Below are 72,089 nucleotides of genomic sequence, written 5' to 3'. Positions count from 1 at the left end.
CGCCGAGTTCACAGCGTCAAACGACTCTCTCCTTACACTTTGGGCGCATGAAAAGACACCCACAACACCTCACACCCACATCTGTCTATGTCAGTATGGGAGCACAACACCTTATACCCACACTTGTCTATGTCAGTCCAGGAACACAACGCCTCAAATCCACACCTGTGTATGTTAGTCCGTCAACACATTACCTCACATCCCCACCTGTCTATGTCAGTCCGTCAACACAACAGCCCACATCCACATCTGTCTATGTCAGTCTGGGAACACAACGCCTCAAATCCACACCTGGGTATGTTAGTCCGTCAACACAACAGCCCACATCCACATCTGTCTATGCCAGTCCAGGAACACAACGCCTCAAATCCACACCTGTGTATGTTAGTCCGTCAACACATTACCTGACATCCACACCTGTCTATGTCAGTCCGTCAACACAACAGCCCACATCCACATCTGTCTATGTCAGTCTGGGAACACAACACCTCACATCTAAACCTGTCTATATCAGTCCAGGAACACAACACCTTACATCCACACCTCCTTGTGCTAATCCGTCAGCTCCACACCTCACATCCACAACTGTCTCTGTCAGTCTCTGTCGCATGCATGTCTGTCGTGCCATGCATCACATTGAGGATATACTGAAATGTGTTCTTTGTTCAAACAGGAAAAGTAACTGTATTAAGAGTTAAAGAGTTAAGTACGATGTAGAGGTCGGCTTCGAATATTGGATAATAACTTGACAAAAGCGGCACAGTATTTACTGAGTCATCCGACAACGTAAGTATAGTTCTTGTATCAGTACATAAGGAATAATCCATTCAGGAACGATGTTCTGAACTCAGTGTACAATGTATTACTCTTTTCACGTGGTAGACATTAGTCAGTAGGATATATTCATTGTTGAGTTTAGGATGTGTCTACATTCCTCTCTATACAGTTTGTATATGTCGCTGCCTGTTTTTGTGTGCATGTACATGAATACCATGTGCATAGTCGTGAGCGGGTGTATGTGAGACTTTCTGGCTATGTCGGGGAAGTTGTGCCTGATTGTGATGCCATCTGGCGCGGTCCGCTAAATCTATTTATTGAGAAGAGGCCTCTATATTTAGCTCCGGTGTTGACTTTGTGCAATGGCAAATCTGAAGAAGCCACGGAAGTACGCGTGTGTTCAGATACGCGTAGCTGGAGCTTCCTTGTAATTGTCGTGTTCTGCGAATGTGGATAAACGGTTTGTTAATGGTGAAGTCGGACCGGCGTTCGTTTCTACGTTCATATCTTGTTTCTGTCAGTCTGTACGCAGTGTTTCTCGCCACGATATGGCTGCAATATTGCCGATGTGACGGGAAATATTAACTCACTCACTATACTCATTGTCAGTTTTGGAAAGTTTGCTGGTACGTAAGATGTCAAAAGTGGTACGAGATCGGAAACCGTGTAATGGTATCTGTTAACATACGGCGATGTATCATTAATAAGGTGTGCACTTCAGTAATGGTGACCTCTTCCTCCTGTTTAGTTTGATCATGTTAAAATTATTTTGCATACAAGTATGTTCGGAATCTGACACTGAACCACGAAAGAGATGTCGTACTGATAGCGGTTTCCTGAAGCATACACTTTAATTCACTCTCAGTAACAATCAAAACGGAGGATTGAGTTCAAATTTGACAGTTACGGTTAATAAATTTTCGGGAATCACATTTAGTGTTCAAACAAGCAAAATCACCAAATATGGTATCACTAAGATTCCCTGAAGTCAGCATTGTGTATGGTCTGAATGGGCATCGATGAAATTCATCGTCTGTATATGGAATGATTGGGGTGGTCTCTGAAGGCCATTGGGTCTTTGGTCCATACTCCGCGGAGTGTCTGATCGAGTACAGCCGCAGTTGTCGGCCTTGGTTGGAGGTTATTCAGTCTTATTTTTTCCATATTTTTGATGTTTATAAGTTTATGGTTCGTTTGATCATTTACATCAGTATATTCACACACACACACGCAATTTAACATATTTGAGGTACAGAAAATCCAGTGATCTTTGCCGTAAATAAGGTAAAGTTACATGAATCAGCTTTCCAGTATAGTATGTAATGATGACCAGAAATTAACAAATTCAGAATTTTCACCAGAAACTAAACACATATATTTTCTAATGTCGTAGTACTGCTTCATGTGACTTACTATATACCCGAAATTCGGAATGTTCATTGTTTTACTGTTTTTGAATGTCTTTAACAAGTAGGACAACAGCGTTGGTAGCGTTGTTATTGTTTACTTTGATTCCGAGCATTATATTGAAGTTGTAAAATTAATGTGAATTTGAGCTGTTTCTAACCGTTTTTCTAAGCGTTTACAAATTTTGAATACCGGGTCACATTGCTAAAACCAAATCAAGCGTTTCTATTTCTTTATTACAAAAACGGCAAAGGGGTCTTTCCGATACCTTTATCCTGAAGAAGTAGCAATTCGTAGGAAGAATATTACGAATAATCCTGTACTGTACATTTTAAGTCAGTACGACGAGTGCTTTTATGAGCTATTGTATTAAATACTCTCCCATCCTTTTCTGATTCTTGCCCATTTATTGTAACATGGTAATTGTACGTGTTTAAAATCCAGCAATGTCGTGTATACATATATTTACTCCTTAATAGTGTAGTAGCGTGAAACAAGTTAAAAGGATAGATTGCATTTGGACCAGCAGTTTGTATTCTTTAGATTTCCAACTTAGAAATATGCAACAAAACAGCCCGTTTCATACCTTCATAAGTGAAAAAACTTCGTTTGGATATTATATTTTCCTTTGAATTCATCAAGAGTTATCAGTCTGCCTTCGTGGTGTACTAAATCATTGATTAAAATAACACCTTTATTGTACCATGATCGGTACATGATAGTTTTTATCTGTTCTTATTTCATCATTGTGTCACAGACTTTGACTTTCTGAAATCTTTAGCGTTTTGCACTTATTTAGAAAAAGTGAGTGCGACAGACGCATATCCTTCCAAAAGGCGTTGGTGATATCTGGAAATACTAGATTTCTAATATAGTTACTATCTGAAAGCCAAAGTACGTTTATGTCATTCAGTCTCTTTGTTAAAATAGTACTCCATTGCCTTTCTCCATTTTGTAGTCTAGCTATCCGCCGTAGTTTTGGAGAGGCTATAATATCTTTTATAGCCCCTAAGAACTAAAACTAAAACTAAAAGTCTATCGGGCTTACCCCTCCAAATGAAGTTTAAACACTTCTTCTGGAAATTTTCAATTATGTGTTTTGGTTGATCTGATTTTGAGGAAAATATATGATTTAGTTTAGGGAGTAAAAGAGATTTTAAGATAGTGTTTCTGCCTAAAGGGACAATGCTTCTGGCTGACCACTTGGTTTTCAGTAAAGGAGAGGGTGTCACCGTAGTTTTTTCCAACCATACTGTCAAGATCAATGTCAAAGTTAATTCCCAAGAGAGAGAAAGTCGTCTGAGTCCAATCAACTCTTTGCAAAGTTTGTATCTATTGCCTAAATGTATTCCTTTAACGTCATTATTGCTTTTCCTCATACAAAGACAGTCGGAATGCCGGTCTCCACACTCACATCTCACGTACAGTATAGATTTGAGCATACATGTATATAGTTTTTAACAACAGTAGACAGGCAAAGATTCAACAGTGGACAGATAGAGAAACAATAGCACTTCTTTCTACAGCTGATGTGATGACAGGCACAGCCAAGGGGGGTGACCAATAAAGGCCATAAATGTCATACACAGTAATTAATGGAAGTGACAAAGAGGAACAACGTAGCTGACAAAACAATGTACTCTGCGGTAGTGATAAAGATCAAGATTGCAGACTGAATAATAATAACTAAATATCAAATAGCCTGGTTACATAGTTTTTGGTCTGTAGAAACATTTGGACATGGCTGTCCTGAAGTAGACACTATAACATAACCAAAGTTTAGAGATTTTAGCAAAAAATCACCCAAGTCTTCCCAGAAGAATTTGTAAATTTCCGTTGGCCCTGAACTTCTATCATTTTTCAGATTTTAAGTGCTAATGAGATTTCAGTTTTGGTTAACTCGCCTTCTAGTGTGGAATATTCATTATAAGATAATTTAGATATTTTCACATCCTTAAAGTATTCATCAAGATTGATGGATGTAAGCTCTGGTTGTGTGTGAAGCTTTTCGTAAAATGCTTTTGTCTCACTTAGGACATTCAGTCCAACCCCAATCACCAAATCAACTGGACAGAATACCGACTACTGTCCACTAAGCAACCCGACTTCAGCAAACGGAAATTAACAGAGGCCATCCACATCAAACGACACCAACCCCGGATTGACAGAGATCAAGGTTACTTCATCCAGTCAGCATATGACGAACTCATCAAGCAACGCTAAGTGCCTGCAACATGTCCCTCTCTCCAGCTCCGTACCACCCACTGGCCTATGTATGCCACCTATTGTCACTGGCCTCTACATGTTATCCTTTGTCAACACATTGCTCAACAACTTGTATACACATGTCCATACTCTCCTGGCTTGTACATCCCTACTGGCGTTCGTATGCAGTCTATTGTTATGGCTTATGGCTTCTACATGTAAACACTGTGCTGCCCAGTTAGTTCCTGTTGTTTTTGTTCATTATTTACTACACACGCACGCACGCACGCACGCACGCACGCACGCACGCACGCACACACGCACGCACGCACGCACGCACACGCCGTTTCCATTTCTTTGTTTATTTCTTTTTAGTAGATGAGTACTAATTAGTTTTGCCTCTTATCATTAGCGATAATGTTTCCCACAGTATTTGATCATCAATCGAATGTATACTGATGCCTTAATGGTGATCTGTTCTCTACTGACCAAGAGTGGATTTGATGGTGTCTTTTATACGTTATGTGTATTTACTATTAGTCAGGAGTGAGTTATTAAATTTCCAGAAACCTTTCCCATGTGCGATGGTCGACAGCTTGAGCGTTAATTCAATAAGCGAGTAGTCAGAGTTGGATGAATTTCACAAGCATCAACTGAGGGCATCAGATTATGGGAAATAAGAAGAAAATCTAGCCGTGCTTGTTTTGGGGAGTAGGCTAGCGTCATGTATATCTTTTTTTTTCACAATTCATCTCCCGCTATAGGTCTTTGAGATCAAACATCTCAATAATTTCAATAGTTTTCCTTGGATTAAGGAGGGTTTATGTTTTTGCAGTTATATGTGTCTAGTCTTTAAAGGTCACATGCAACCAAAAAATCATAAAAACATAATTAAAACACAATTATCACTTATTCATGACATATAATATACACTGCTGCTTGTACAAAAACCCAACAAATAAACAAAATTATAAGCGTACAATCGCGATTCAAAATATTTTGTACTTGGGCTAACTTCCTTCGAAACGAACCCAGTCATAGCGGGTGGGAGTGCACTCAAGTGTACCGACGGCTTCTGATTGGCTGGTTCATTTGCTGATACGCTGAGGGCTCATTGTGTGCACAGAAAGATGATCTGTTTGATGGGCGTTTTAAAATTATGGCGAGTCACAAGAAAGTAAGATTCTTTATGGATAACAACTTCTTTTATTGTACATGATGCGTCGTTTCAGTATGGATCCATATACTGTTATCAAACAAAATCATATACACTAGAGAAAGTTGTTATCCATGAAAAATGTATATAAAGATGTTGGGTTTTGTAAATACATGTTCTCTGAATTTGCGTTCGATCCAATAAAAACCATCTCAGTAGAGATGGTGAACTACCGCGTGGATGGAAACTGTCATCCGTCCAAGTACAAAGCAGAACTTGAAACTGACAAGAGTTTGCAACAGTTTCCCTCAGATCCAGTCATCAGAGGAACCTGGATGTACTTTGTTTGCAACCCATAAGCATAAAAAACATGTCATGTGTACAAGTATCACACCTGCCTAATTACATAATGTGACAGAGACAGGACTCGGGTGCACGAGTCATAAATAAATTTATTTTATTTATGGCGTATAGCCTGATAGGTACAGTTCAAATTGCATGTGGTCAATGATTGAAGCTGTGTATTGCATATTGTCTTTAGCAGACAAGCAGGCAGACATAAGGGTGTCAATAAACCAGGCATTGAGTTTTCTCTGTGACAGAGGCTGCTTATCAGAAGCAACAAGTTTTTTATGTAATGAGTAGATTGTTTACTCGTTTGTGTACACAACCAAGATTAGAATACTGCTCATGACCTCATACTCCGGGCATGTGTACTGTTTCAAGCTCAGCGGACCTATTCGTTATGCGCGCAGCGCAGCGCAGCACAGCACAGCTGTTGAAAGCACTTTTTCCACAGCGCTGGGGGAAATTTAGTGAACAGTTTGAACTCCGTTTTCGCGGGCTTTTTTTCATTGCGTTTTTTTTCAATTGTATAGGTTGAGTTGGCAGTTTTGATGATTTGTTTCGGTAAGTGCATGCCGAAAGGTATCAGAATCTGCAAAGTTGTGGTTTACGTTGCATGTGACCTTTAATTGAGAATCGCCACATAAACAAATCTCATCACTATCGATTTGTTTCATAATATCTATGCTATGTTCAAATATACCTGGCTCATCCTTATTCGGACCATAAATACCGATAGTTGTGTAGGATGTTTCATTTCAGATTATTGTTAAAGCAACTAAGTTTCCCTCTGTATCAACTGTTGTATCTAGAAGTTTGAACTCAGAATTATTATTATTAAACAAAATCGCTGTCCCTCGGGCGTTACTTCTTAGGCAACTAAAATAGTATTGCTTTGATTGAGATATTGAAATACATTTTTTTCTTTTAGCAATGTTGGTTAGCCCCCGGCGGTTTTGAGATATAACTATTTCAAGTGTAGCCTGAATTTGTGTACATAACTGGAAATACAAGCTGGTACAATTTATCTAGGTGCGTCGAGCTGGTGCAGTCGTATGAAATATGCAAACATTTGTTTGGAAATACATGTTAGGTGTTACTGAGAATACAATAAATACAAACAAGGAAAACCACGAATTATCTGTGATTCAGTCTTCTTTGAATCTCGTCCCAAGGGTGTTCTTTTGGACTTAAAACCCAAGTGAGTGCAGGGTTACTGTAGGGTTTGGATGCCATGTTGTCTTAGGAAGTCCAATGTTGCTCTGGCAGTGTGGGTCTGAGCGTTGTCTTGCTGGAAGATGTGATATCTGTAACGTCTAACATGTGGTACAACCTGGGGTCTTATGACTTGGCCAATATAGCTGTCACGTCATTTCCCCGTCCTGGACCAAGATTCTGGAACACCACGGTGAGAACTATAATGCTTGGGCCACTCAGTGAGTCTCTTTCAACAATACATCCATTCAAAACAGATCCCATGCCTTCACTATACTATCACTCTTCCATCCACATGTCGATGTTGAATTGCCCGCTGAAGTCGGTCATGGCGGTGATGACCGGCGAGGACAAGACTACGATATGGTCTGTGACAGTAGAGGATTCTTGGGCGGAAAGGTCGACTCGGTACTGATGGGTCTCGAGTGCTGTTTCCGTGGTTCTGGGGAAGTGGTCTTGCAGATGGTTGCACTCAATCTGTCGGTCGTGACGTTGTGATGTTGTTGAAGGTCGCCCACTGCGTGGACGGTCATGGATGCTGTTAGTGACCACTCTTGCGGTCGATAGATTGTCCTAACATGAACATTGAAATGAATGGCAAATGCTTGCTTCCTCTCATCTCTCGTAGTTCGTGCCATGGATACTGACTTAAAAAAACATAATTTCGGGCGAGTTTGGGGCTCGCTCTACTGAAATGGATGTCACGATATGCTAGTTCATTTTCATTTTCACGAATGTCATACGCAACCTTTTAGGACGTCTGCCTTTTAGGCGTGTTTGGTCGATATGCTTTTTCATCAGAAAACATACTGCTGTTGGTAATAACTGTCAGTTTGGATCGAAAACCATGTTTTCAAAACGATACAATCATAATAAAACACCATTTTGCATTTGGTTTATGGTTCATATATTACAGAAGAACATTTGGCTCTGCAGAATGTGTGTTTACACAGAAGCGTGTGAAGTGACAAGCTTCTCCACGTTCTACATCAACAACCAAGTATTCACACGTGACGAGTGCTGTATGTAAAATGGCGTTGTCATTCTGGAACCACTCAATGCTGTGAAGTGCATTGATGTCTTTGATGTACCGATTTGCTGTCAGATTCGTCAGAACCACCACCAAATCATATCTATGTGTGCTGGATATCGCCCCCAACACCATGACACTTATTCCAGAGAATCTGTTGACCTGTCGAATGGAATTAGGGGCAAAACGATAATTTCTTGGACGGTAAACTCGCCGTTGAAGATGAAATCGCGATTCACCACTGAACCAGACTTGCCTCCACGTTCTAAGCTTCCAGTACGGACATCACAACAAGCGATTGCACCGATGGAAAGCTCTCAAAACATGGGCGGTGACTGGCCTTCTTGATCGAATCCCCACTTCAAGCAATCGATTCCTGGCTGTTTGGTCGGAAATTCCTCTCAAAACACGGATGCGTTGTGCAGTCTGTGGCACGACGATGACTCAAGTGAGAAACCCGGATGTAGCGGACCTGGGCCTGGATGGTAACTCTTGGACGGTCGCTTCTCGGGCGGTATTAGTCTGTAGGAGACGATCCCAAAGGATACTCTGATGAACGTTGAAATGTCGGGAAATGCAGACTGCCATTTCCCAGCTTTAAGGAAGCCTAAAGCCTATGGCGATGTTTCTGTCGTTGGCACGTAGTATCATATAGTATCGTTGGCATCATGATTTCTTCTTGTCCAGACAAAAAACAACAACAACAAAAACAAAACAAAACAAAAACGAATAACAAAATTAAACACTGATCAAAGCTTGCCTTTTTGTAGTGATCGATACCACATGCTTTCACGCTTGCTTGCATGTGCGTTTTCTTTTTATATGCGTTTCTATTTTTAACTCACACCTCGGAGAAACTCAACTAAATAGGAGCTGAGCTGAGTTCTACGTCAGCCATTAGTTCAGCCATATAGCGACCACACCAAATCCGCATGTATGGACATTTTTAGTACAAAAGCTTCAGTGATTTGAGTGTTTCTAAAAAGTCATATTTGCTCATTATGTTATTATTGACAAACAGAAAGCTTCATAGCACCAAAGTCGTTTGCTTTATAGAGATGTCCGCTCACGCGGGAAAATAGATCTTTCATATTTCTCGCTTCATAGTCTTGTAGTGGAAAAGTCCACACAGTGCAACTAAATAGGAAATACAGGTATTGTTATATGCAGACTTAATAAACGAATGGATATTTTAAACGTAAACAGTATAGGAAAAGAACATTTACAGTTTAAATAATTCTGACCTATGAATTGTAACATTTGCTCAAAATATAATTTATATTGTCGACTGTAGTATAGAGGCTCAAATAGCCCAAAATGACGTCATCGAACATTTGTGTGACCTCATTTCACAGAAGGCAATGACCTTGAGCTTACCTCACGGTCATGTGTGTATTCTTAGATCAGGTGCATCGCAACCGGAAGACATCATGGAACACCGACAGATCAACTGATTTCATCCCGTTTCCATTTCAACTATATACCTCTTCATTTCAGATTATGCATCACTTTCATCCCTCATCAGTTGATTTGTGAGTGGACAAAGTAGGAAACATTAGCAGCACCATGAATACACGACAACTGCAATGCCTCTTGAATAAGGCCAGTGTTACTGACGGGATGAAAATCAAAGTGCTTGCTGCCGATCAGTTACCACGAACCATATCCATATCTCCCAAAGGATACATTTTGAATAACCACGCCTCTAATCAACCTGGACAACACTGGATAGCTATTTGGATGTAATATTTGAAACACGCAGAATTTTTTGAGTCTGGGAGGAAAGCCTGAGTATTATCAGAGAACTTTCCACACATTTCTACAAAAGAATGACACGTCTTGCCAAAAGAATACACGGATCCTTCATAGTAAAAGCAGTGCACTGTATGCTTTGTTTCATGTGATGATGAAAGCCAGAGGACATTCTCTGAATGATATTCTTAATTGTTTTACTTTCAACCCAAGGTTAAACGATATGCTAGTGTACCGATATGTGTTTTCATTATGTGTCAGTTAAAGTGGTCTTTCTCCTTAAGGCATAAAAGATCAAACTGAAATAAGTACACAGAACGCAGACATTTGTAGATGTAAACGCTGATTTAGCTTCGTTTAGCCGTGGACCTGTGACAGTGCTAATAATTGCAATATTAACAAGAATTTGGGACATTTATTGCATTATTTGTCTAATTTGAAGAAACTAAGTGTGTGCACAGGTGAAAATTATAGAAATTATTTAGTACTTGCATATGTAATATGTAATGTTGAACCGTGTAACTACACGGTGATATTTGTAATGTTCGTATGTAACTCTGGCTACGTCAAGGATGTATATTGAGTTTGTTTCCATTTTTCTTTTTCATAATCGAATTTCCAGAAGATATGCGTACTAGACAAACAGCATTATGGTACATTCAGATGTACTCTAACCATTTCCTTGATTATTTTCAAAAAGTATTTTCTTGTTCTAAAACATATTTGGCGTGTGGCAAGGCAAATTATTGTTTGGAATGTTGCTTTGGTCGAAACATGTTTTATTCACAAAAGGGGAATGGAATTGGGTAGAGGTTCCCACAGATATTTACACTATTCATTGATTTGTTCGATGGACAAATCAATCTGTAAAACAAAATAGGAAAGGTACACACAACTCTTTGTACTTCGAATATGTATGTATATCTATCAAGGAACTGTCTGAATTGTGGCGCTGCCACTTACCAAAAAGGGTTATTAATGTCATGATCACAGGAAAGAACGTACCAGATGATCTTCGTTAGACACCATTTTTATTCAACCTTTCCAAAAGCTCCCCTTCACACAAGGGAGGTAATAAGAATATAGTGACGTTAACTAGTGTTGTCTCCCCTTGACTACTAAACTCTCTGACTTGTTTGAAGTATGATAAATATCTTTACGCCAAAGAATCTATGATTAAAGTGTGTGAGCATGGAATATTTACATCGGAGGACATGGGTAATATTTTATCTTTACTCTTTGCAGATGATCCCGCACAAGTGGCTGATACACATCTAGAGTTGTTTTCATAGTTATTGTCGTAAATGGGACATGGAGATATATACTGCCAATCCTGAAGTGGTTGTTTTTTTCGAAACGGGATTGGCTGTCTAGATTTGATAAAAAGATAATGTTACAGAAGTAGTTAATGACTAAAAGTCTCTGGGTATTATGATGACACTTAAACTTTTTTGGACAACAGCTTGTACTATTTTAGTACAAGTGAACAAAACATTTCCTATGAAATGTCTTATTTGAAAATATGATATAAATATTTCTAATTCACTAAAAATATTCCATATGAAGATTGTACCAATTTTGATGTATGGTAGCGAAATGTGGAAATACAGGGAAATGAACCAGCTAGAAATCATTCATCGTTCATCATCATTGTAAAATTGAATGTCAGTAAATTAAATCCTTCCTGAATGTTGCTATGTACGGAGAATGTGGGAGATATCCCTTGTATGTCAACATATGTCAGATACTGGTTACTACTGACTGCCATGACAACACATAGATACCTGCAATCTTATCTAATGTTGAAACAAACGTGTCGTTGAACGTATACAAAGATTTTATCAAATGTTATGCGATTATTATTCACTTATGGCTTGGATCATGTTTGGATACAGCAGGGATCAAAGTAATATTGATTTATTTTTGAAGCTTTGTAATTAAAGATTTATTGATTGTGCCAAGCAAGAGTGGCATGTATAACTTACAAACAAATCCTCGTTACTGTTTTATTCTATCATTAAGTCATCACTTACTACAGAATTGTATGGCTTTAATCTTAGTGATACTGAATATTGTATAGCACTGCGATTCTTCAGAAGCAGCAACAAGAGGCTAGGGATACAACGTAATAGAACAGATTTTTGTCATTAAGAAAGCTCTGATTCTAAATGTGCATTACGTAATGTAATGGAAAATGAAATACATATTTCATGTAAATGTCCAATGTATGAAACCCTTTGTGATGATGTACCTCATATTTTCAAGCACAGCAGATATATCAATGAGTTAATATCTTTAATGAATTCCAAAGAGCAGCTGGCCTTGAAACAATAAAGAAGCAAATTGGTATTAAATTGAAATCTGTACATAAATGATTTTTACAATAGTCTTTTTATAGAATCGGTTACAGGTTCTCCCAGATATTTACACAATTTACCGACTTGTTCCACTTACCGATTTGTTCCACAGACAAATAGGAAAGGTATGCAAATCTCTTTGTATTACATATATTGAAATCTGTACACAAATGATTTTTATGATATAGACTTTTTCGTGTAAAATACATTGTACTTGCAATATTACGTCGCGGTTACCCACAAGGTGAATCGAATCCGGGTTGAGAGAACGCTTTGACCTCAAGGCTACCTCGCCACTCCTTTATATGGTGCCGATGCAAAACATAAGATGTCGAAAATAACCAACTGCACTTGTGTAAAATTCCAAATGTTTTCTCAAAGTTTCAAATCAAATTATGTTTTAAAAAAATAAATCTGCGTAGAAGAGTTATGTGAATGCTAAGTGCAATCAGAGTACATATATTGGATATATTGCCTACTGGAAGAAATGTTCGATTGAAAACAGAACGTATATTACCTCTAAACTAGCGTCCAAAAGAAATGCCACAAAAATAGAAATGATTATAAATTTTCAAAATAACTATAAAAAATTCACATCTCTCGAACACAACATATTAATTACCTGGGGACACTTGCACATGTATTTCTTATTAAGAGGGGAAAATTAATTAAAAAATTCGATTCCCTACATGGTACAATGTGTGAAGCCCATTTCTGGGCAACCTGGTCTGGTTGCTAAAAGCAGCGTAAAAGCATACTTGCTCATTCAATTATTCTCTTTCATAATGTTAAATGGCAACCAGGAACACGCCTCGTTTAAACGCAGCGGAGCAATCGGTATGTTTCGGATGGGAGCAACATAAGAACATGTGGCAATGACCATGGGATGCTGCAAATCCACCATCGCCAGACTTGTCACACGTCAACGACAGATTGTGAGTACTGCAGACAGACCACGGAGTGGTAGACCGAACGTCATGACCCAACCTATTGTCTACGGGTGCTTATGGGGAACAGACTTGCCCTTATTAAACAAACAGATCTTGTACATTGTCTGTGTGGCATGGCTTGCTCATCTGCTTACATTGCATATCTGCTTTTTGTCTTTTCAAACTTGTACAGACATAGAACCAAGTCCGTTCCGCTAGTTCCTGACTCTAGAGCCAGCGTCCGGCTGGAAGATCCAAGGACTAAGACAGAGGGTGGGAGAGACTTCCTGTGCGTGTATGTACTGGTATTTGGCAGCCACCGAGGTGTAGGAAATATGGAGTGAAACTGACATCATGTTCATGGATGGTACGTCCCTTGTTTGTCCTAGCATGCGGTTGCGGGTGTACATTGTTCACTGTCTGGTGGATGGCAGGAAGAATCCTGTGGCATTTTCTCTGCTCCCAATATCTTGAGGTTGTTCACGCTGGACTGAAGAACAGAATGCCTTGATGACATCTCAACATTTACATTCTCGAGAGGTATGACGAATTGAGAGACTAAAGCTACACCTTGCAACTGTGATGCAGTTTCTGGTTGCAGTTGGACATTTACTGAAATTACAGTTATTGTTCTGATGATGGCGGTGTTTGTGATTGACTTATGTGACTGATCATTATGATAATACTGGTATTTTAACTTGTTAAATATTATTATATAATTAAAGTATAAATCATTATTGCAAGAGTTTATTTTCATTAATGGAAGAACACCTCTACTTTTCTAAAGGTGTAACGGCATTTATGCGATATGCAGTGAACCCAAAATTTGGTTTGATAAGGGTGTAGGAAAAATGAGGTGTAGGCGATATGAGGTCAGGAAGGGGAACTCTTGGACATCCAGTCATGTTAACGTCCCGACACCGACGTGTCAGGCTGAGATGGACCAGTCTGACGCACGACAACGTTCCGCAAATCGTTGCGGTCTAAGTCTTGCCTTGGAGGTGGGAGCGTTGCGGTTTAGGTGACAAACATGGGAACCAGAAGATGGATACGCCATCATCGACGGTAATCTGACTGCACGTCAGTACATCAACGAAAATTTTGCGGTCTGTGGTGCCGCCTTTCCTTCAACGAAACCCACAATTCCGTTTTAAAAGGACATTGAAACACCGCGCACGGCTCGCGTCACCAGAGACTTTCTCAACAAGGTAGCCAGCGAGGACGCCCGATCTGTTCCCAGATGAGCACCTTTGGGACAAACTGGGACGTCGTATTTGGAAATTGAAGAATGCGACGAGGAACTCTTTAGCAATTGCCCTGCAAGAAAGGATGGTGTCGGATCACTAGTCAAGACGTCAGAAGACTCACCTAAGTGACGCCGGGTTCAGGCCTGTGTCACTGCTAGGGGTAGCCATGCCCAGTATTTAAAAATATGTGCTGCCCAGAAGGTTGTAATAGTTCTAAGTTGATCTTGCGTTGGTGGTCGAATACTAGTCAATGCGTCAAAATGTCCTTCACGAGCTGCATGTTCTTCTTTTCGTTATCCATTGAACGATTGCTTTTTCACAGTAAAAAAAATTATAATGTTACCATAATTTGCATTTGTTTTGTTTTAGATCGGAAAAATATTTGGTGATGCTTCTTTTCGACGTTAGTATATTTTTATAGGGGCACTGTGTAACAACTCAGTCAGCAATGTCACTGCCGGGGGTAACAACAGGCGAGTCAGGCACTGGAGGCTCCAGATGATCTTGGGAATGTTGTTGGGATGATGTTTAAGGTAAACTGGCATTACCGTTTGGTTCGGATCCTTCGTATCATCTAATCCAAGACACCTTTCAGTGGAGACAGCCTTCCATGGTAGGGCAGCAATGTTATGGGTCTCAAAAAGGTTAAAGAGTAACAACAAGTGCAGCGCGTGGGGTAAGAATTCCTCCCGTTCCCCCATCCCAAATATTTCTAATTTGGTATATACTAGAATTATTAACAAAACCGAACACAACAATTACTAGAAGACACACAAACATAAGTAAAAGCCCAAATTAAGTACAATATATATACAGTTGAACCACTTAGTGTTACCTCTGTTAATCTGCTGAAGACAGAGCATAGGGGAAGGGAAGGAACTCTTTCCGCACCTGGACAGACGTCCCGTTTCATTGTGACGTAATGTATTTGCCGAGTTGTTTTTTTCCGCAGACACTGGGCTCTTGTTAAAATGAATTCTCCAATGGAACTAATGTTTGTATCATCATCTCATTGGAAATATAACGCATGGTGTTCTATGATGCCCCAATCGCTCGTGACGCCGAATACCTGGGTTCGATTCCCTACATGGGTACAATGCGTGATGCCCAATTCCAGCGTAGCCCTTCGGGATATCGCTGCACTATTGCTATAAGCGGCGTAAAACTAAACTCACTCACCTAGGCCTACAAGTTTCATATCGCTTTGTGTGCAGGTTTAGTTAGACTCTGTGTATGGGGTGGGGCTTACCTACACCTACAGTTTTAGTTAGACTGCACGTGTCACGTCAAAACATTAATTACACAAGTGTCGTTTGCAGTTGACTGGGTTCCTTCCTACTGCGCAACTTAGTGAAATAACCAGTCTATAATTTAATTCACTAACCTGGATACATGAATATTTGATTTGACACATCTGAGCACATGTATATTGCAACACTATGCTCCTTGAAATCCTTGCAAACACGTCGAAACCTGTAAATCGTGCAAATCTCAAAACGAGGCCCTGCCGCTACAAAACTTCTGGCGGTCTGGTACGGAACTGATACAGTAGCAATCTAATTGTGCGTTACAGAACTACACTGCATAAGCGTAAAATCTCGTCACAGGTGTAACCAGAGAGCCAGCTGTACTGTGAACCATTTTACGACCTCATCAAAAGGGGACAGTATGACGTCATAGTTAAGGTAATGATGCCCACAGCTCGCCATAAAATAAAGAAATGTGGTGTTAAAGTTTAAAATTAAAATTCATTTAGAAATACCATTTTGTCATGATACAAGAAATTGGAATTCAGTGTAATCAGAGTTCTTTATTATGCCTATTTTCACACGAGAAAATTCGTATCTGCTGAAAAGGTCATAATCTGAATTGGTTAATGAGCCTCGTGTTTCGGTACGATGGGTGGGGCGTACCTAGGCCTACAGGTTTAGTTGGACTGTATGTGTGTAAGGGATGGGATGTACCTAGGCCTACAGGTTTAGTTGGACTGTATGTGTGTAAGGGATGGGATGTACCTAGGCCTACAGGTTTAGTTGGACTGTATGTGTGTAAGGGATGGGATGTACCTAGGCCTACAGGTTTAATTGGACTGTATGTGTGTAAGGGATGGGATGTACCTAGGCCTTCAAGTTGAACGTTACTTTGCCATGTGTGTACCTCGGCCTGTAGGTTGAGTTTGGACTATGTGGAAGTGAGAGGTTGGGATCGGAATGGGATGTCCATTAGCCTTGAGATAATGGTATGGGGAGACAGACACAGTATGCGTCTTAGTTTGTGGCGTTGTCCTGTCGTCGTGGTGCTATATTTCAATACCAACCTATTACATTGTACAATGGAAACTTTCCATTGTTATTTTCAATTTTAGACAGAATTTCATCAATGCAGACTGTGTATATTTATCCTCCCAGGACTGGTGGGAGCCCATTACCCGCATGGAATGGACAGGCCTTTCACCGTCAGCCTCAAAACACAAGAATCATAAACATGCTACTGAGAGATGGTATTTGGTATAATAAAATTTCTGATTTGTAGGATTACCCTCCGTGCTCGTCCGTACGAAAATGGGAATGCATTCATCCACTTCTCCACAAAAGCGCTCAGCGGAATTCAATGAACTTATACATGGACTTTCTTGGGACTCTAATGATGTGCATCTCATATTTTTTAAAATATATTTTATTGGGTTTGTTTTGTAAGTTTAGAGACATTTGAACTTAAAGAAATTTAGCAAAATGTACATATGATGATACTGTAACAGGGGATGAAGTCTATCCACTGCTCCACAGAATTGAATGAACTTGTACGCGTCTTGGGTAGGAACTCTCAAGGGGTGCATTTCATATTTTTTTATGCAATGTCTTAATTTCGTCACTTTTACAGATGCTTGGAATTGATTCAACTTTGTTCTATTTAGCCTGTTCGTTCCATACGGCGGTCTCTCTCTCTCTCTCTGTATGCGTGTCTCTTTGGTGTGTACGTTATCCACTTCCTCAAAAACTACTTCATGGGATTCACTTTGGTAATACGTGCTTTATAGAGACTCTAAAGGTGTGGATCTCATATTTTCTTGTATTTTTATAGCTTTTTTGTGTATGATTAGAGACATTTGAACTCATAACTTTTTTCCGCTTATATTAAAGGGCGCGTCAGCTTATGACATTTTTGAAATCTGGCAAGGTGTAAATTGGTACAGCTTTTAATGGTGAATCAATAAATCAATCACGAACTGATCCATTAACACTCATTTTCCTTTAATCTTGCTTCTGGAAAAGGTGCAATCACTTAGTCTGTTGGTTTTTTTTCAAATTGAAGGTGTACTTGATGAGTAGATACTCCAATGTAAGTTAAAAGTGAAATTCAGATGTCTGGGCGAGATGTGAAAAAATTAAAATGATGTAGAAATATGTGTTAAAACATCAATGCAAAAAGCCATGCCTTTTGGCTGTGGTCACATTAAAAACAAAATGCAAGTTGTCCAAGAGACTTCTATCATAATCCGCTCTCCATATTTAGTCAAGACAAGACATTCAGCTTCCCAATACCCCTAAACCTGTGCAAAAGACGTAAACCATATTTCCTTTAGATAAAGCAGCAAACAGCATATGGTATGATGGGTTGGATAACTCTAGATAGTAACACAGTAGTAACGTCAAGTACAATGTGGGATGTTCTCCATAACTGTACATCAACCTCATTGTGTAATAATCAAACAACGTCCTTTCAAACGTTACTATCTATACATAGCCTTGTCTGCTGTATTGTACATTAAACGTAGCCGAACATCCTGCCAGCATGTGGAGTTCCACCGACAATTGTACCTTCCTCTCAGAATTCAATAAGGACCAAACCATGACCTTGGCATGAAGTTCAGATGAAATGTTTTCATACCTGAAGAAAATACAAATGTTTCCCCATTTCCTACTTTTTGGTAACTGCCTTGTGGCACTCACTAAGGTGACTTTGGTCTTTCACAGAAATGTAAAATACTTATTCAACAAGGAACAGCATCAGACATTAGAATGCATTGTTTTACATCTAATGATTTGGTTAAAAAGCTGTTTGTATGCCTGATATTTACATGCAAATTCAACAAAATATGTAAATATGATCACTTAAAATATATTGGCCTGTTTCAAGTCAACTGTCCATGAGGCATGTGCACATCTGAAAATGCTCTTCCACATTAAATTTCAAACAATCATACCATACTTTAACAATACCCTTTTTTTTATATGACAATAGGTTCCTTATGAGGTTGTAATATTTCACTCTGTAGAAAATACCAACAACTGTCAAGACAGTTTACTTCCCCACTACAAGAATGTGAAAACACATTGAAGCAGGTACTTCACTAGCACCTGCTACAAAGACATTCAACCCTTCAGACTGGTAAGAATCTTTTCCCATTGTAAAAGGCAGATAGAAAAGACATGTAGAATATACTTTATTCTAGGCAGTTATTAAAAGAGGTTAAAGAAAGACTGTGTGGGCTACAGCCCTATTATGACTACGTTACCTCAACTGTGAGTATGTTGATGGATCACCATGCTATAGTGTCAAACAAAGTATCATAGCATGGTGCTCACATCCGCTAAATACTGTAAACACATTGATCAGTATTATTGGCGAGGTAAGCACCTACAATTTTAAAAAGAACATTTTGTCATGGATAAATATGTGGGAATAAATAACTGTCCCTTGTCGTCAGGTGCTACAACATTATATCCCCAGAAGACTGACGATCAACCAACAACACCATCTCATATACACTTGAGCAATTGAGCAACTTTCAAAATTTTAGAAGAAAAAATAATGTAACATACGTGGCAAGAATTGTCCAAATGTGGCAAAATATGACAAAGTTTGGACAAGTTTTCAAAGATAAATCAAAAGGTTATAATTCTTACCTTGTGAGTATTTGTTGAGCAACAATAAAGCATAACATGGCAACCAACTTGAGTGTTTAATATGGGCTACGCTCTACCAAGCACAAGAAAAGCAAGGCCAGACATACAATTCACTCTGTGACTAGACACAGACTCTCTCACACCATGCTCTGAATGTGGCTTTAAGGTTTTGGCTGAAGTCAAGGTGAAGAGAACAAGCCTTATGTGAAGCTATTGGTTGAGAGAGTGAGTGTGCAGGCAACATTGGGGAGTATCAAGACAGTGTGTGAGCAGTGTTAGTCAGAACAGAAAGAAAGGGAATATTTCCATGGCTACAAATATATTTTATTGCATTAAAAGTTATGAATAGGTACAAAATACAGCCATATGGTTATGAAAAGCTGTAGCAACCAATTGGTTAATGATGATGCAAACCAGTACTAAAAACTTAATGCTATTGTGTCGTCATCATCAACAACAAATGGGCGAGTATTCCCCGAGGTTATTAGTATACAACAGAGTAGCAGTAACATAGTAGTAGTGGTTGTGAGATTCCCGTCAACACCAACACAGTGTGCTGGGCCTACGAACAAATGTTAGTTCAGATTATTATGCTGCTTAAAACTTGCACTTGCTCCACAACTCTGTTTGAGTAGGTTATTAAGAAAATAGGTGATATGTAATGCAGCAGGTTAACTAGAATTTGTTCCTGTGAGTAACAAAAAAAGACAACATACAAACATGAATTGTGACCTGTGAGTAGACCAAGAATGACATGCAGTTAAGGCACTTGTTTTAGTATAGTGGCACATGGTCACCAGTGACATGGGTGGACACACAGTCTGCAGCCAGCACAACCAATGACCACACACATCTCAGGTTAAGTACATGTCAGAGTATCAAACACAAAAACTTGTCCAACCTTTCTCTCCTCCCTGCACTGATAACATGCTGGAAGAAGCACAAAATATTTCTAGATACAATACCCAAAAAAAAAAGAAAAAAAAAAAAAAAAAAAAGACAGCTGGTGACTGCCAAGACACTTTTGATTTATACATAAAATGGAGAAGTCATGAGCAAAGGACGGTTGAGCTTGGCCGAGCCAGGAGCTGCAGATGGATAAAGCAGAGAAACTGCTACTATTTGAAGCCACTCCTCAGTGCTGCCCAGAAAGAGACAGGACATCAAGAACACACGGCACAGAAGTTCCCTGAAGGGATGCAGAACGTTGTCACCACATACTTACTGTGCAGTGGAACAGCCTACTGCACAGATGACAAGTAATACTGTAGTCACTATGTGGTGCAAGGGCAGTGAGTAGTGGCAGCAGCATGTTCAACAACATCACCCATCCAACACTCCACTCGGTAGAAACAGTTCTCCAGTCTAGGCAGTCACCACACATATACACTGAGTATGTACAGGTTTGTACGTTCTCTAATATGCTTCATACATTCATAGTTTCCATGGAAGACAATATTATTTGTATTGAACCAAAATATCTCTAAAAGATAATCTCATCTGTAGACAATCGTTGTCTTTAGCAAGAACATTTCAATGGTACATGCATAGCTAAGTAAACGCTACAAAATATAACATGATTTCTTTGCATACAATAATGGTGATGAAGTATGATATTTTGGCAGCAATCGATGTTGGCCTTGATAAGTAGATTGTTTCCATTTTGAACAACCAGAAAGCACTTTGATTCATAAGGCAAATGAAATATACAAATGTTGCATAGATATGTGTCATTAGTCTTTCTGATTACTTTGCATCTGGTTTAATTGTATAATGGTGGATGATATGTCTGGACATTTTGATTGAAGGTAATATTGCTAAAATCTGTAGAAAAAATGCAAGAGCAAGTATATGAGTGAATGATATGCAAAGATGCATGAACATGATATGGTTAAGACTTTCTGAGGCACAAGTAATGTAGTTTCATCTCCATAAGGCGAGATCGGTGGGAGTATTTGTATTTCAAAGATTAAAGCACTAACTCCTCTGAGGATGTCAGCTGGTTAGATGACCAGTTCAACAGTCACAATGAACTTTCAGTGGTTATCCAAATGACTCATGAGAAAAATTATAAACTGAGGTACAAAACTGCATCTGTTTGACAAATTGTAGAAGACATATAGTTGAAGTAGTTGTAGTTGTGAGTGTTGTTGCAACATTCTACAGTACGATACCGTAACAACCTAGCACCCTGAGCCACGTTGTTATGGCTAAATGATAACTCTATGGTAATAACGAGTTGTTGAATATTGGGCAGCAGTTAAAGATATACTATTGGTAATTAAAATTATCTCATTCCTTTAAGTCAATTATGTGGATTCCTCAAACAGTGCTGCCTATTAAACATTTGACAAATGTCATCTACTAGAATCTCAGTCTTAACACAGACCAGCAGACATCCATAAGTAGAGCATGCCCCTTCTCAAAAAAAGCATTGACATGAGGTCAACAACATTAAATATGAGATAAGCCAACTAATATCAAGGTCAGCCTGGTTAAAGTGATCAGCACAGAGTCAACTCAGTATTAAGTAACATAAGTACATAAAAAAACCAAACAATTTCATTCTACAATTAAGGCAAAAGAGTGGAAGCAGGACTCCGTCTCAGATGCATCAGAGCCAATTGTACATCAGATTGCAGGGTTAGCTGTCTGATGCAACTGTCATGCTGTAGCAGTTAATACTGGAGAGATAAGCCATTTTATTGTCATGTCAGACTACTGCGAGTAGACATGTGCTATGTCCCTCTGAGAAGTAGGAGGGAGCTGTGTATTATGAATATTGCTGGTGGGACAGTTTTACAAGGAAGACATGATATATGAATACTGAAGAAAGTGGAAGACAAAGGTGACTTATGATGCTACTGCTACAACACGGCAATGTTGCCTGGACAGGTATCTATTTCCACACTCTTACCTCCACAGTACTGCAGACCACAGTCAGCTAATCAGTAGGTTAAAGTTTATGTACAACAGTTATAACAATTAACAGTTAAACCCGGGCCCAGTGGTCACAAACAGTGGACTAATGTTGTAGGAAGAGTCTGGCTGTCAGTCAATCCAAATGTCCACTGGTATCTAATCCAATTCTACAGCCAGGTGAGGTGACGCTAGCTGTGTTGACCCATCACAAATTAGTAACGATCCACAGGTTAGTCATTGCAGATGGCTCAGTAGGACGGCACTTAGCTGTAGGATTGAAGAGTCCCTGCACATCTGGGACCTGTTAGCAATGGTCCACAATTTGAGTATCATCCACCATGAGTAGGTATATAAGTTATGAAGACCTTTCTTGTAAGAGTTAAGTGTCAGGCAGCAGCAATCTGCCCCGGCTTCGTCAATACTGATAATCAGGGTGATGATGTGATGCATGGCAAACACCCGGGCTGTGAGCGAACTAGTGGGCGGGCAGGCAGAGGGGCGGATGATGACAGTCGACTAACCCTTCTTTAAAGGCACAGGGATCGGACGTTTGTGGCCACGTTCAAGGGTTAGTTGCCAGCTGAGGTTAGAAGTGAAAAAAATAAAAAGAAAAGAGTTAGTTTGGTTTGTACTTGCTACAACATGAGCATTCTCTGGTGAATTAATAATTATATTACAGTTTAGGGCCCTTAATGCAGCGAATTCTCCAGATACAGCAAACAGTTAGTGCAGATTATTGTAATCCATTATGGAACATTCAATCTAAAGTGGGTGCACAGTACAGAGTGGTAAGAATCTTCTTGAAGAAAGACTGCTATATTTTTAGAGCTGAACAATTCTGTTAATGTGATTGATAAATGTCCAAATTACACCCATTCAAACCAGTGAGCATTTCTGCTCATATGTAAGTAGTAACTATTGGTTATTCGCACATTAAGGGTTAATAAATGCATAAATGAAGTAGATAAAGTGTATTATGGCAACCTATTACAGACATTACTAAGTACCGTACGGTTTATAGAACCAGCAATACTTGTCAGACATGCTGTGGCAGACATGCGTCTCAGGTCAAAGTAACTCGAGTTAACCCCATAAACCAGAAATGAAATGAACAATTTGCATGAAGGTCTACTTGCTGAGGTTTGCCGAAGGTGTGTAGCTAGTGCTTCCCTCCCTCCACCCTATCCTGGTACACTCAGTAAAGAAGTACCAATCTACAGAACTAACACACACACACATTACATGAAGACAACGAGTACTTTATTCCTAAAATGTTGACAACAATGATTGCACATGGTCTGGATGTTTAGGACAGAAGCAGGTGATTATAGAAATCATGTCAACACTTGCTTCTCATCAAATGCAAGACCGGCATTTGTAAAAACTTAATGAAACATATTCATTCATTCATTCCGAGCTTTGATTTGTCATTCGCTTATAGTATGAAAACAGTTCATAAACAACAAAATGTAACTACACTACAATAACATCTGCACTTTATTGAAACCAGTTGGCTTCAGTCAAGACTAATGCCTTAAAATAAAAATTTAACATCAACAATGTAAAATATTGGCTTCTGATTATGAATAAACATAAAATTGCCCCCACCCATTCCAAGATGATATGCTATTGTCTGTCGTGGCCATGGAACAAGATTATGTAGGTATGATCCTTGCCAGTACTTCGCCCATACCACCTCAAGGGGCAGTACTTCTTGTATCTTTAATACACTATATAGGCACACACGGCAGGCCTCTGCTATCACATATACATATATCAATAATATACATCAACATAAGCATAACAAGATATGTAAAAAAAAAATATAAATACTTTGCATACAAAAACAGTAAAAGGAAATAAAATTGACATAAAATATAAAATGCTTCCAAAAACCCATGTGGATTTAAGAGATCCATCATTTCGAACAATCAACATCCCTAATAGTACGGGGAGGGACAACAACTACTCGTAATGTTTCATTAACCTTCTACACCCAACAACAAAACAAATGCTTTGCTTATAAATAAGCAACAAAAACATTTCAAAGGCAATACTTTGTAGTTTTGATTTTTGTCATGTAAAGCACCTCTGCCAAAATCATATCCTACACATGTAAGTGGTCATGAACACATGGCAGCAATAGAGCTGCCTGGATTTCATAAAATGACCTGAAGTGGTCAGTATCAAGAACGGTAGTCACACATACACACTCCAAACTAGCAATCTTGCAGCAATTCTTCACTTTGGGGGCTAAAGATCTTTTTCTGTCTGAACTTTAAACTGAAGGAAATGTTCAACACCCCATGACCTGCCATTTCATCCAACTGATGTCAGACTACTACACAGGCAGCTGTTTCCATGTGATGTTAGGGGATCAAACCAACTTACAGTCATCTTTCAAAGTGGTTCCATGACAGAAACAAATGCATAGTGAATATATTCCATGTTTCACTTAACATGTTAGTGTAAGGGGAAATATGCGTGTATGTGTGTCTGGTTCTTTTCATATACGATTGTTCATATCTAGTCTAGTAGATCATATCTAGTAGACAAGAGCACATATCATGTTATTCAAACAATAGAGGATGATATGAATGATGGATCTCTTGTACTTAAATATATAGAACTAACCTTCCACTCATCATGGAAGTGTTGTCACCCTTGTGTAAGGGTGATCTCGCACTCCTGCTAAAGTTCTCCTCATTTTGGGCACAGCACCTATAATGATCGACAGCAAGATGCTGAGGCTTATCAGTCAGCAGTACAGTTCATGGACAAAACTGATTTGATAGTTCAGATACAAGTCACTGATAACTTACTGAGGGTAATAAAAAAATCACAGAAAATAATTATGGGTATCTAGTCAGTGTTGTCCACTCCCTGCAGAGACACCAAGAACATCATATATGACATATCTCCTGGTCCTATGACCTTTAACCTATCTTTGGTCAAAGGTCAAATTACCCTATGGTCCATCTGACCTTGCTTGATCGAAAAACAAAAATCAAGGTCACATTCCCCAAGAGGGGAATAATTTAAAGTCATTCGCGACTTATGTAAATATAGTATTTCTGATCACAGCCTTCAGAATGTTGTCAGTCATTCTTACAAAAATAACTTTAGTTAGAAGTGTTAACATTAACTTTGTTAATGTGTTAAGTCAAAAGTCACCCTACATTAACTTGATGCCATCAATAGTGCTGAAAGGCTAGAATATGGGAGTGTTAATATTGCCTTCAAGGCATCAATTAGTATACCAGGAGATTTGTCTGGGACTGAAAAAATAAAGCAAGCATCAAATTAAAATCAACTCTTCACATTATACTGGATGTAGGAATATAACTCACACAGAATCATCATTTCACATGATATACAATTAAGGTGTAAGACAAACTTGATAGTCACAACCGCCACCGCAGTCTACTACACAGACATACTTGCTATATTATTGAAGACTATCTCGCCTTCAGTTCAAACTGGTAGCACAGGTTCTAGTAGGTTAGCAGAGGTTATTTACAAATTTACAGTTAAATAACTTTACTTCGATCTTCCTAGAATGCTGGTTTAGATTTACCTGCGACAAAACAGAAATGAAAATATTCATGAAGAATTTTAGTGAAACCAAATTTTGAGGCTATTTGGTGCTATAATGAATAAACTATCATCTGAGGTATAAGACAATAATAGGGACACAATGGAAAGTTGGAGGAATGCATTCTAAAGAGGAAAAGTACTACTATGGATGACCAACAGGTAGACCAAACAAGAAAAAAAAACAGAAAAAAAACAGAAAAAAAGAACAGGTAGAATAGTAAAAAGCACTGTATAAGTAAGTCAAAATACAAGCACTAGGAATGTTGGAGATGAGGGGTTAACATAATACCAAATACTCTTAAAGCTAAATAAAAATATAGAGGGCCATGTTTTAATGTGTTTTATACATATATGGCGTGTGGCTTGCCATTTGCGAGTTGATCAAGGTAGCCTGTTAAAATCTGCACGTTCATATGCTTTCACATATGAAACTGAATGCTCCTAAAACTCAATATTCAAATGATGTTCTTTAGTGACAAAGGCTTCCAAATTGATCTTCTTCGGAATGTAAACATGGATTAAGACAGAGTGAATTTTCCTGGCAAGATGAGGAACATCAGTGTGTGCATGATTCTGTCAGACATTTTGGAGAGAGACTGCATAAGGCCAGATGAGAGATGGTGGCCTATCTACCGCACGAACATACCAGCAAGGGCAGCATTCTGATCCAGGCCAGTTGGATACTCCAAGATAGTTGCTGGAGAAAAGGCAGCATACGGATATTCATAAGGGTTGTAAACAAATCCACTCTCTGTTGGTGAAACCAGGGGCGGTGGAGCTCCATTGAGCAATCCAGTAGTGCTGGTGGCCACAGCAGGCATACGTTGGTGCAGGATGATGGGAGCTCCTGTTGGTGTCTGTGCCCTTAAATGCTGCATCTGAAGAGCTCCAGGAGCAATAAGTCGGGGTGATTCTGTCAAAATAACAACCAGTCACCATTATTTGCTAGCAAAATAACAAATCCTAACTCCCATGACTCCACACTGGGGTCATAAGACTCATAACACTATAAAAGCCATAACTTTACGTTAAAATACGGAATTTACAATCACCTACAGTCTGTTTGATTTCATTTGAGCTTGAAAATTTTCTCGCAAACACAAAACTCTAAGAACGGCCACAAAATCAAATTTTGCAACATCACATGAAATCAACTGACCAACTTGGATGATTTGTTCCATAATTGTTCAACAAACAAATTTTCATAATTCAGTAAACCAAAATTATGAGATAAATCATCAGAATTGGTTTGTCAATATCATGTAACTGCAAAATTTTGTTTCATTTCTTTTATTACATTATTTGTTTGAGAGGAATTCATCAATCTTAAATGAAATATAGTAGAACGCAAGAATTACTCCCAATGTTTGTTGAACATGTCATTGGTGTGTAAAAAAGAGGAAAGTCTAACTGTTTCCAACTACTCTGAATACTTGCACAACTGTCAATGGAAGAATCTGATGACACTGTTGGTATTTTAAATTGCCACCAATCTTAATTGTTAATTTTACAGTCATAACATTAGCCTTTTGTCTAAGCTGTAGAAATTAGGGGAATTAATTTACTCCTCTTAGAGAAGATCTACATTTCATACCATGGTGAAGTCAGATAATCGTCTGGGGGTAACTGCCTAAGTTTCAGCAATTATCAGACCAATATATCCTGCAAGATTATCCTATCATCTTACACACATTACTATACCTTGAACTTATAAAAAAAACCCAGTCTATTGGCAACAATGTAGCCTAAGCCTTAAATACATGCACACACACAAGATAAATATGTTGTTTAGAGAAACCGTGACAAAGTGATCAACATTTACACACATAAGATGTTAGCATTCATGTGCCAAAGCTATTGTGTTGAACTGTTTCAAGAGCAAAGTGCATCATTGTGGCGGCCTTGAAGCCTGTGACGGGGATGTAATGGCTAGAATAGTAGCAACGCAAGCTAAAGAAAGTCAACAGCTGCCTGCTAACATAAATCTCATGTTCTGTCTCTTCATGACATTTGCAAATCATGTTTCAAAAACACAACCAAAAAATTCCAAATGAAAGGACAACATGGCAAGACAACTTCAATAACATTTCAGAGATTAAGCAGATCTATTTACAACCCAGGATTGCAGAAAATGTGTCCATAAATACATATTTACTAAAATCATTTGTCTGAAGATCTAAACTTTGATTGTTGTCTAGTGCTAACCATTTCTAGAGCTGTTGGAGATTTATGGGTATGTCTGAAGCAAAATGCACTTCCGTCACTGGAACAAGTTTACAGAAATCACAAGTATAACAATACAAACTTTACTTGGGTTGAGGATTTTATCCTTACTTGAAAAAAGACCATTGAAATCCATATGTGAACCTTAAATGATAATGCCAAACCAAATGTATTTATTGCACTACAGAGTATTGGCTTGCAGGCAGGAAAGAGAACAAGGCAAAGTCCCGAGCATTAAAATATTTTGTGCTATGGTTTATGTTGCCAAATTTGTATATTTGAGTCACTTCCGCCAGACAACCATGCATACAGTACTTTAGGGTAAGAAGGAAGTAACCTGGTCAATTAAAATCAGAAAATTTCACTTTTACTTACTGCATGACAGTATTTCTATATGCAGAGGTCAAGATGTGTGCTACTGTCTCATTAATGCATAAAGAACGGTGACCATTGAAAACACATTTCGCCTCAATGTGCAGAAGTCACTTAAAAGACTACCCAATAGCATATAAACCTGAAAAGAATAGTTAATGCAAGAACTGGAAGAAATTGTACCTGAAACTATTACATTCCAACGAAAATTACATTAGAATTATTTCTTCTTTAACTTGCCAATTTTACCACCCCCTCCATACAGCTGTGCTGTTTGGTGAAAACTATGCACAGTGGACACAAAGCATGCAGTAGATCAGAGTTGTCAGGTAAGTAAAAACAATTGTTCTTCTTTGTCAGAAACAAAATGAAAAATAAAAAAATAAAAAATAAAAAAAAATCGGCTTTGCAGATCGATACTGGACTGAAAAATATTGGTCTGACCTAATTGCAGGTTTATCTGGAAATAAAATCCTGAAGTTTATATTCATTCAATTCATAACTGATCAAGAGGTCTTATTTTCAGTTATCTGTAACACCAAAAAGACACCCCCCAAAAAAATCTGTCAAATAAATGCTTTTGACCCTGGTCCGGGGTATGAGTTGGTGAGCACATTGATACTTCAAAAGAGGGCAACAAAGTGATAGTATGGAGACTCCCCAATGTACTTTTATTCGTAAAAGAGTGTTTGTTATGATTGATGGATGGATGGACTGTGCCAAATCCTAATAATCCCCTACCTGTCTCATGGTGGGGACTGATACATAGCCAGCATTTATATGCCTCTACACAGACTAAAGCACACATCAAAACACTCACAAATGTAAAGAGCAGAATAGACTTTCATTAGTTGAAGTCTTGCTGGGACAAAAGGCCAATATCACCTAGTGTCTTAAAGAAATGAAAAGTACATAATGGATGAAAACATAAAAGCACATCCAGCTATGTACACACATCCGTGCACGACTTATTTAATGTTCTCACACATGCACATACCAGAACTAAAAGGCTGAGTTGCACACCAAAGTTGTTATGGAATTTATCCCTTCTGTATATCAACAGTACATGTAGCAGCTAATTTAGCATGTTGATGCTCTAGCCATATACATTTAAGAACATTAATAACATACTGTGCTAAGAAGCATGGATGCAGAAATGTATTAAACTTGTGGAATCTGCAGCATAAGGTAAAAACTGATATTATTGAGGCATTACCAAAAGCACTACCAGTAAAACACACATTGCAAGAACACCTGGAAAGACATCAACCACTGTAAAAGTGGCAATATCTTAACATAGAGTTGATGAAGTAATGCTTTACAGAGGACCAGTGGTATCCAAAGTTTAACAAATATGACAATACACAGCATAATGTTATCACAATTTTTGTAATGATATAAATGTATAATAAATAATCTTCTAAATGATATTTGCTGTGACATGCACCCATCTTTCTTTGTAAACTGAATCAAAACTTATGCTTGAAATACGCTTCAATAATCTGAAGTTATTGAGATGTGGAATGTCTGTGTGAGCTAGATAATTATGACAACCAAAAATGACTAATATATCAGCTTATTGTTTCGCTACAAAACTGTAAGTCTCCCAGTGTGAATGAGTTAGGAAATGATGACACTTTTAAAATGTTTCTTATTCATGTACTTGATTTAGAATTCTGTTAAACATTTTAGATCTAGCCATCAACAAATTTCTGCTACTGCACTTCTAGTTTAAGATCTACGGATGGACAGAGATAGACAACTCTACCACAAAAGCCCATTCAAACTTTTGATTAGGCTGAGCCAAAAGCAGGGTAATATGCCAATCCTACAAATCCTTATGGTAACCATGACAGCATAGTCTTACATTAGTCTAGATTCTGTGAGTATGGTATGAAACTAGAGTGTTTACATGCATATTCTCAGACTTGTACAGGAGACAGTCCTGTCATTACAGTTAAGGTGTCAAAAAGGTTAATACAAATGGTGGACAGTAACCCACTGCCACTGTTATGGGGAATTTGATGTCAAAAGACTTTAATCCTAGCCAAGCACCTTGGGGGGAAAGTTCACAGTACACTAAACCAATCAGCACCATATGTACATAATGAAAAAGTAGTGGCATTACACCGTTAGACAGTGTTTCAAATTTAGGCACCCTGTGTATTTGAAGCGAGTCTGCTTGTGCTTAGTACAGATACCTAGTATCTGTGTAGATGAAACCAGTAAAACCCTAGTATATACATGGAATAGTGTGTGTGGCTTGACAATGTTTCAGATGGAGGGACCCCCTGTGTGTGTGTGTGTGTGTGTGTGTGTGTGTGTGTGTGTGTGTGTGTGTGTGTGTGTGTGTGTGTGTGTGTGTGTGTTGTGTGTGTCTGTGCGTGCGCATGCGCGCATGCATGTGCATGCATTTTTTGGGGTTGTTCAAAAAGACAGGAAGCCCATATGGCTGATAACTAAAAAATGTTGCCTACCCTGTTAACATGTAACCACTCCTATATTAAATACAGAAAATTGACGTACGGTGTTAAGAGAAAGTAATGAATTAATTACTTGTAGTGAGGTAAATTTAACCATGTGCAAAAGCAAATTGAATAAAACCATGACGTGGTGGTAACTGTTAATTCATCTAGTGTCACTGTTAACAGGAAAGAATGACATTCATTGGCTGAAAGCATTCTTTAGACCAGTCACATAGTGTTTGAAAAATGGGTAGGTTGATCTGTGGAAGTTACAGTTTGACTGATCATGTACTATATAGACATCATCTAGTTACCACATACACCCTTGGAAAATGTATTGTGCACCGGGCCGGACAGCTATTTCAAACACCCCATGGAGCTCTGTGTCTGTGTGTGCGTGCGTGTGCGTGCATGCTTGTATCAGTCCATACTTAGTATCTCTGTTGAAACCACCGAAACCCTAGTATGTACATGGAGCTGCATCTGATCTGTGAAGTGGAGTGTGTGTGAGTGAGAGAGAAAGGAGAGAAAGAGAGAGAAAGACTGAGAGAAAGAGTGAGAGTGTGTGAGTTTGAGTGTGAGTGTGCGTGTGTGAGCTTATGCCAGTCTATACTTAGTATCTGTGTTTTGTAATCCTAGTATGTACATGGAGCTGCTTCTGTGATGTGATGTGATGTGATGTGATGTGAAGTAGGTGTAGAAGCAAGATAATATTGCGGTGTTGTGTAAGTGGGGTAGTCCACAGTTAGTGTCTTACTGCTGCTGCATAGTACAGAGGGAGGTAGCTAACTCGCTTGCCTGAATGTCCTGCTGTGCTTCTTGTCAGATTCAAATCTTGTCCCCTCCAGGGATTTGCCACACTGAAATCTTAAAGTATATGAGAAAGTTAGCTGGGACAAAGTAGCTTGACTATGTTTGCAAGGTGTGTGAACCGTCTTGATGATACTCACTGCTGTCCAAACTGCAACATTAACAATTCATATCCATTCTACTTTTAGATTATAAATACATGCATATCCTGCTTAACAATATCTCAAACAAATTGAATATGTTGAAGTTAATTGTGTTAGCAATATTTATATCAATATTGACAAAAGGAACAGTTTTGCTCAGATTCTTCAATGAACATGATTTTCTTCCCATTACCAGACTGGAAAATGCATGAAAATACCTCTGCAGCAGCATGCAATTCATTTGAAAACAAAGGACCATGCAAAAAAAAAAATTAAAAAAAATTGCCAAACCAACTAAACATGACATAAGATCTGAAAAGGAAGAAAGCAAAGAGATTTAGAGACAGAAAAATACATAGGTTAAACAGTACCTGAAGCACAACCTGGTGAATGTACAAGTGTGTATATCTAGTGAAGTGGCAACCCAGTAGCCTATACACAACCCATGTCCTAAACCACTCTGCTGTCAAAATACGGTATTCTCAAAAACAAAAACGTATCACATTAAGGAAACAGGTTTTGACAACCAATTTTGGATGCCTGCTTCTTTTAACAAACATCTAATGAAGGCAACTCAGGTTTTTCTAATTTGGAGTAGCCTAAATTGTTATTGTTTTCTATGCATATGATTGATAGGCATTATGATACAAGACAATTTCCTAAATTATGGACAAGCTGTGCAGCTAGAGGGTCCAAAGGGTTGAACATGGTGGAAGTGTTTGGCAAAGCTACTGTGTCAGGAACTGCTTGCTATGTTGTCGTGTCTCAAACTGGATTTCAGCAACAAGGTGAAGAACATGCACAAAGCTGTCTACCATGCTGCAAGTAACTGTGCATCAGCACAGTCCAGTGGAAGCAAGAAAACCAAGAGGAAACTGCAACCAACAATCAGGAAATTCATCAACTAAAGCAGCTGGAAAATAACATTGAAAATGCTAAATGAAACAGGTCCAAATCAAGACATGCCTGGAGTCTAAAAGAACCAAACTAGCTTGGACAGAAAAGCACGTCTGCACCACACACACAAGACGACTGCAGTGATCCCAGCAATGGCTAGGTGGACAGCAGTGGCACTTACGACTGGAAGTAGGTGGAGGAGCGGCCGTGGTGGGCGGCTTTGTAGTGTCACGGTAAGTGCCATTTATGATGGCCAATTCCATCAACTGACGTTTCTTCAAGTCATCCTCACCATCAGGCTGCAAACAAATGGCAAAAAGGTCAGCACAAGCATGTTAGATAAAGCAAATCTTTCAATAACTTACGAGCAGTTTGCATTTGTTGTAAGATTGCCTTAGTTGAGTCTCTGTATGTTCCATTTAAGATGGCCAGCTCCATCAACTGCTTCTTCTTGAGTTCATCCTCCCCCTCCGGCTGAAAGAGACACACAAGTTACTCTTGGCAGTCCTAATACAAAGGTTAGACTTACTTTCCGCTGCTTCCAGTAAACTGGCATCCTCGGAAGTCATCCTTTGGTTAAACAGTAATTTTGCAACATGCAAATGGCATTAGGTATGTCATGAGGTACAAGGTTTCAGTGTGATCATAAAGTAAATGAACATGCTTTACTTTCAGACGTTTGCTTCTTATCACAGTTGTGAGTGAGTGAGTTTAGTTTTAAGCCGCACTCAGAAATATTCAAGGTATATGGCTACGGTCTGTAAACAATCGAGTTTGGACCAGACAATCCTGTGATCAGCAACATGAGCCCCGATCTGCACAATTAGGAAGCGATGACCAACCAAGTCAGCAAGGCTGACCACCCGATCCCGTTAGTCGCCTCTTATGACAACCACAGTCACCCTTTATGGCAAGAATGGTTTGCTGAAGGCCTATTCTATCCCAGACCTTCACGGGTCTAGTTGTGTGTGGTGTGGGGTGGGGAGTCATGAAAGTTCATAGCATCAGTTGATAAAGCTGGGACTCACATCAGACACACCTTTTCATACACAAAGAAAGGGCCACGACAATATCACTCAACACCCATCTGGAGCATGGCAAGAGTGAAATAATTAATTCAGATTGTATTGGGAATCAATTTCAAGGCAACATCCCAGCTTCTTGACACCAATAAGTGAACTGTGGCTGTAGTCCGTTCCATTCAAACAAACTGGTCAATGTTTCATCCGTCCTGGACACTGGTCAACCACATCTCAAAGTTTACACATCACATTGGCAATACTGATTCAATTAGACGTAGTGAAGGTATGGCAATAGAAGAAAGGCACAGTTTGAGTCGCTGTCCACCTAACAAACTTAGCTGGTGAGCAGCAGCCAATATGCCTGGGGAAGAGTCAAGCAGCTATCAAAGGGAAATTAGAATAACTGCCTTGAGCCTCTGTCAGCTTTGGACATTTGGGTTTAGAAGACCTGTTATACAATTAGCTTCACTGGCTTTCTCCCTACAGCAGTACACATAGTACACCGGACATCTGTATCGTCAGGAGACCTGCTACAGTCTCTGTTCGCTTACTGATTCCCATATGAAGCCAGGATGAGAGTAAGGCATGTCATTGAGTCAAAATGACTCTACCACATCAACCTGTATGGTACAACTTGAGTAAAACATACATGCAACTATTGCAGTTTCCATCATAATAGCTGTGAAATATATTCTGCATACTGATTTTGGACTAGTGCAAGTGCTGTGATTATTTACCGGTGAAAAGTTTACTGTGCAATAATTTCTTTGTCACAATACATTAGAATTTTTCAAGAAAGAAGTGTTTGTCAACCTGTTGTTTCAAGTAACAATACCATTATTTCAATTCAAGCACTTGGTATCATAAAGAAACGGAATAATTATGCATGATTATGATGAGGTAGTTCTTCAAAGGTTTATGAATTTCAGTTGGCAAGCTGCTGAACCAATGCCATATATGTGAACATCAGGGTTTAATTTGCAGATCACAACACTGGAATCAGTGGGAGAAGGCCAGTGTTCATATTCTTGTTGAATAATATGGACAAAAACTACAACATTAGGAGCCAGCAATACCTTGTGTCATCTGAACACTATCAATTACAAATGTTACAAGGATATATGTTATTACAATATTCATTATTCATACAACTTAATCATTTCAACATCAAATTCCAAATATATTTTCAAACAAGATTCTTTACAATGTCAAACATTTTGATGCTTTGTAAATATTATTTCTATTACCCTGACCACTCTTAATGTTACTTCATAATCATGTTGGAAAAAAGAACTTACTGCAGGTACCAGCAGTTTCTTAACTTCATCGACTGCCTTTTTCATCTTTATTTCTGCTCTCTTCCTAGCGTCTTCTACTGTGATGAGAACATGTAATTCTTCATTCAAGTGTTCCCAGTTGGCCTTTCCACGGTTGGCTTCCTCCTACAACACAACACTTAATGCTACTAAAGCTGCTCACAGAACCTCAGGCTAAACATGTCCATACCATGCGAGTGTGTCCATATGCCTGATAAATCCTCAACCAAACCAACCAGGACAAACATTTTCCCATACAATCACATGGTTAAACATTGTTATGAATCTTGGCCACTTTTCAGTTTACTGGTAGTTATTTCTACAGAGTGAGAGTGTTTCCTGAACAATTCAAATTTCAAATGTTCGGTACAACCTTTGTTTTAACAATGAGGAAATAGTTCTGATACACAGTAACTAAGGAGAATCAAGAAAAAAGAAAGTCATCTGAACTGCCTAAAAAGTGATCTTGACTCAATAAAAGCAAATGTTAAAAAGACAGTTCTACATCAAAATGACAACCATGTAACGTTCCAGTGATTGTCTCCACCTTTCATGATGAAACTAAACTGACTTAGATTATTTCAATCAATGAAACACTCCTGTACTTCCACAGAATATTCTGAAACATAAATGTATGACTGGTGTAATATTGTATTAACACTGATACTACAGCAAGTAACATGAGGACCTAGGAACAATGAATGTGTTTCTACTCAAACCAATAATCACCTTTTTCTTGTCCCTCATTGATCCCTTGCCTCGCACCATAATCTTACAGCCTGTGTATTGTTCTAACTCTTTCGCAGTCATTCCGCGTGGACCCAATATACGACCAACAAAATTGAACTGAAAAACAAACATTGGACATTTCAAGTAAACCAACAACAATCAAGGATTTGCCTTGGCATTTCAATAAAGTACCACTGGCAGCACAATTAAGCAAACCAAAGGCACCCTCTTCTCCAAATAAACATTTTTAAAGTACAAAGGCTTTCATTGCAATTATTAAATACCAAAGGATATTGAGGTCAGTTTTATTTTATTCACTGGTCATCAGTGTAAGTCATGTAACTAAAACTGTCACCTAGCTGAACCAAACCTACATGAAGGAAGTTGTTTTCCAATTTGGGAATAATCACACACATTTGATGTGGACCTTGGCAAATCCATCAGCATCTGAGAATGTGTTAACAAATCCTTCCTTGCACTCATCACATATAATATCAAATTTTTCACAAACCTAGACTGAACTTGACCATTAATCTCTCATTAGAATATTACATAAAACACAACATTTTTTTCAGGTAAACCAATATGAATTCTCACTAATACCATGCCGGAAGTATCCTTATATGGTTTTGATATGCAAGAATTATTTGATAAATTATATTTTTGAAGAAAAATATTATACCTGAATAATTGTGAGAAAATATGAAATCTCTATACTATACTGACAATATCTGAAAGAAATTGTTCACATCATTTCAAGAGTAAATAACATCTTCCATGACATGATTCAGCTCAACAATTTGATTATGATGATCAAAAGATGTTATCAAGAGTGAGTGACATTAAATTTACACTGCATTCAGCAATATTTCAGCTTTGTGGTGGCAGTCTGCAAATAATGAGAGTCTGGAACAGACAATCCAGTGATCAACAACATAAGCATCAACATACACAACTGGGATATGATGATGTGTCAACTCAGTCAGCGAGCATGACCAGCAAATCCCGTCTGTCAATTCTTACAGCATATATATGGGTTACTGAAGATCAGTTCTAACCTGGATCTTCATGGGAATGTTATTAACAGGCTCCACAGGCATAGAACAGGTAGATAAGGAATAACAATTCTAAAATGAAAATTTGTGGTTGTGGCCTCAGTTGTAACTAAAACACAAGGAGCATCATGCTATAATAAAATATACCACACACTTTGACTAAACAACATGCTGAAAAGGTCTTATCTTACCTACACAACAAAATTCAAACTACTGGTTAGTCTAGCAAACTTGGTATGTGGCTTATGTACACAAAGTACTCACATCTGGGTGATCCTTTGCTGGTACAAATAGTTTTTCTGTGAGCGTGACAACAGGACCAACTGGTTCTGGGAGATCCAATGGATCACGGTTTCCTTTATGATGGAAGAGGGCTACTCTAACTCTGTTGATTTCTGTAACAATGGAATCTAACCCTTGTAAACAGCATCCACACTCAACAAATTAGCAAATTTTGTATGCAGTTAGGCCTCAGCGAATGGTATCACAAGTAACAATAGTCAACAGGTTTGAGGGTCGGCTAAATCCTGTCAATGCTTGCCAATCCTGACTTGTGGCATGACATGGCATTTGGTTGTGCAGTTCACCCATTCAGTGTGGAATTTTATATCTGATCAGAATGATCCAACAATGCAAAGGAAACGTAGCAAAAATAAGAGAAAAAAGCACATTTCTGCATACATTTTTATACATGCATTTACTGGCAGACTGTCCATCAATACACCTATGGCATGATGGACAGACAAACCATGAAGGTCAACGGTTGAAGATTTGCAAACAGCATAATACAAAAATAAAACAGAACTTTGTCCAAGACATAACACACAAAATGCTTATTAATTTAGTAATGATCATATGACCAACAGACCATCACAGATCAAACAAGCATTGTCACTAAGGTGACATAATCCCCTGCCGCAAATTATCAAATCAAACTGAAAATAAAAGTGAAGGTCATAACATAACATGACGTTAAATGTCAACAAAACAGTTAACCTCTCTTGATATTTTGCCCTACAGTAGTTCAAACACACAAATATTTTCAAGACTCACTCTGACAATGACATGAATGTCTTTGTGTATAAAATACGCAAAAATAATAATGAAGCAATTGAAAAACATTCAAGGGAGGTCATGAAAGTATCAAGTATCAAAATAATCTTGATATATCTCGCTGACAATCATTACATGAAGGTTAATGCTAAAATCTTCAAAGTATTGCCATGACCTTGAAAATTATATGAAGGTCACCAAAATCAACTTGCAGCTTCCCTAGATGAAACTTGGTGTCAAATATGAAAAATGTCCAGTGAATGGTCCTTGAAATATCTCACGGACAATCTTTACATGCAGGTATACCATGCTGAAATCTTCAAGGTGATGATATGACCTTGAAAATTATGGGAAGGTCACCAAAATCTACTGTACCCTGTGCCATCCTTAGATAAACCTTGGTATTGAATATGAAGAAAAAACAGTTCTTCAGATATCCTGCTGACAAGCTTTACATGCATCTTAACATGCTGAAATCTTCAAAGTGTCGCCATGACCTTGAAAATGAAGTGAAGGTCACCAAAACTGACTGGCCTATGTGAATTCCAGTGAGATAAAGCTTGGTGTTGAATATAACGAAATCTCACTGATAAGGGTTAAACATTAAGGTCCCCTTGTGACCTTGAAATAGAGGTCAAGGTCACAAAACCAGATTGAGACCTTTCTTATACTGCAATGATGCTAGGTACCAAATAAGAAAAGAATCTAGTCAACAGTTCTTAAGATATTGAAAATTCACCTCGTGCTAAACATGTGGCAGGGGATTAACACAATACATTCCAAATGATTTTTTATACTGCATACAAAGTCTCATCACTTCATAATCACACTTGCAGGGATGGAAATAATTCTTGAATTGGTAATGTACCCCGGTACAGAGGTACTTGTAAAACCAATTGCCCTGATAATGTTTCCACTATATTAGGCGTTTTTCTTGTTGATTATTTAAATAAACAACATAATTAACAATGGAAAGTCCACTGGACACCAGTACAGTGTGATATACACATTAGCTTGCCTGACAGAAAAACACACTAGACTGGGATGTTGGGCAACGGGTTATTTCCACCCGACTTGCAGACTGTCTTTGATGAATACATATACAGTTGAACCCCGTTTACTCGGACCCCACATATTATGTGAAACGAAACTTACGTTCATTACTTGTACTCGCTTAACTGGACCCCGTGCTTCCGGACCCAGGTGGCAAATTTTCAAACCATTCCCATAGATTTCCATTGAAAAATGATCCAGTTATCCGGACGGAGAGATGTGTGCAATGTGCATGTGTATGTGTCACGTCAATACCGTTTACTGCACGACTAGGTGATTTCATTCTTAGTCTATCTGAAGGCATTTGGTGTGAATTGATTAATTAGCCATCAAAAACGCTAGTGACGCGCGTCACTCATTAGGATTTGGTGCATGTGAGAACATCTCATCAGTAACGAAAACACATGTTAAGTAGGATTAAGGTAAACTACACTGTAATTGCACTGTATATAACACATATATACAGTTATCTGTCGCAATGCAAATTAAAACTAGCCTCCCACATGATTTAAGTCATGTGATCCCGTACGGAAGTTTACTCTCTGCAGACAGCGAAGCGATGTCATATGTTTTTAGGGCATTTAAAATGAAAAAAAAAGAACATGCAATTGGCAAAATAGAAACTTTTTGTCATCGATTTACGTTTTCATCTAACTTACCATCTGAAGCTCCACATGCTACATGATTACATCAGATGCAGTGCATGTGTCATGAAACTTAAGGAACTGCATAATTCCCTTTAATGGACAAGGCCTGCCGAGGACCATCATTACAAAACGAGCATTGGTTATTCCCATGATTTGAACAGTTAACTGTCTGATTCTCCCATGATGTCGACAGAGCCTCGGATAATGATTTATGGGAGTGGTTCACATTCGTTTCAAAGTAACCCTGCAATGAATGACAAGGAATAATTTGAGAATGTGATCAACAAGGCATTCTGTTTTCACAAGAAGTGAAAATCGAAGTGTTAGCTCATCCTCCAGATCTATGTAATGAAGCATACCACATTTGCAGATTACGCAAGGTATGCCCCTTTCTCTGAAATATCACAATTATGTAGGCCAATCTGTGGAATGGGAACTTCTTTAAATTGTGTATGAAACACTTAGTAACACAGTTCATTCAGAAATGGCCAGTTTGGCAAGATTGAAACATACAAGATGGGGATCATTGCTGAGATCAAGACAGGGGCAAAATTTCTGCTTTGCTGTGTATTATGAACTGTAAGATGAATTTCAGTTAAGGTGAGCTAAAATATCACTGAGCTCAAAAGACTGATTCAAGACAACCTTTTCATGATCAATAGTTAACAAAGGCTGCACAGTGAATGATGCGAGACAGCTGAGGTGGATCATGTATGGAGTTGACATGAGCTATGAGCTACCATATGAGAACCCAACAGTTAGCTGGCTATGCCAGCTCCAATATACCCATGCGGAACACACATGACAACATTCCACAGACAACATTTCAACAAAAACTAATGACTAATGGCACTGGAAATAGTGGAAACAAAGCCACATGAAACTGGAGCACCAGTACAAAAACATCATCATATAACATCAGTGGCTTCACCATGCTGAGCCATCAGTTGTGTCTCCAGCTGTGCTAGACCGTCACAGTAAGTACACTAACTGAATTCAGCTTTACTGGCTTTCTGGGGCAGTCATCAACAGAAAGGAACAAGGTTTCCAAATTAACATGGTTACTACTTGATGAATGCTCGGAGTACAGGCAAGATATGCAGTTGTGAGGCATCACTCATGCACATTTAGCAGTATCTGCTTGCCTGTAGGTTTCTTCACACCAAAACTCTTAATGTGTTGGTTAAGACCTTGTACAAAGGTATATGAAAATTATGAAATATTTTTCAGGTTATGCAATAAGAATGTTATGAACATCTTAATGTCGGAAAAAAGAGTTGTCTTTATGATGATTATTGGGGTGTCCTGATCACAGGAAACCTTGTTTATAACATTTGTGCTTGTAATGAACTGACGGATATAACATGTTTTTGGTCCCCTACATTGGCTTTTATATTAAATTGATCAATATAATGAACATGCTTATGAAATAATGGATACAACAGATTCATTTTTTAGTTTCCCGTGTACTGTCAACAACACTGTTTATGTTGATCACTGTCACCCGTCAGCCTATGAAACCATACAGTTTCCAAAGGGCAATAAACAGTTTGGAAACAAGGGATTAACTGGATTCAGAAGTATCATTAGTTAAATAAACAAAAGTAAAATAGTGTTTTGGCAATAGCCTTTGATGTTGATATTTTCTGTTTACAAGATTCCTGTTGAAGAAGATTCTGCTGGAGACAATGTTCCCCTATTGAGATTGTGAAGCACTGATATCCCACAAGATTTGACCCGAGAAGTGAGCAAGGTATTTGATGTTAATGCTGACTGGACTATTTATCGAAAAGTGAGAAACAGCAAACCAAGATAACCCTACTTTATCACCACTGTAAAATTTAATACCTGCATTTTGAACAAATATGAAATGAAACCAAAGAATCAACACAGTTGTTACAAAAACTCAAATTACATATTTTGAAAATCCCTAGATGCACCAGTTTACCATGTTAACTATCTATATGCAAAGTTTGGTGAATTATTTATTAAAGGTTTTCAAGATGCACTCCTGAAATAGTGACAGCTTGAACCTATAAACAATGTCCATTTTGATAGTGAACAAAATGATGATACATAGCAACCTTTTTCACATGGAAAGATATTTTTGTGCATGAGATTCCAATGTTAAAAGAGGATATGTTTTAGTGTAATGGTAAGTGCAACAATAGTAGCAAGCCGTTGGCCCTTTCATTATTGGATTCAGTAACATGGAATCTTGCCTTTAATCAAGAAATCACTGCTGTGGACGACTGTACTTGATCTTATGGTCTGTGTCAACACCTAGTATCAGTGCTCTCTACCAACACAGGCTTGTTCACGCCTTTTCACCATTATCACATAAAAATCCCAGTACTGCCTTCATTTACTACTTCAATATCTTATCTTTCAATGTTTACCACTCTGCATGTAACATCCTTACTGAAGCCCAGTGTTAACCTATCACTGTAGTCCAGTGAATATCACATTTGGAAACGCTGGTCATTGTCCTTCATGATTAAACTGGATGAGGACTTGATTGGGACACCACTGATGATTGGGGCGATAATGAAGACACTCCGTTTAACACTTTTACTAATAGTGTTCATTCCAGGTAGTACCTGCACATACATTGAAACTAATTGAGGATCAGAAACCATTAGCATACTCAACTTACAATCAGAACCAATAGCCATAAATAGTCACAATGGCCTAGTACACCACATTGATTCAACACTTGCTATAAAATATAATTATAAAATAACTGAAGACAGAAAATACTACTTCATTAAAGCTCATGGACAGTGGTGTTTTTGTTGTATTGATAACTGACACAATGTTAAAGAATGTCAAAAATGGCAATACTTAGGGAACTTCAGCTCCACTAGTCTCACACTCAGAAAGAAGACTTAATCATTAAAAAGGATACAGTGACTAAGGTATCTGAAGGCTAAAACGTCTTTAGAGCAAAACCATTAAACATATAATACTAACCCAGCAAGTGTTTGGCTATTACCAGACAAACTTGTAAATAATAATTGTCCACTACAATGTCACTATCAACACTGCTCATCCACCATGAAGAAGAATTAATTCCTTTAACTGAGGACAATAGACAAATATCATTAAACACAAATACTTCTAAAATAATATGCAGGCAGTATACATTTTGCTACCAGCAATATATATATATATGAGGAATGGGTTGCTAGGCTAACAAATCCTCTTTCTGTTCACCTCCAACAAATAGGTGGTTTCTGCACAAAGATGCATGTCAGGCTACTTCCCTTCTCACCATTATCTCCAGTCAGCTGCCTATCTGCTTGTTAACTTTTCTAATCAGGACCAGATGGCAGGAGGTAGAAGCTCATTACAGCAGGGGCAGTGGCAGCTCTCAGAAAATCCCTTAATTCTGTGTTGGGGTCATTACAAGCCAACATCCCTCTGATATTGAGCAACCTGTTACATCATGCCTAAGAACCAAGTCATTATAGGCACTGACCATTGCAACAAAATGCTACATTCACAAATATGCTCTGGGGCTACAGGCAAAAGAGAACTAAAACAGTTTCATGTTTTTTAAAATAGGCACACATTATGAAAACAGTTAAATTGTATTCCTAGTGGCTTGAAAAGTTAGACTTTTTAAGTTTAGTTTTGAAAAGTTTACCTGTCAAGTTAAAAGATTTCAAAGTTGAGAAACAAAACAGTTTAAAGTATATGTAAATGCATCATGAGTCCATGTTACATTGAATATGGGGCATTCTCAAGCAAAGGTAAAACACTGCAATATTAACTACTGCTGTCTCTGGGCATGACTCAATTACTTACTGACAAGATACAGCTGGAATACTGCAGTGGGGAATAAAGAAGTAAGCCAGAGTAAGACAACCCTCAGCATATATGTCAACTGCAAAACACTACTGCTTGTTGGATAGACAATGATAGACTTGTCATGGTTATTTAGCCACACTAGTGGTGGTCATTTTGAAACTGTTGCTACTCTATTTGAAAAATATAAAACCCTCGAAAGAAATCAAAGATGAAGTGTTTGCATGTGTGATACAATGATTGAAGAAAGTGCATGCATGCAAATTAACAGGGATACTTGTGTTTGAAAAACATGTTTGCAGTAATTTAAAGATGAATAAAACATCACAATACAATTTGGGACATACTAGATTTAAACTGAAACCGATTCATATCTACTTACAACACAGGACGCTTTGGTTGGAGACTGTACCAAGAGAGGCCATGTCTGAATCTTACCACTCTAGTTATTCTGTTCTCACACGCATGAGAAACACAAGTGTTTTTCTTATGTAAATACAAAACAAAATCGTAATCCTAAACTGATGAGAGGTTTGGGCACATAGTAAATCTTGATGGTGTCAATGTTTTTGTTGCCTTTGGGAAGGGCTAAATAAAAACATCAATAGAAGGAATCACCAAAACGCATCATACCAATGAACATGTGGATATCATGCACACACTTTTCATGACATAAAACATGCATGAATATTCACCACCATTTGTGGATATAAGACTGCACAAAAGTCTGTCGCTCCTTGTTCGACAATGCCATGCTCAACTCACACTGAAAGAAACTGCTCTATCAAAAGTTTGGACGCTAATGTCTGTCCAAAATGTTGCCTGTCATTTCGACATAAACATAACCATGATTTAACCTGTCAAACATCGATACAACACTCAACAGAACACCTTCCTCAAAGCAGTTATCCTATGGTCACCAACCCTTGACAAGATCAGCACACTAACAGTCAACACCAGTGAGAAAGTTACTGTCAACCCTTTGAAAACTTAATGTTATCGGTAGTGTTAGTCAATGAAATGTCTTCACTCAGTTTTTTGTCTATCCTCCATGTTTGTATTTCTTTAATGTTGAAAATCCCATACATAGTTTCTTTATACTTGACTTTTGTTACTTGTGCATGTCAGTATATATCGCTTCCTTCTGGATCAAAGAAATTTTTTTGAGTATTCATTAAATATATTTACACTAACCAGGGTCATGTTTACTGGATACGTTTTAAACAAATGTGAAGCAGTTTTTGAAAAAATGATTCCTTGCAAACGCTTTTTTTCAGTACATTTCAAAGAAGCAACTATTACAACACACAAATGTGGCATGATATAGTATAATGTGTTTACCAAGTTCATTGCATAAACAATCCACTCTAGTTGGTACATATTACATCAGCATAACAGATTCACACACTTTATAAGTACTGAAATGGTTTTCATAATTTTCCACACATTTAAGGATATGTAAGAAAGAACTTCCACCCCATGAACAGATACAAGTCAGATCATGGTGTTCCCCCTCCTGCTCGTGTTTATGTTTCATCCCTTCAGCTGGATGGAATGTAGGGCCAAGTCTAGGAAAACACAGGGCATGACTATTGAGTGGAGAAACATGTATTGGCACAGCCATGGTCTAGCAACCATCTATTGCAATACTATTGTAAACGTTTTATTTTTTCACTGAATTGTCTCATTTGTAGTCATTTACCAAAAGAATGTGTAGTTCATATGAAATAATAGTTGAAGTAGTTTCAGTCTCTTCTAATGACTGACAAGAAACCTGATACCTTGATTAAATAAACAATTAACAGGTGCCGATAATTTGAAAATTGAAGTAACTGAATCTGGTACTTCCTGTATTTTGTGTAGGGCATTTATCAATGGAAGTCGATTACTAAACTATCGATAGTCACATATACTATGGATGCATCATTTAGTTTCATTTCTACCACTGATTAATTGCTATCTGACTCAACAACTGCAATCCATCCATAGCTTGATGCATCATTACCGCTCTAGAATAAACACCATACCGTAACATCATATTCACATTGACTTCTAGTGGACAACTTGAAAAAGGTTCAGTTTATTCCATTAAGTCAACTGACATCAATGAAAATGTACAGGGTCCCTAAACGGGAGGCCTGCCTTATGAAAATAAGTGTTTTAACAAAATGCTCGCTTACTTTAACTATTTGTACAAGCAGTCAAGAATCAGTATAGCCACTTCCACCTTAGCCAAATACTTTTCAGTCTCATGACCAAACCAGAACCCCTAGCATAATTTATAGACTTTAGCAGTTATTACTTGGGCAATTATGAAGGGAACTCACTATAGTGAATGGAATGTTGCTGGAGTCAATCTTGAGGTCATTAACAGGAGTGTTATGATTGATGAATGCTACTGACCAATGATATGTTGACAACACATGAAAGTAAACAGGGAGAGTCCAATGAAGGAATCAATCTATCTTGTACTGCAAACACTATAGTTTACTTTTTCTTGCATAAAAACTTGTTCCTAGTTGGTTGCAGAATGGGCAGTTTCTCCCTGACAGAAAAGGTACAACATTCCATACATCCTGCTTGAAAATGTCATACATAATATCAATGTGAAGACAATGATGTGATTGTATCTTGACACCGGACACTTGTCAAATGCAGTTTAACCAAGTACACCTGAATGTTAGTCCACAACAAATAACCGTGGTCGAGTCTGTGTCATCTGCTAGCTGTCAAGATGACCATTGAAGCCATACTGAGGAAGACACTTCAGATTTATGGGCAAAGCTTATGCCAATAGGATAAATTAGTTATCAACAACTCCTTCAGGGTATATGGTGAATTTACCCTTGTACGTGTCTATATACCAAAGTAAAAATAGGCAAAGTATGCTCAAAATTGCACTATTATTGAGGATCTCATTATCTCTCTCACATGCTCACTCTCACGCACGTATGCGTGCATGCACACTGTGCTTTATAATTTACTTATCCTCACCTTTGGGGTTCACATGATCATTTAAATGAAACAATACTAAAATGTACACATGGAAAAAAGAATTCATTACCTATCATAACATGCCTGAGATGAAATGCACCCAAATTCTTAAAATCCACAAGCACAACATAACTTCCTTTTCACTGAACATGCTAATAAAAACTTAGACCAAGAATACAAATTTTGTAGAAAAAAATAAGAACTTGAATCATATAAACAAGACAAAAAAACCCTCAACCAACCAAATCCCAAGTGACAGAATAACACATACATCAGTGTTTGTCATCAACTATACTGGACAAAAATAGTTTGTGATAAATGTAAACTTTGAACTTTTGAATAATCTATTTATTCATGGACACACTGATGAAATATCAATTACAAAAATACCAATATCCCTAATTTATTCTGTTCAGTATATTTTGAAATTAAGCATAAAGTCAAGTGCTCCTTGTAACCATGGCACTGGTTAACACTAGCAATGCTGTAGCTGAAGATTTGGGAGTGTCTCTCGATTCCAGTGCCTATGGCACGGATGACCATGAAGGTTCTTTGTGGTAGTATTGGGTAAGCAATGAAAAGATGTTCTGTAAGAATTTCTAAATTAATTAGAGGATAGTTATTTCTTGTTCTTGAATATGTGGTACACTTCAGATATGTTACATTCTTTTCTGCATCCTTTCCCTACATTTTTCTGCAATGGAAGCATACTTATGTCTTTCTAAATCAGATCCTGCAGTGAACGTCCTTGTGAAATGTGCCTGTAATTGTCTTCTCATTAAAAATTATTTATCCAGTGTCAACTTCCATTTTCAAAGTGAACATTACTCCTGCATGTCAACACTCATGCCCAATATTTTGAAAACACTGTGTGTGAAAATGCTGTGATAAAACCAGGAACAACTAGTATTTGTTACCTATGACTTGAATCATTTAAGATTTTGAGATTTATTTGATTCATGAAAAATTAAGAAAACAGGCATGTCAAGCAATAAATATCCCAAATACTTATCATGCTTATCGAACAAGTCACATGTCACCATCAACTTTTGGACATGAAATAGTCAATAATTCCAGGAAAAGCATCCAGACTGAGATCATGATTTAATAAACAATGACGTTTAAAATAGCAAATTCCCAGCACAATGCATTCAGCTTTGGGAGGGAAGTGACTATAATGAGAGTGAATGTACCAAACACGTTGGGCTTGGATGACCTAAAACATTTGTTACAAATGTCTTCAGTGAGTGTATTACAACACCCCACTTTTCTAGCTAACACAATCATTACTGACCATGCACACACACTAAACAACATCACTTACTCATTGAAGAATACGCTTAAACAAAAAGCTTAAAAAGATACCCAAAGAGCAAACAAGTCAAGAAGCAATCACAGAGTAAATGAAACTAAAATAGTTATGTCAACATAAAATCCAAAAGTAGAAATAAGGAAAAAAGCATACCTTCTACCTTTTCGGATACATCAGAAAAGCAATCATAAAAGGTTGACTTGTCCAGAATGTCAGTGGAATAAGGACCACCATTACCACTTTGGAAAGAGAAATTTCTCCAATATTATTAACAATGATTAAGCTTGCAATAAAGAAAGGGTCAGTTCATAAATAACCCCCAAAACTAAGTTATGTGACAACTAAACTGGTACATGGGAAAGCAAGATTTTTCTTTGATGTACATGATTAGTCTTGGTAATGGTGTTATGTACAGATCAATATACAAAAGTATAGATTGTTGCGACATTTCAGCAAATTAGAAACATATTAAAAATTCAACATGATTAAATGTCAAAACCATACCAGGTAGTTTTGAATGGATTAAGAGGAAGCTGAGGTTATCAATAAGACTAAATTAGGCATCTCCTTTGAGACAGGAAACCATAAGCTAACCTGGAGATAAGTCAAAATTCGTAAAACTGAAGAAAAACAAACATGCATGTCAAATGCAGATACAAAGGTGATAAAATATTAGGAAAGCTTTTGAAAGAATAATAAAAATCCATGCCCATTCCTCAAGTAAAAAATTTATTAAGTTCAGTGACCACAGACATGAAGATGGGTTGATATTTGCAGATGTGTTAGCAGTTTATACTCTACATGACATACACATGACATGAGGGAAATAGTACTTTCAATGTCACATGCAAACTATTATAATAAAGCTAGGTGTACAGAATTATTTGGAAGTGTAACCATTGCCAGAGCAAAACAACTACCAGAAGATCAATCATGTTGTTTTCCACATAGAACATACTGAAACTATTTCCAAAGTAAATTGAGTTAAATGTAGAACGACCTATAACAATCGTCGTCTTATGATCAGTGGACAAATTTATATTAAACGCGTTCCGTATCGTCGGATATGACCGCGGGGAAACAAATGCTCTAAAAATATGATTTGACAGCCAGCGCTGAATCTTTCCAGCGGCAGTGTTTTGCCCAAGTTCTTATCTAGTTTTAAAGATAAGCACTCAGTAACGACCAAACTGAGCCACAAGCAATCAGCATCTTTCACTGACACACGTCTGCAGACAAGCTCAGATGCCTGGAAGAGTCAAAAGCAGGCCAAAATGTTTTGAATAACCAAATTACGTGTCTTAGACCAGGAGCCTTCACCGACAGAGGGTGTAGGCTTTCAATATGGCCGCTCAGTCAGCTCTCCCAGCTTATAGACAGAGGCGTAACGGAATGCACAAAGTTTTGTGCACTCGAATAAATTCCAGACCTGTGTTTAAGACTACAATTATACACGTATCGGAAAAAACATATGAAAACCAACACGATTTTACATGAAATACACGGTCTTAAAAATCTATAGGAGTGTTACCCCATTAGATAAGTTTGCACAGAAAGTTTGTTACGGGCCGACTGGCCCCGTTTCTTTGTTTTGCTTATCATAACTTTCTGTTTCGGCAAGAACAGTCGAACAAAAGTAAAAGTACCTACACAATGACAATTAAAAAGGATAATCAAAACAAAAACTTTCGGCCCTAGTACTCGTTATCAAACAAATCAATACAAACGATAAACAACTTACCTTCATCTAATAGCTTTTCCGCATGTACGAAAACGTTCGGAAGAGCTTGTATTTGTTTCTTATCTTTTAGTAACTGTGCTAAATACTCTGGCGTGTTACGCTCATCTTTGTTAGTTTCAGTCCCCATGTTATAACAAGCTTTTGAGCTCTGTAGCATCTACCTGAGTTAAGAAGTGTTAGATTCCAAACTACAAACCACGACTCGTATTAGCGATTCCTCTTTCCATCAAAATTTGTTTATGAACACGTGGGGTATACTGCGCATGCGTCAGTCAAGGCTCGTACATTCTTCCACATAGAAGGGGTGTTAGGCTAGTCCTGGCGTTCACGGTTATTTTCACAGTGTTTTAAATATAGGTTCCTATCGCAATCCAAGTAACCAACACACGTAAACATGTGTGTTAAGTGTAACTGTAATGATACAACTTACTTTACCATGCATTGGGATTACACATTCCAACTGTCAAAAGAAGACTGAACCCCCTATGCATCGACCTAATTCATTGAGAGAGGTAAGTCTCGATGACAGTGCTCAACAAGTTTGACAAATGGGTAAGAGATGCGCTCTTAATGGACGCACAAGACATAGAAGCATCATGTTTCAGTCGAGGTCGACGTTTTTCGTGCTGATTGGAGGAGCTATGTTCAGTTATGTACAGCACAGGAGGAGAAAAATGCAACTGTATCTTTCAAGTGAGAAGAACGCTCAGGGTTTATTTCTTCTGTCTGTCTAAAAATACACACAAATATCGATTTTGTTAAAACATTTTCTTAACAGTGTTAAGCAGTCTATCATCAATCCAAAGAGCATTTTGGTGGAGAAATTTCTAATTCAGAAAATGTCAGAAGTGGCAGGTTCTATGTTAACCCTGTTCAGAACAAGTGTACGGCATATCCGCGGTAGACGGGAAAATCAATTCTACTTCTGAAGTGAGTTGTACCCTTCGACGCAGTATGGATTCGTGGATTTTCATTTTCGTTCTATGATCAGTTTCAGACAGCTTACTTCCATAGCTTTTTGAACAGCATATGAATGAAAACGGAATGAAAAATGTCCGTTCAGTTGATTAGATTTAGGATTAGTTGGCTGGAAAAACGGCATAAACTCAATTAAATATTATTTTCCCTTCAACCTGTTCGATCTGCAGTCAGGCCTTGACTATGTTGGAAGTAAAAGTCAAGCACATTCTTACTGAGGCAGACGGGGACAGAGAGTTGGTTACCAGGATGTATGCACAACCTATGCATATAACCCTACAAAGTCATGTAGCCGAACGTACACAATAATTACACAATATAATTTTGCCCCAGAAGAAATAAAATGAGTCTGATTTTAGACGCAGTCTGTAGAGATTATTTTAACTGCTATGTTTTAACATAGCTTGTCCTGCACAATAATTTCACGCACTATATATGACAGGAGAGGTATCCAATTAGGACCAGAAATCAACGAATCATACAATCATCACGACTACTACCGGAACTCATAATACACATGTAGGTATAATGACACATGTATATGAATCATGCATGTATGTATTTATTCCGTGAATCGTATTCAGCAGTTATACATATATATGTATGCACTCAGTTTAGGATTAGTATGCGATTTATGTTGTTCGGAATGGGCAATAATGTTTGCTTAAGTGCAAATCCGCCCCCTACAGCTAATGTAATTCGCATTTAAAATGAAATTATCGATATCTATGTACATGATCTGCCTGATGCCAAGAGGAAAGTAACCACGGTCTTCATGAACTACATATGAAAATAACGTTCTGCATAAGCTGAAAACCAGTATTTCGACACTGTTCGTTATTGTTTCTTCACACTAGTATCCTGTAGGTGTATTTGGCATATTTATGTAACCCAACCCGTGCATGGTTGACGCGTTTGGTAGGGAGTTGGTCCCTGGGTTGGCCGTCACAGCCTGGTAAACATGGATTTCGTCTGAGCCGTAATACCAGACCCCTCACAGTATATACGTTTTATGAGGCGTGAAGACCTCTAAGCCGGTTGCTAAGAAACCGGCTTGACGATGCGGGATAAAGGGGTCAACACAGTCGATTAAGGAAGAAAACACATGTATTCTATGAATCTATACTTATATATGCAGAAAACAGAACGAACTGATTCGTTAAAGTTAAAGTTCCGTGCACTTAGGTTCTCTTTATCTTAGTGACCAATTTGCCAGCGGGCATCATCATCACATTCCCTGGTTTCCTTTGCCGGACCATTATTGTTAATGGACGCTGTATGTCAGCCAGTCAGCTAGGTTTTCCACCGCTTTCAACTGTATCCCAGTTTCCAATGCAATAACAGCATTATTCCTGTTTAGAAAGTTTGGAAAAATGCATCTTGCATACAATGACAAAGTTGGACGATAAAGACCAAATTTCATTGAAACAAATTATTAAATTAGACTGATGAATATATGTATGGCACATCATGCACATGTCATGCTATAATTAGAGACTGTCTGTCTGATATAGTCTGAGTTCCATATACGACATGCTGCAACCGTGACTTTAGCCATGATAACCTGTCGGTAATATACACGGCATCCTGCAACTGTGACTGTGTACCCCAGCGAAATCTGCGATCCTCTTCTTACTCTCTCCTCACACAACACATATCTCCAAACCAACTGTCTGACCGAGCTTCTCCTTTGCCAGCTCTTTACTGCGGCACTCTCTTCCAAAGGAAATGAGGAATACTTCATCGAAAGAAACCTTTAAATATCTGCTAAAAATCCATCTGTTCACTGTTGCCTTTCTGTGAAACCTATATTGTCACAGAGCCACTGAAAATCTCTACGGTGGATATAAGCCGCTTAATTTCGAATAAATAATTATTATCTCCCAGCACGTTACTGCCATTAGACAGGGATGTCATAACATTGTGACATGACGTTTATGACGTCATAACATTGTGGGTCATGAATTTGATGACGTCAGAGAATTGTACAATCTACACAGTATACTGCAAGCATGTCTGATAATTTGGAGGGCGTGGAGGTGGGGTGTGGGATGTGGTTAACACGTGTAATGTTTTCCTAGCTTGCTGGTCAAGACAAGTATAACTGGGGCTTGTTGGTCAAGACAAGCGTAACTATACCTTGTCAGTCAACACAAGTATGACTAGAGCGTGTTGGTCAAGACAAGTATAACTAGTGCTTGTTGGTTAAGACAAGTGTAACTGGAGCTGGTAGTTAGTTTTCTGTATTTCGACTAAAGTGTAGCTACGATTCAAGCAGGTCAAAGCTAGTGTAGCTAGAGTTCAGTATTTCAACTTAAGTGTGCATACTGCTTACATTTGAGTTCCGACACCTTATCCAAGTTATTACCTATAGTATACTGGGAGGAGACGACCTATGGAAGAAGTGATTTCGAGTTTCTAAACACCATTGCTTCTTTTCCGTGCCGGAGTTACAGGGCGTAACGGATATCGCTGTGAGGAGCCCTGCAACCGGAGTCACAGGTACATTGTGCCCTGTAGCACGCGACAATCAGAGCGTTGCCAAGCGTTATTCTCCCTAGCGAGCATGCAGACAATGTAAGGTTACCCCAGCTACCCGCAAAACTAGTTTTGCTTAAGACGTCTCAATTACATACCTTCCTGACAATCACTGACAATCACAAGTGCCGTATCACCATGACACACCCGCCACCATTTCGTCTTTACATTATAGTCGCAATGACACTGTGAGAAATGTATCAACTGTTAAAAAGTCAAGGCTGTCAGCTATACTGCTGGTGCTGCTTCATGCCCATATTGTATTTGCTATGTGATCTCTATGAAACACTTGCTGGAGTTTTAGATACTGATGTAACAATACATCAATACAGCGTTGTATTGTGTATACAGAACGTTGATACAATAGTTTTATTTACAATTCTTGTATTGCATTGCATACGATGCACTACACGGTAAGTGTAAGCTCAGTTTCAAGCATTTCAACGTTCGTATTTAAAAGAAGAATCTGTACAGTGCCCCGAATCTTATGTTTCCCTCAATCAATATCCAAAGTCAACTGTTTAAAACTAAAGAAAACTATGATGATTGAGGATTGTGATTGACTTGCAACAATGTCGGATACGTCCAGCCTCATCACATCGTCATGCTTCTAGAATTAGGTCAAACCATGTCAGGAAAAAGTGCCATATATCTGTATATTATGTTGCCAAGGTAATGCATTGCCACAGCAGCGCACTAGCAGCAGTTACTACACCACCAACTTACTAGTAGTATACCACCACCTTACTGGTACTACACCGCCACATTACTGGTAGTATACAGCCACCTTACTGTAGTATACAGCCACCTTACTGTAGTATACAGCCATCTTACTGGTACTACACCGCCACCTTACTGTAGTATACAGCCACCTTACTGTAGTATACAGCCATCGTACTGATAGTATACAGCCACCTTAATGGTACTACGCAGCCATCTTACTGGTACTACACCGCCACCTTACTGTAGTATACAGCCACCTTACTGTAGTATACAGCCATCTTACTGATAGTATACAGCCACCTTAATGGTACTACGCAGCCATCTTACTGGTACTACACCGCCACATTACTGTAGTATACAGCCACCTTACTGTTGTATACAGCCATCTTACTGATAGTATACAGCCAGCTTAATGGTACTACGCAGCCATCTTACTGGTACTACACCGCCACCTTACTGTAGTATACAGCCACCTTACTGTAGTATACAGCCACCTTACTGTAGTATACAGCCATCTTACTGGTACTACACCGCCACCTTACTGTAGTATACAGCCACCTTACTGTAGTATACAGCCATCTTACTGATAGTATACAGCCAGCTTAATGGTACTACGCAGCCATCTTACTGGTACTACACCGCCACCTTACTGTAGTATACAGCCACCTTACTGTAGTATACAGCCATCTTACTGATAGTATACAGCCACCTTAATGGTATACTACGCAGCCATCTTACTGGTACTACACCGCCACATTACTGTAGTATACAGCCACCTTACTGTAGTATACAGCCATCTTACTGATAGTATACAGCCAGCTTAATGGTACTACGCAGCCATCTTACTGGTACTACACCGCCACATTACTGTAGTATACAGCCACCTTACTGTAGTATACAGCCATCTTACTGATAGTATACAGCCACCTTAATGGTACTACGCAGCCATCTTACTGGTACTACACCGCCACATTACTGTAGTATACAGCCACCTTTCTGTAGTATACAGCCATCTTACTGATAGTATACAGCCAGCTTAATGGTACTACGCAGCCATCTTACTGGTACTACACCGCCACATTACTGGTAGTATACAGCCACCTTACTGTAGTATACAGCCATCTTACTGATAGTATACAGCCACCTTAATGGTACTACGCAGCCATCTTACTGGTACTAGACCGCCACATTACTGGTAGTATACAGCCACCTTACTGTAGTATACAGCCATCGTACTGATAGTATACAGCCAGCTTAATGGTACTACGCAGCCATCTTACTGGTACTACACCGCCACCTTACTGTAGTATACAGCCACCTTACTGTAGTATACAGCCACCTTACTGTAGTATACAGCCACCTTAATGGTACTACGCAGCCATCTTACTGGTACTACACCGCCACCTTACTGTAGTATACAGTCATCTTCCTGGTAGTCTACAGCCATCTTACTGGTAGTACACTGCCACCTTACTGGTACTACACTGCCACTTTACTGGTAGTATACCGCCACATTACCGGTACTACACCGCCACATTAATGGTAGTATACAACCACCTTACTGTAGTATACAGCCATCTTACTGATAGTATACAGCCACCTTAATGGTACTACGCAGCCATCTTACTGGTACTAGACCGCCACATTACTGGTAGTATACAGCCACCTTACTGTAGTATACAGCCATCGTACTGATAGTATACAGCCAGCTTAATGGTACTACGCAGCCATCTTACTGGTACTACACCGCCACCTTACTGTAGTATACAGCCACCTTACTGTAGTATACAGCCACCTTACTGTAGTATACAGCCACCTTAATGGTACTACGCAGCCATCTTACTGGTACTACACCGCCACCTTACTGTAGTATACAGTCATCTTCCTGGTAGTCTACAGCCATCTTACTGGTAGTACACTGCCACGTTACTGGTACTACACTGCCACTTTACTGGTAGTATACCGACACCTTACTTTTAGTATACCGCCATCTTACTGTTAGTATACCGACACCTTACTAATAGTTTACAACTACCTTACTGGTAGTATACCGACACCTTACTGATAGTTTACAACCACCTTACTGGTAGTATACCGACACCTTACTGGTAGTATATAGCCACCTTACTGGTAGTATATAGCCACCTAACTGGTAGTATACCGACACCTTACTGGTAGTATATAACCACCTTACTGGTAGTACATAGCGACCTTACTGGTAGTATACCGACACCTTACTGATAGTTTACAACCACCTTACTGATAGTATACCGACACCTTACTGGTATAATATAGCCACCTTACTGGTAGTATATAGCCACCTAACTGGTAGTACATAGCCACCTTACTGGTAGTATACCGACACCTTACTGATAGTTTACAACCACCTTACTGGTAGTATACCGACATCTTACTGGTAGTATACAGCCCCCTTACCTCAAATATACCACCATCTGACTGCTTCTATACAGCCACTTACAGGTACTGTGCAGAACTGCTACATTGGGAAACACCTATAGCCTGCATTAATGGCAATATACCAAGGATAGAGATGACATCTTGAAGCGCTTCTAACGACCACGGCAAGTGTGGGCTGCTACTTTACCAAATCCCCAAAACAACTTTCATCCAGTATGTACATTGTACGACTTTAGCATGCTGAACATACCCATGCAGTTTCAACAAGCATATTCAACGTACCACTGGATATCGACATAGCGTAATATTTATTATTTGGAGCACAGAAGACATGCATTACACAGCATTGACAACAGAGCACATATCTGACACACACGCTTGTGATTTCCTTTTTCATCGTTTCCAACAATACAGATCTAGTACAGTGTGGTTACAACATGGATATTCATAACGACCGTTCAGATTGAACTGCCGTCATTTCAGGTGTAGGGCCTTCTGTGATGGCGTCGAAAGGGACACTAATTCATCACCTATAACATGAAGATATTTCACGAATGCATGACTTTGAATGAAACGATTACAGGCTTACGCAATCAAATGATCGACTGCAACTGTTGCCTGGCATCTCATGCATCTTGATGAGGATTGCTCGGTCCCTCACACCCTCCCCGTCCTTCTCCTCACAGTGCAGGTTCTTGTCCATACAGCATAACCGTGTAGGAGCTTGTCCATACACTATAACCGTGTAGGAGTTTGTCCATACAGTATAACTGTGTATGACCTTGACAATACAGTATAGCTGTGTAGGAACTTGTCCATACAATATAACCGTGTAGAACCTTGTAGATGCAGTATAACCATGTGGACCTTATAGATACAGTATAACCTAGTAGAACCTTGTGCATACTGTATAACCGTGTAGGACCTTGTCCATACAATATAACCGCGCAGGACCGTGTCCATACAGTGTACCGTGTGCACCTTATAGATACAGTATAACCATGTAGTGCTTTGTCCATACAGTATAATCGAGTAGGGCCTTGTTCAAGGTGTAGAACCTTGTAGATGCAGTATAACCGTGTAGGACCTTGTCCATAAAGTACAACTATGTAGTACCTTGTCCATTCATTTTAACCTAGTAGGACCTTTTCCATACAACTTAGGCGTGTAGGATCTTGGTCCATGCAGCATGATCTTTTAGACGTGGACCCCGTTGCCACAAAGGATGCATAGTCAACTACATACAGGAAGATGTAATATATCCATAACGATATATCTGATTTATCCAATGGTCAAGCATTTACAATCAACCGCATTTGAATGCCGTTGTACCCTATAGACCATGGCTAAACATTGGTTAGAAGACTTATTACATCTCAAGTAGGCAACGTATTTTCTGGAGTTGGCATGTGTCGGGCATGTGTCTACATGTGTCCTGCAACGATAAATTAACCACTAAGTAAACCACTAAGATTCAACTCAAGTGTCTCCAGTAGCAGCTAGCAATCACCTCTAGTGTCGCCAGTAGCAACAGCTAATCAACTCTAGTGTCACCAGTCTCAGCTAACAACCAACTCTAGTGTCACCAGTCTCAGCTAACAATCAACTCTAGTGTCACCAGTCTCAGCTAACAACCAGCTCTTATGTCACCAGTCTCAGCTAACAACCAGCTCTAGTGTCACCAGTCTCAGCTAACAACCAGCTCTAGTGTCACCAGTCTCAGCTAACAATCAACTCTAGTGTCACCAGTCTCAGCTAACAACCAGCTCTAATGTCACCAGTCTCAGCTAACAACCAACTCTAGTGTCACCAGTCTCAGCTAACAACCAGCTCTAATGTCACCGACCTCAGCTAGCAATCAACTCTAGTGTCGCCAGTCTCAGCTAATAACCAACTCTAGTGTCACCAGTCTCAGTTAATAACCAACTCTAGTGTCACCAGCTCATCTAACAGTCAACTCTAGTGTCACCAGTCTCGGGTAGCAATCACCTCTAGTGTCCAGTGTCCAGTGTCCAGTGTCCAGTGTCACAGCAACAGTTTGAGAGTATTGTTTTAACGGGACAAAGTGAACGTTTTCAAATAAGAAGAAGTTGTACATAAAACCTGCATCGAAATGCTGTGCAGATCACCTGAAATGTGTTTCATGCTTCTTTTTTTGCACTCGGAAATAAGCCAACCATTCGATTGTATATTGTTTCTGTACACCGCCAAGTCTAAGAGTGAATTAATCATAAGTGTAGAAAATCTATAGAGCGTTAAATTTGACTTCCCCCTAATGTGGTGACTATTGATCCCTCCCGTCTCCCTGCGCACTCAGGCAGCTCTGTACGTGTAGGACAGGGCAATGCCACCCAGGAGAACGCTGGACTCGTCACTGACGTCACTACAGAAACCAACGTCCCATCTCTGAGATGACTGAACGTTTGTATAAGAATTAGATAGAGATATCGACAAATGCCTTCGTCAAAAATGCATGTTCACCTAACCTAAATATTGATAGAAGCCATTATGATTTCAGCTAACACACAGCGACACCATGATGGAAATCGAAGTAAAATTACCAAACAATTCTCTAATGTTAATTCAGTATTTTGGTCATAAGCATCGTTTCCACAAATATGAAGGAGCGCCTGGTTTCCATTGTACCCATGGCATCCACGGACTGGCGTAGCTTTGTACTGAAAAAAAAAACCCGTAGATGTGACCTGGTGTTATTACAAAACTATACACCATCTTCAACGATGCAGGCTCTCAGTAATGACATTCGCCTTTGTGTATAAAAGTAGAATCCTACAGCGCATTATCAACTTTCAACAGTCCAAGATGTAATAAGACACTGATGGGTAATTGGTGCATCGGGTAGACACTGTTGTGACGTGTTTGTATCACGCCGCTTGCAGCTCTGTACACGGCAGGGGATGTGGATGTAGGGTGGTGGATGGTTGCACCAACGGGGTGTTTATGTACATTTCGTTGTAAGAAAAGGCAGACATGTACGAGCTATGGTAATCTTCACCCTTACCTCCTCAGTGAATCGTTGCAGGATACTGTCTATGGAATTCAAGTTTGGAAGAATTATAATTTAGAGGTCACATGGCTGTCCCTTTCCATGGCCACTGTAAAACACAATTTCTGAGACTAATATTGCTTTGAAGCAAATGAAATTGGCGTAAATGAGAGCCAGTTAGTAAATACTTTTTGCACTGTCCGCCTACAGGACAGCATTCACTGACCGCCTACAAGACAACATGCCATGACCGCCTACAAGACAACATTCACTGACCGCTTACAAGACACTATAAGACAACATGCACCGACCGCCTTTATTGCCCGTTTATAAGACGAGAAGCATTCTGGCAGCTAGGTTTGTCTGAGCAGTTTTCCTGCTACGATAATCCATTTAGCGCCGATGTTCACAATCGAATATTTTCTCCAGTCAAACCTATTTAGTAGCGATGAAAAATTTATAGAACTTCTCATTTTGCGAGCATTGCGTTTTTTATCTTGGGTTTCGAAAGACGCAGGAAAATTTCAACAGACAAGTATACGTGCTTTAACTTGACGGTTGTGCGAGACACGTACGTCAATAGTTCATCAGATCATGAGCCTCCACAGCAGTGACACGAGATTTGGTCAGGTATTGTTCTGAAAGGTCTTACACGTTTAGCTTAAGGGCTGTCTACAGGGGTTATTCGGCGAGTGCATTGCTGACAACTGTTGAAACGCACAGAGGTAAATCGTAAATAGTTCTTACTGCTGACTTAATCCACGGACTAAACTGAAAGGTTATAGAGAATCAGGGTATTTACCAAGTCAAGTGTTGCGGCAAAACAAACGCATTGTTCCGCTTGCCTTGTCAGCTGAACTTTGGCCAAATGGCCCTCCAACAGGCTACATACAGGGTAGTGGTTGGTAGGATCGGGGTGCCTGGAGGACAATAACACGGTATACAATCATATTCAATACACACTAAATCGTGCAATCCCAGGTCGGCCTATTCTTTGCACATGTATAGGTTTTTCAATCTTTTCAAGCGCAACACAATGCAGTTTTGTGGAGTATACGGGGGAAAGGACGCCCCGCCTAGTCACCTCCATGGATATGAAGTTTACACGTGGAGAGAAAAAAAACGTAGGGAAACCATCAGCGATCACTCACTTTCACTGACCAATACATTCCAAATTCCCATTCTTGTCATGACTGAAGCGTGGAAGAATTGCTATACGTACCATCTGTTACAAGTATACAGTATCCGGACGTTAGAGTGATATTAGAAAGCTTGGCGTCAACAAATGTATGTAGGTTCTCTGCTGAAAGACCTTTTAAGAGTGTTACCGCATTTAATATATCCATGTGTGTTAATAGGAGGGCAGATGTGTAAGAATGCCTCAGAGAGAATGATGTGCATTGCATGTGAGTCAGTGTGTGCTATCCTTGGACGTGTCAGACAGTTTGTGCTATCTATGGACGTGTCAGATAGTATGTGCTATCTATGGACGTGTGAGACAGGATGTGTGATCTATGGACGTGTCAGACAGTATATGTTATCTATGGATGTGTCAGACAGTATGTGCTATCTATGGACGCGTCATAATGTATGTGATGTCAGTGTGTATCACATATCAGTGTGTGCTATCTATGAACGCAGCAGACAATTTGTGTTATCTATGGACGTGTCATTCAGTATGTGCTGGATATGTCGCACAGTATGTGCTATCTATGGATTTGTCATAGAATACTGTGCTATTTATGGACGTGTCATAATGTATGTGCTGTGTACTAACGTGTCATACAGTGTTTGCTATCTAATGACGTGTGAGGCAATGTGTGTTTTCTATGTACGTATAATGCAATATGTGCTATCTATGTACGTGTTATACACTAGGAGCCATCTATGGATGTGTCACATGGCGTGTGCTATCTATGGACGTGTGAGGCTGTGTGTGCTATCTATGTACGTGTAATACAGTATGTGCCATCTATGGACGTGTCATACTGTCTATTTATCTATTGACGTATCACACAGTATGTGCAACCTATGGACATGGCAGGCAGTGTGTGCTATCTATGAACGTGTCATACATATACAGCATGTGCTATCTATGGATGTGAAACATAGTGTGTGCTGTCTGTGTGTATATATATATACCTACACACACACAATATATGAGATCCGTGAAGGTCCTGGGGTAGAATAGGCCTTCAGCAACCCATGCTTGCCGCAAAAGGCGACTATGCTTGTCATAAGAGGCGACTAACGGGATCGGGTAGTCAGGCTCGCTGGTTGACACATGTCATCGGGTCCCAGGTGCGCAAATCGATGCTCATGTTGTTGATCACTGGATTGTTTGGTCCAGACTCGATTATTTACAGACCGCCGCCATATAGCTGGAATTTTGCTGAGTGCGGCGTAAAACTAAACTCACTCACTCACCACAATATATGATGGTGGGACACAGTCTATAAATAGGTTAAAGCACTGGTAAAAAGAAAAGAGTGGAATAATTTCTTGCAAGGTATAAATAAATTACCGAGCGTACATATGTAATGATTTCACAGACGTACGCAGACACTCACCGCATCACTTGTTTCTTTTAAGATCGTGTAATGTAATGCCTATCGTGCAATGTAATGCATCACAGGGTGCATTAAGCTAAAGCGTTGGTTTTGTAGTTGAATATTAACATTATTTTGTTCCAAATTCTCTATGCTGTCGAAGTAAAGGAAACCACGACCAACATTCTGTACGTAACACAAGCTAATTTTCAAGTGCGACTGCCGTCCCAGGCAGAGGCCCAGTCTTCCACAAAATACGTTTCTCCAGTACATCGCAGTAGGCTTCCCACGTACAGGCGCAGGCATGATGACATTTCCGTTCACAAAATAGTCGTGGAATCTGTTTTATGTTTCAAAGTCTGTTTTAGTCTCCTGAACAGATCAACGGAGTAGAGCATGACTGCCAAACATTATGGCGCATGTGAGTGCATTAGGCGGTCCATATATAGATAACCACATTCCAAGTGATCAAAACTACAGCTTCAACACATTTCGAAACAGAAAGTGTATCTTGTATTTCAATGTAATGCCACTATATTGCATGGTGCAATGATCATATTGTTTGCACACCATCCCACTAAATAGTGGACTATCTACCATCATATTGAATAGTTGACTAACGACTAGTCTCCGAAATGAACTACAGGAAGAGTTTAAATTTAAAAAAAAAAAAAAATACAATGCCAAGGTTCCTTCAGACGTTCTTCATTTCAAATCTAGACTTTTTAAAATTTATACATTTTCTAGACTTGATTGAATTTTCTTGGATATACTTGCTTCAGAGTACAAGTACACACTGTCGGACTGAATGGTGGAACAGTGATGTTATCGACATACTTTCATGTTTGACTTTATTGCTGTCCTGTTTACTGCAGTCCCCAACATGGCGTCAGATTCACCATTGACAGCAAATACCACTCGACACCGTCTCGGCACAGACTCCATGGATAAGTCGACGAAGTCGGTGTTTCGGAATTCTTCCCTACTCTTCCTGCAGTGCGAGGCGGTTTTGACGCTGACGTTCCCGTCGATCTAGTTCATCCCGAAGGTGTTCTATCGGGTTTAGATCTGGGATCGGGAAGGTTATTGTAAGACACTGACGTTAAAATTGGTAAGGTAGCGGAGCGTGACGCGTATTGTATGTGAAGTAGCGTTGTCCTGTTGGAACAACTCCCTCCGTCGGTCCATGATCAGAAGCATATGATGTGCATGGACTGAACCACCAGTAACTCAGATGTTTGTGATCTGGATATCGCACATACACCATGATACAGATTCCACCCTGTCGAATGCAAAACATTCATTTCTTCGACGGTAAACACGCTGTCTCTAAATCAGATGCGTCTCCAGTTTCTAGGGTTCAAGCCCCGAAAGTCTCTCAAAACAGGGGCTACAAATGGCTCTTGTAAGAATCCCCACTTCTTGCAATCGATTCTTGACAGTTTGGTTAGGCTGCTGACTTTGTGCGCTGCCGATTAGGTGCCTGACACTGAGGCTGTGGTTTCGAATCCTTGAGGGGACTCAACCAAACAAAATTAGTAGAATCTTTACTTTACTCAGAAAGTGTAACCCCAAATATAACATTTGTTACATTTGACCACATTCTAAATGGTATTGTATATTCACATTCAAAATGTCCGCGTTGGAAACTGACGTTTTGGAAAGAAATAGTATCATTATTATTTGCATTGTCCTCGCGGCAGCTGTCCAATATTCTCAACGTCAACAACGCGTTTCTTTTCTTGAAGAGTGTAATAGTGACCGGGGGTTGATGGTGCATCTTAAAGACCAGGGGTTCATGCTGCACCTTAAAGACCAGGGGTTCATGATGTAGCTTAAAGACCATGGGTTCACACTGCACCTTATAGACCAGGCTGGTTGATGGAACATCATAAACACCATTCAAAGATTTGAAACCACAGCTCCAGCTTCAGACTGCACCTTAAAGACTAGGGGAGGTCCATGATGCACCATACAGACCATGGGTTCATGATGCAGTTTATAAACCAGGGACTCATGATGCCCCTAAAGACTATGTGTTCGTGCATCTTAAAGACCAGGAGCTCATGATACCCCTAAGGACATGGGGTTCGTGCATCTTAAAAAGACCAGGGGTGATTCATTATGCACCTTAAAGACCAGGGCATAGATTTCAGAAGCCCTCTTAGCGCTAAGATAGTCGTAAGTTAACGTTAATGTTAATGTATCATGACACTTACGATTATCCCAGAGCTAAGATAGCTTCCAATATCTATGCCCATGAGTTCACGATTCAGCTGTTCATGATGCATCTTAAAGACCAGGGGTGGTTTATTATGCACCTTAAAGACCAGAGGTTCATGAGGCAGTTTATAGACCAGAGGTTCGTTCGGCACCTTACAGAGGCTGTTCATGATGCATCTTGAAGACTAGGGGTGGTTCATGATGCACCTTACAGATCAAAGGTTGTTCATGGTGTAGCTTAAAGACAAGGGGTGGTTCATGATGCAGCTTAAAGACCAGGTATGGTTCATGATGCATGTTTTGACCAGGGGTGGTTCACGATGCAACTTAAAGACCAGGGATTCATGATGCAGCTTAAAGACCAGGGGTGGTTCATGGTGCAGCTGAAAGACCAAGGGTTCATGATGAAGCTTAAGGACCAAGGCTGACTCATGATGCAACTTAAAGACAAGGGTGGTTCATGATGCAACTTAAAGACTAGGGGTGGTTCATGATGCAACTTAAAGACCAAGGGTTCATCATGCAGCTTAAGGATCAAGGGTGACCCATGATGCAGCTTAAAGACAAGGGGTGGTTCATGATGCAACTTAAAGATCAGGGGTTCATGAGGCAGTCTATAGAGGTTCATGCTGCACCTTACAGTTCAGAGGTTGCTCATCATGCAGCTCAAAGACCAGGGGTGGCTCATGATGCAGTTTAAAGACAAGGGTGGTTCATGATGCAACTTAAAGACCAGGGGTTCATGATGCAACTTAAAGACAAGGGTGGTTCATGATGCAACTTAAAGATCAGGGGTGGTTCATGATGCAACTTAAAGACCAAGGGTTCATCATGCAGCTTAAGGATCAAGGGTGACCCATGATGCAGCTTAAAGACAAGGGGTGGTTCATGATGCAACTTAAAGATCAGGGGTTCATGAGGCAGTCTATAGAGGTTCATGCTGCACCTTACAGTTCAGAGGTTGCTCATCATGCAGCTCAAAGACCAGGGGTGGCCCATGGTGCAGTTTAAAGACAAGGGTGGTTCATGATGCAACTTAAAGACCAGGGGTTCATGATGCAGCTTAAAGACGTTGTGGTGGTTCATGATGCAACTTAAAGACCAGAGGTTCATGATGCAACTTAAAGACGTTGTGGTGGTTCATGATGCAACTTAAAGACCAGGGGTGGTTCATGACGCAACTTAAAGACCAGGGGTTCATGAGGCAGTTTATAGAGGTTCGTGCTGCACCTTACAGGTCAGAGGTTGTTCATAATGCAGCTGGCAGATCAGATAAGTTTACAGTGTAGCTCACAGACCAATTTAGAGGCCAGGCATTTGCACGTCAAGGTACAGGAATAAATGTCTTTACCTTAAGCATACATGTACTGAGCAGGATGCCGTCATTGTCACGGGGACGTTTGTGTATTATACTGTATAGTTACGGAAGACATGTCGCTCAACTCGAACGCCATCATGTCTGGCTGTTATGAAATGAATGAATAATTTTGTGTAGGCATTCTTTCTACGAATGTACCAAGGGTGGCTGAAAGATGACTGTCCATTCATGATAGTGTGTATGCCACAGTTCAAATGTTATACCCATAATCATGCAACGCATTTGTACAGGCTTCTGTTTGATGTGGTATTCTCTGGTGTAAATGGTTCACACTGGCTACCGCGATGTCATGAAACTGATATTGCCACACACAGCAGCCAGTCATTCTGACTCGGTGTCAAGGGAAAGAGTTGCTGCTCCTTTGTCACTGCTGAGATATGGACAGCGAAGTCCAGCAAGGTGAAGAGAGAGGCGATGACACCGTTGAAGAATTCCTTGTAGTAGACTATCTCCCAAATGGTCACACCATAAACAGTCAGTGTCGTCCTAATCCGCCTTGCGTGAAAAAGCCAAGGCTAAATGCCATGGAACCCCAACGAAAAGGGAATTGTTCTTCAGAAACAATGCACTAATCAACAAGTGTGTTTACACCATGACTGCCCTGCAGAACTGACATAGACCTCCTTGAGCAACCTCCATATTCAGCAGATCTTCCAGCGTCAGATTTCCGCCTCTTCCAATACAAGAAGAAAGACCTGTCTGCCAGCATGATGCTGACGTTGACGTCGTCGTTATGGTAGAGGACGACGTTTTACTGCATCAGGCGAAGGCCTTGTACACTAATGAGACGAATGCATTCCGTTGAAAAACATGATTGGGCACAGAAGTGTTCAACCACCATCGCATGGAGCATGTGGTGACAGACACGCACATCTCACAATAACAGTTTAGTGTCTTCTCTACATCATCATGGACAACAGCGCCTAGCTGACATCTCATTACCACTAGCCGAAAACTAACACATAGTCTCATGTGAAAAATGTAAATGTTGCTCGTTTGCTTTTTTACTGGATGAACAGTTTTAATGTACTGAAAACGACGAATACTGTTACCTACGAATTTTCGTTTCGGGCTCGTAATTTCAAATCTGTGTGGGTCCGCCGTAAATTTAAGCGTCGACTGCTTTATTAAAAAGAGCTTTTTTCAAATAAGGGCCTGAATAGTTCAGTCATGGCGATCAGCTACTGCCAGCCGAACACTGTTAATATTTTCAAAAACATAAGAATACATAGACAAGTTTCCTTAATCATAAACAAATCTCTGATGAATGTCACTTTGACCGTCGGTGAAGAATATCAATACATCTATCCACCCCAAGCCGCCGTTGAACGTCTTGGCCGAACTTTCTTGTTTTATCGTGGCCAATCCAAGCAGAAATAGCGATCCACATGCACAAAGGAACATATGATTTCAGGTAGATAGGGACCAGTGGGTACAATGTTGGGCTAGCGACTTGTACACCTATATAGCCCCACCTACCAAACGTGGCTTGTTCTACTTTAATATTCGTCAACAAAATTGTCAAATCAATAGAATGAAGAAATTGGAAACATACGGAAACTCTGCCTCATAGTTTTCTAACCTTATTATGTTCCCTGGGGGGCCCGTCAGCGTTTAACGCCTAATTAAAACAAGTCTAGATTTCCTCAGGTTCTTAATCTCCCCTTTCACTTCAAGTTTTATGGAGTTGTTTGTTTTCTCCAAGCTCTGCATTTTCAGGGACAAGGCGTAAATCTAAATTACGAGCTGTCGTGTCTACATAGTTAGTTATATATATATATTGTACACGTTGCATATAGGATTGCATTTCGTGCTAGCTAAAGTTGCGAGGAACGTTTTTTTTCTAATTTTCGTTTTCGCAAATTCATTCCAGTGACGTTATCAGTTCATGAAACGCGCATGCGTTGTCGCGTGAGAAAGAGGTATTTGTTTCCAACAATTGCAGGTAGACAGTAAGAAGAGACCAGGCAGGTATGCGGCTATTGTTTGGTGGTCTTCACACTTGGTAGAACAACTAAGGGCTTACTGGGGCGATATGTTATACTCCGCGGGAGCCTGCGTGACCCGCACCCTGACATATGAGTACCTTAAACCATGAGCTGTGGGAACACTCTTCTCAGCTCACTAAGTGATACCATCTGATCTGTCTAGTACGGGAAACTTAAATTCAATCTCACAATCTTCAAGCCGCCCCCCTCCCCCCACCCCCACGGCAACAGAGCAGTTCTGGCGTTATGCATCGCCACATAATCTCCCAATGACATACATCCTCCAGTTATGCTAAATTAATGTATTTCATGTTTCTATACCGATCCCTTCTCTATATCTCTAATTTGACGTGGATCCCTGAAGATCTTTCTACTTTCAGTAAAGTGTGTCATTACCTTCTCCTGCCTTCTGTCTCCCTCCTCTCCCTCCCTCTCTCTCTCTCTCTCTCTACGCGAATATGTATATATATACATGTGTGTGTGTGTGTGTGTGTGTGTGTGTGTGTGTGTGTGTGTGTGTGTGTGTTTGTGTCCGTGCGTACCGTGTGCTTCCTTTCTGTGTGTGACTGTGAACGTGTGCGTTGAATATATGTAATCGAACACATTTGGGAAACGGGAGCCGGTGAAGTTCCTGCTGGACAGAGAAGATTGGGTGTCCCTGGCCTTATCAGCGGGGTCAGTATTTAGTATTAGTGTTTGCGAAAGTCGTGTTCAACCATGTGAGACGACAGTTGTCTCAGGGCGTGAGGGGCCGTCTTCAGCTGGCAGGGCCCTTCCTCAATCACTAATGCTTTTGAAAATTGTTACACTGTGTTTTTACTGAAGCGAGGCAGTCGTTCCACGTATCATCCTCATGCATTCTCGGCACTTTGCCAAACATTTCTATTAGACGTTTAACCAGAATAGCAACAGCGTAAACTATATCTCTTTTCTGATTGCAGAACTCAAGTTTCTCCCGGTTATTAATAACCACATTTTTGACAAGGTTTCCCAGTTGATGGGTAGGTTTCATGCACGCTCTGAACTCGTGGGGAGCTCGACCGTCACCGTTCGGTATGATGTGACAAGTTGTGATATGCGGGATGTTGTAGCTGAATAGGCTGGACACTGAGACATCCTCACTACACGTTTTGTATAAGACTGACTAAAATAACTAACTGTGAGGTACGACATTACTCCCATGTAGATCATAGTCTTGGGCTGCACGGGTGCGTGTGAGCGTGCTTATGCGTGCATGCATGTGTGCGCGCGCGGAGATTAGTACATCGGGATCATTGGTGCGGTATTCTGAATCTCTCATCTCACTGGCGTTCCTTTTCAATTTGGGGCATTCTTTGTTAGTTAGTTTCTATAACAACATAACGCACACACAGAGCACACACAGACAGACAGACAGATATACAGACATATATTCAGAGACTAAGCGACAGTTTCAATGATCATTACGTTTCGTTCCACCTATTCAGGTAATGTTTCGCAAATCGGAGATTTCATTTTCATACAATTTGCTTATTTATGTGACATGTTTAGCCATCATTTTGTTACTGCAAAGTAATTAGACAAAATGTACTTTCTATAGAATTACGTTCCTACTTGTACAGCTCTGCCTGAGCTACAACACCACAAGCTGGTGTGCACTCACCAGACCGGGCGTCTCTCCAGTCAAATGCGCTTATTCTGAAACAGTAACAGTCTTTCCAAGTGAACTGTAACGTGTGTTTTGATGTTACGTAACTAGCGCGTTCCTGCACCCCCTCTGACGCGTTTAGAGTCTGAACATGTTTATAAAGAGTTTTTGGCAGTGGTTAAACGTGACTTGGATCTAAACGTGAGAACGACCTAATTTGTGTGGTTGTCATCAACCTAACTTGGTTATGTTAATATTGTACCAAGTTCGTTTTAATTGGTGTATTGACGTGTCTGATTGCATCTGATTGCACTTCTAGGTTCAATATATCATGTATTGTATCCATATTTCACTCAAAGCCCAACGACATGAACATTGTATAAGGATGTTTCACTGCTAAACGTGTGTAGGTAGTGCTTAGGCAGTGGAAGGACAGCCCATTTCAGATGTTTAGACATGTTTAGACAGAACACACCAAATGTATACTGTTTAAAGTTTAAACACATCACTTACCATGTTTAGATCTTAACATGCCTTGCCCCTGATTAAATTCTCAACACGATTCTTACATTAGAAGCCTTTCAGGTGTTTTAACATACTGCTTGACGTGATTTTGAACGGGTGTTGTAACAACAACTATGAGTGTATATGTCTACTTCCAAATGACGTGTAGCTTGTTATCCGTGGAACACGTACAACTGCTGACAGCCATTATAAACCAAAGGTAAATGACGTAACCTTTTTCATCAAAATACTTTGTTCAAGATTTAAGATATTCCTTGCCGAAAGTTAACCAACTCATGACATAGGATACCTTTGATGTGTGGTTGAGGAAACGTGTGCTGTCTCCGGCCTGGTGTAGAAAGTTGACCCCGCGGAGTAGGGGAGGTGTGGGTACTAAAAAGGTAGTCACGATATCATAATAATGATTATCATGCCTTGTGTGTGAAAGAAAACGTCCTAAAAGCGCATCGCCATTCCAGCAGAACGAGGGACAATCATCTGGAAATATTAACTGAATACAAGAAGTGAACATTGATGTTTTCTTGCGATGCTATATGCCTTAATTGTTAAAGATGACTGCAAGACTAAATTAAACAAATATTTAAAGCATAATCTTTCCGAATGACATTACATAAACAATACAATGTGTTCCTCGTGTTATTAGAAACCAAATGTTTCAAGATTGGAAGATAAGGTAGCGGAAACCCATGGTGTCTGAGAGTATGAATGACCTGTGAGGGGCGAGCAAAAGTATACCCAGTTTCCATGTTTATGTTTCTATGATTACGTCTAACCATCAAAACATTCCTGATAACAATTTGTAAACAAAATCTATGGCATGGTAATTTTGAAGTGGTTCGGTGAAAACAACTGATTTTGTAAACACCTTCCGAAAATGGCAACTCAATGTGTTTTAAAGATAAGCAGCTGTGCTTTATATTTTTTTTTATTTTCAAAGGTTTATATCAAATGAACCCTACGTATAAATATTCTTTGAATATTAACTGTCAACAGACTAATGTCAATATGTTAAGATATTTTCATTTGTAGTATTTGTAGTTTCTCTTTCTTCTGAGATAATCTCATGTTGAGATACGAGTAAATACTATTCTGTGCCACAATGTGTTCATCTACCTCTCTGTTCCCCTGGCGTGTATACAATAAAACATACTTTCCCTTTAAGATTGGTATGGAAAGTATGACAAAGTATATTATGAACTTGTGTTTAACATATTACTTGTTATGAAATCGTTGGCGTAAAGCCCTGGTGTTGGCTTGATGCCGATGAACAATAAGCTCCAGTTGAAAGATCAGCAGGTAGGACGTGCACACTCCTGTAATCAGCTGTGTTGGCGTCACCATTTGTATGTCTTCGCCCCGGGCTTATAATTACCACAAAGGTTACAGGAATACTGGTCGCGGTTTGTTTCTGAAAACAATTGTTTCTTTTGTTACTTAACAGTCTAAGAAACATAAATAACCTGATTTAATAGTCAAAATTCAGATTTTATGTCGTATTTTTACGCAGCGCTGTTTAACGCTCACAGTGGTACTCATCGTGTGATTCCATCCAGAATAACGCTTAGTCTCTCAGTATATAAATTTTGTTTGTAACAAATAGACACATTTAAATTAAAAGTGAACCCCAGGGAGACCAGAGATTCCTGAACATAGGGAAATCTAGAATTGTTCCTCAATAGCATGGCAAGGAGGACTAGGCTGTCGGGAAAACAATATGGTTCAGGGACTGTGAGAGAGATAGACTAATGCTTAGTCTCTGAATATATATAATATGATAGTTAGGGATACTTGTAAATTATGAAATTATGAATAATGATGTGTTTATTTATTGACATACTGATGACATATCAGTTATAAAAATACCAATATACCTAAATTATTTTGTCCAGTATGTATAATTTTGAGAGTAACACACAAACTCATTTCATTTGAAAAGGAGCCCCAGGGAGACCAGAGATTCAGAATCTGAGGAAATCTAGACTTGCTTAATTTAAGGCTTTAGCAATTACAGTGATTCAGGGACTGTGAAACAGAGTATGACATAGACACGTATCTGATGACATTCAGGAGCACAAGGCACGTTGCCTCCCTTAACACAGGTTGGGTTATAGACACGACACTAAATATATATAGCCAGATGGGGTAATATAGTCTTGTCACTGAAGTAACTATCTGTATAGTCATGCCTCTGAAATCCCTGTCAGAACGTGACACGCGGTCTAGTCATGTCAATGAAATCCCTGTCAGAACGTGACACGCGGTCTAGTCATGTCAATGAAATCCCTGTCAGAACGTGACATGCAGCATAGTCAACTAAGCGAAATCCATATCTGAAAGTGAAAATGATATAGTCATGTCACTGACAGCCACATTTTTGGATTGGTTTTTCATGTTGCCCAAGTTGCCGAACGCGTTGAAATTATCAGTATCTCTGTAAAGATTTAAAACGTACAGTTCAGATTACTCGTTGCATGGCCAATCTGTGGACCTGAAGCGTAATAACGAAGGTTTACTGTAGCCGACGACCTGGTCGTTGTACACTTGTATCCAGTCTGAGGTACAACCACGGACGCCATCAACTTACTGAACCTTAATTAGAATAGGTAGTCGATCACGACAAATCTTGTGTAAGGTTTTAACATGCCCT

General features: G+C 39.3%; 1 protein-coding gene across 2 annotated transcripts; it reads right to left on the bottom strand.

The window, feature by feature from the left end:
- Positions 1 to 18,847: 18,847 nt before the first annotated feature.
- On the bottom strand, positions 18,848 to 49,734 carry LOC137287025 (protein quaking-A-like). 2 transcript variants are annotated; one of them, XM_067819123.1, is made up of 9 exons: positions 49,489 to 49,734; positions 37,143 to 37,273; positions 35,824 to 35,940; positions 35,077 to 35,220; positions 33,122 to 33,230; positions 31,705 to 31,773; positions 26,493 to 26,759; positions 24,884 to 24,970; positions 18,848 to 22,829 (listed from the first exon to the last, which is right to left on the bottom strand). In XM_067819123.1, exons 1-8 carry the CDS (start codon positions 49,643 to 49,645, stop codon positions 24,894 to 24,896), a joined length of 1,071 nt encoding a protein of 356 aa, XP_067675224.1. In that variant the 5' UTR covers positions 49,646 to 49,734; the 3' UTR covers positions 18,848 to 22,829; positions 24,884 to 24,893. The 2 variants fall into 2 exon arrangements, with proteins under 2 accessions (XP_067675224.1, XP_067675223.1); XM_067819122.1 differs by lacking the exon at positions 33,122 to 33,230 and adding an exon at positions 32,938 to 33,055 and having other exon boundaries at positions 49,489 to 49,728.
- Between the last annotated feature and the right edge of the window lie 22,355 nt (positions 49,735 to 72,089).

This window comes from Haliotis asinina, chromosome 6, assembly GCF_037392515.1.
Source record: "Haliotis asinina isolate JCU_RB_2024 chromosome 6, JCU_Hal_asi_v2, whole genome shotgun sequence".
Classification (NCBI taxonomy): domain Eukaryota; kingdom Metazoa; phylum Mollusca; class Gastropoda; order Lepetellida; family Haliotidae; genus Haliotis; species Haliotis asinina.
Note: the sequence above shows the minus strand (reverse complement) of the source record. Positions and strands in the feature narration are given on the sequence as shown.

Coding starts and splice junctions, on each gene's coding strand:
- LOC137287025 (XM_067819122.1), bottom strand. CDS start 49,645: ATGCTACAGAGCTCAAAAGCTTGTTATAACATGGGGACTGAAACTAAC. Junction 37,274..49,488: donor GGAAAAGCTATTAGATGAAG/GTAAGTTGTTTA, acceptor CCATTGTTACAG/AAATCAACAGAGTTAGAGTA. Junction 33,056..35,076: donor AGAAACTGCTGGTACCTGCA/GTAAGTTCTTTT, acceptor ATTTGTTTGCAG/CCTGATGGTGAGGATGACTT.